The following is a 72,089-nucleotide window of genomic DNA, read 5'->3' as shown; positions in this document are numbered from 1 at the left end:
CACTGCAGAAGACGCTGAAGACGGAGCGGCACTGGAACGAGGAGAAGGTGAATATCGCGCAGTGCAGCGCTCCCCTCCCTGTTATACTCACCTACTCCTGTCACAGTGCAGTCCCTGCTTCCCCGGTGCCGCAGCTTCTTCCTGTAGTGAGCGGTCACCGTTACCGCTCATTGCAGTAATGAATATGCGGCTCCACCCCTATGGGGGGTGGAGCCGCATATTCATTACTGTAATGAGCGGTACCATGTGACCGCTCAGTACAGGAAGAAGCTGCCGGCGCCAAGGAAGCCAGGGACCTGCAGGGACCGCGTCAGGAGCAGGTAAGTATAATTAGACAGCACCTACTCCCCCACCCCTGCTGACCCCTGGGTATGACTCGAGTATAAGCTGAGAGGGGGACTTTCAACCCCAAAAAATGGGTTGAAAATCTCAGCTTATACTCAAATATATACAGTAAGTAAAATACAAAAAGTGCCTCTAAATAACACAGAGTTTTTAGTAATATTGTTTTTTATCAAAAATAGCATAAAAGCCATCCCACCACGACAAGATAACTCTGATCGGGACAGTCCTACACTGTCAAATATTAAAAACCTGACCATGTGTCAATGTTGACCTCAGTGTGAATAAGGGCAGACAAAAGGACTGGGCCCAACCAGTGGAACACCAGTCTGGGGAAACCTTATATACAATTTCCAGCTCAGAAGAGGGAGGCCACATCAAATTGCAGCCTGATACAACTTCAGTGAAAATGCCTCGAGACAAGGAAATTATGCTCAATAGTGTGTGTGGCCTCCACGTGCCTGTATGACCTCGCTACAATGCCTGGGCATGCTCTTCATGAGGCGGCTGATGGTCTCCTGAGGGATTGCCTCCCAGAACTGGACTAAAGCATCCGCCAACTCCTGGACAGTCTGTGGTGCCAAAAGACATTGGTGGATTGTGCGAGACATGATGTCCCAGATGTGCTCAATCGGATTCAGGTCTGGGGAATGGGCGGGCCAGTCCATAGCTTCAAAGCCTTCATCTTGCAGGAATGGCTGACACACTCCAGCCACATGAGGTCTGGCATTGTCCTGCATTAGGAGGATCCCAGAGCCAACTGCACCAGCGTATGGTCTCACAAGGGGTCTGAGGATCTCATCTCGGTACCTAATGGCAGTCAAGCTACCTCTGGTGAGCACATGGAGGGCTGTGCGTCCCTCCAAAAAAATGCCACCCCACACCATTACTGACTCACTGCCAAACCGGTCATGCTGAAGGATGTTGCAGGCAGCAGATTGTTCTCCACGGCGTCTACAGACTCTGTCACATCTGTCACATGTGCTCAGTGTGAACCTGCTTTCATCTGTGAAGAGCACAGGGCACCAGTGGCGAATTTGCCAGTCCTGGTGTTCTATGGAAAATGCCAAGCATCCTGCACGGTGCTGGGCTGTGAGCACAACCCCCATCTGTGGACATCGGGCACTCAGACCATCCTCATGGAGTCGGTTTCTAACCATATGTGCAGACACATGCACATTTGTGGCCTGCTGGAGGTCATTTTGCAGGGCTCTTGCAGTGCTCCTCCTGTTCCTCCTTGCACAAAGGCTGAGGTAGCGGTTCTGCTGCTGGGTTGTTGCACTCCTACGGCCCCAACCATGTCTCCAGGTGTACTGGCCTGTTTCCTGGTAGCACCTCCAGCCTCTGGACACTACGCTGACAGACACAGCAAACATTCTTGCCACAGCTCGCGTTGATGTGCCATCCTGGATGAGCTGCACTACCTGAGCCACTTGTGTGGGTTGTAGAGTCCGTCTCATGCTATCACGAGTGTGAAAGCACAACCAACATTTAAAAGTGACCAAAACATAAGCCAGAAAGCATTGGTACTGAGATGTGGTCTGTGGTCCCCACCTGCAGAACCACTCCTTTATTTAGTGTGTCTTGATAATTGCCAATAATTTCCATCTCTTGTCTATTCCATTTGCACACCAGCATGTGAAAATCATTGTCAATCAGTGTTGCTTCCTAAGTGGACAATTTGATTTCACAGAAGTTTGATTTACTTGGAGTTATGTTCCCTTTATTTTTTGAGCAGTCTAATATAGGCCCATAAAGTATAATGAAGCCTCAGTCTAATGCAGCCCCAAATTGTATAAAGCAGCCTCCATAGAGTATAATGCAGCCCCCAAAGAGAACAATGCAACTCCCGTAGAGAACACAGACCCTCATGGAGCTTAATGCAGCCCCCATAAAGAATAACGCAGCCCTCATAGAGCATAACGCAGCCCCATACAGTATAATACAGCTCCCATAGAGTATACTGCAGCCCCATACAATATAATGCAGCCCCCATATAGTAAACTGCAGACCCCATAATGTAAAATGCAGCTCCATACAATATAATGCTGCCTCAGTATAATGTATCCCCATATAGTATAATATAGTCCCATTGAATATAACGCAGCCCCATATAGTATAAAGCAGCCCTATACAACATAATGCAGCCTCAACCAAAGAAGAAAACGAAGGAAGCAAATGTCAAAAGATAACAATATATATTTATTACATAGATGTACAACACAATAAAACAATTTCCACATATATAACCTAAATCACAAAAGATACATACTGTCCTCAGCGAGATACACATGCAGTATAGGACTGTATCACAAACGGTCGTGCAAGGCACCCTCACTAAGTCTCCAAAAACAATATAGACAGAGGCACAGATAGAAAAAACTGTTAGACGATTCTGGATATACGCGACCATGGGTCATACATAATAGGTAGAAAAGAATACTGCGTACCCAAAGAAAGCCATATAGGCTATAGGAAAGTAATTAGGTAAAAAGACCTATATAGCACAATGGCAGCTATCCTAATAAAGTGCAAACAGTGCTTAATATAGCAGCCATTGCTAATGCTATCCTACAGAGCCTACCTGTGCTCAAGGGGTAAATCCCCATATATCAAACAGCATATCAAAAGGAGAAAAAGATGCAATACATGACCTGTGTGTGCAGGGTCAGGTGTTTGTATCACAGTGTTAATCTGCTTGAGTTCTAGCTTGGTGCTTTGCTTTGTTTTCCATATGTATAATTTCTGCAGTTCTGGGACCTCTGGTTCTACTAGTCTAGTTTTTGTTTTCAGTTGGTTTCTGCAACTTCTCTGTGCCTTCTATTAGGAGGTGACCCATTTTTGGACCCAGTCCTTATATCTTTCAGGGATCCCCTTCCCCCTATCTATAGGTCTTCACTTGAGATTAACCTAGGATCGTTGGTGGGTCTATTTACTAGGAATGGGTCACCCACTCCATCGTAGGGTATCAGCCTAGCCATAGTGCAGGGTCAGTTTTCCCCTTCTGCCCTAGTCCTGTGTTGCAGTTCCGTAACAATAATGCAGCCCCATACAGTACAATGCAGCCAGATACAGTATAAAGCAGCCCCATACAGTTTAATATTCCCCTTATATAGTATAATGCAGTCCGATAGAGTATAATACAGGCCCATATAGTATAATGCATCCCCATATTGTATACGTTATATATTGTATACAGTGTAATGCAACCCCATATAGTATAACACAGCCCCATACAGTATAATGCAGCCCCACATAGTATAACATATCTCCATACAGTATAACATAGCCCCATAGAGTATAACGCAGCCCCATAGAGTATAATGCAGTCTCCATAAAGTTTAATGCAGCCCCATACAGTATAGCACAGCACCATACAGTATAATGCAACCCTATACAGTATAATGCAGCCTCAGAGTATAATGCAGCTGCGTACAGTATAATGCAGCCGCATATAATATAATGCAGCCAATATACAGTAGTATGATGCAGCCCCATACAGTATGATGCAACCCTATACAGTATGACGCAGCCCCATAAAGTATAACGCAGAACCCCATAAAGCAGGGGTGTCAAACTGCATTCCTCGAGGTCTGCAAACAGGTCATGTTTTCAGGATTTCCTTGTACTGCACAGGTGATAATTTAATCACCTACACAAATAATGAGATGGTGATTAAATTATCACCTGTGCAGTACAAGGAAATCCTGAAAACATGACCTATTTGCAGCCCTCGAGGAATGCAGTTTGACACCCCTGCCATATAGTATAACACAACCCCCATAGAGTATAATACTCCTTTTATATAGTATAATGCAGTCCAATAGAGTATAATACAGGCTCATAGAGTATAATGCAGTCATTTATAGTATAATGCAGCCCCATACAGTTTAATGCAGCCCCATATAGTATAACGTATACCCATGCAGTATAACATAGCCCCATAGAGTATAACGTGCCCCATAAAGTATATTGCAGTCTCCATAAAGTATAATGCAGCCCCATGTAGTATAGCACAGCCTCATATAGTATAACGCAGCCCCATACAGTATAATGCAGCCCCTTACAGTATAATGCAGCCCCTTACAGTATAACACAACCCCATAAAGTTAAATGCAGCCGCATACAGTATAATGCAGCCCCAATAGAGCATAACAAAGCCCAAATATAGTATAATGCAGCCCCCATAGTGTATAATGAAGTCTCGTAGTATAAATCAGCCCCATACAGTACAATGCAGCCCCATACAGCATAATGCAGCCCACTGGAGTATAATGCAGCCCCATAAAGTATAATGCAGCCACATAAAGTATAACGCAACCCCATAGAGTATAATGCAGCCACATACAGTATAATGCAGCCCCATAAAGTATAATACAGCCCCATAATGTAAAATGCAGCTGCATACAGTATAATGCAGCCACATACAGTATAATGCAGACTCAGCATAATGCAGACCCATATAGTATAACAAAGCCCTAATAGAGCATAACAAAGCCCCAATATACTATAATGCAGCCCCCATAGTGTATAATGAAGTCTCATAGTATAAATCAGCCCATACAGTACAATGAAGCCCCATGCAGCATAATGCAGCCCATTGGAGTATAATGCAGCCTCAAAGTATAATACAACTACATAAAGTATAACCCAACCCCATAGAGTATAACGCAACCCCATAGGGTATAATGCAGCCCCATGCAGTATAATGCAGCCCCATAAAGTATAATACAGCCCCATAATGTATAATGCAGCCTCATAATGTATAATGCAGCCACATAAAGCATAATGCAGCCGCATACACTATAATGCAGACACATACAGTGTAATGCAGACTCAGCATAATGCAGACCCATATAGTATAATGCAGCCCCAATAGAGCATAACAAAGCCCCAATATAGTATAATGCAGCCCCCATAGTGTATAATGAAGTCTTGTAGTATAAATCAGCCCCATACAGTACAATGCAGCCCCATACAGCATAATGCAGCCCATTGGAATATAATGCAGCCTCAAAGTACAATGCAGCTACATAAAGTATAACCCAACCCCAATAGAGTATAACACAACCCCATAGATTATAATGCAGCCCCATATAGTATAATGCAGCCCCATAAAGTATAATACAGCCCCATAATGTATAATGCAGCCACATAAAGTATAATGCAGCCGCATGCAGTATAATGAAGACTCAGCATAATGCAGACCCATGTAGTATAACGCAGCCCCAATAGAGTATAACAAAGCCCCAATATAGTATAATGCAGCCCCGATAGTGTACATTGAAGTCTGGTAGTATAAATCAGCCCCATACAGTACAATGCAGACCCATACAGCATAATGCAGCCACATAAAGTATAATGCAGGTGCAAACAGTATAATGCAGCCACATACAGTATAATGGAGACTCAGCATAATGCAGACCCATATAGTATAACGCTGATTTAATAGAGCATAACAAAGCCCCAATATAGTATAATGCAGCCCCCATAGTGTATAATGAAGTCTCGTAGTATAAATCAGCCCCATACAGCATAATGCAGCCCATTGGAGTATAATTCAGCTTCATAAAGTATAATGCAGCCACATAAAGTATAATGCAACCCCATAGAGTATAACGCAACCCCGAAGAGTATAGTGCAGCCCCATATAGTATAATGCAGCCTCAAAGTATAAAGCAACCCCATAATGTATACAGTATAATGCAGGCTCAGTATAATGCAGTGCCCATAGTGTATAATGAAGTCTCATAGTATAAATCAGCCCCATAAAGTACAATGCAGCCCCATACAGCATAATTCAGCCCATTAGAGTATAATACAGCCCCATAAAGTATAATGCAGCCCCATAAAGTATAACGCAACCCCAGAGAGTATAACGCAACCCCATAGAGTATAATGCAGCCCCATATAGTATAACACAACCCCAGAGAGTATAATGCAACCCCATATAGTATAACGCATCCCTATAGAGTATAACGCAACCCAATAGACTATAATGCAGCCCCATATAGTATAACACAGCCCCATACAATATTATGCAGCCTCATACAGTATAATGCAGCCTCAGTCTAATGCAGCTTATTAGAGTATAATGCAGCCCCATAAAGTATAATGCAGCCCCATATAGTATAACATATCCCCATACAGTAGAACATAGCTCCATAAAGTATAACACAGCCCCATAGAGTATAACGCAGCCCCATAGAGTATAATGCAGTCTCCATAAAGCATAATGCAGCCCCATATAGTATAACATATCCCCATACAGTAGAACATAGCTCCATAAAGTATAACACAGCCCCATAGAGTATAACGCAGCCCCATAGAGTATAATGCAGTCTCCATAAAGCATAATGCAGCCCCATATAGTATAACACAGCCCCATACAATATTATGCAGCCTCATACAGTATAATGCAGCCTCAGTCTAATGCAGCTTATTAGAGTATAATGCAGCCCCATAAAGTATAATGCAGCCCCATATAGTATAACATATCCCCATACAGTAGAACATAGCTCCATAAAGTATAACACAGCCCCATAGAGTATAACGCAGCCCCATAGAGTATAATGCAGTCTCCATAAAGCATAATGCAGCCCCATATAGTATAACATATCCCCATACAGTAGAACATAGCTCCATAAAGTATAACACAGCCCCATAGAGTATAACGCAGCCCCATAGAGTATAATGCAGTCTCCATAAAGCATAACGCAGCCCCATGTAGTATAACACAGCCCCATACAGTGTAATACAGCCCCATACAGTATACATCAGCCCCATACAGTATAATGCAGCCGCATACAGTATACTATCACATCATTTGTGAACTTTGAACGTAGGACCTCGGTGCTGCAAAGCAACAGTGCCGGACACTGAGCCACCATGCTGTCCTATACCCTACAATGGCATGGCATACCACTGTATGGCAAGGTATAGTATATAACCCCAATTCCAAAAGAGTTGGGACTCTAAGGAAAATGTAGTGAAATAAAAAATGCAGTGATTTGGAAATCTCATTGCCATGTTTCATTCACAACAGAAGTTGAACATTAGACATTTTTCAATTTCATTCGAAAAAATTAGCTCATCTAGACACTGATGGCAGCATCACATCTAAAAAAAAAAAAAGTTGGCACAGAATTAACAAAAGTCTGGAAAAGTAAGTGGTACTAAAGAAAAAAAGCTGGAGGGTCAGTATTCAAGTCACATGGCTAAATAGAAAGAGCGTATTAGAGAGGCAGAGTCTCTCAGGAGAAAAGATGGTCAGAGGTCACCAGTGAACAACAGTATCTAAAAATTATGGAACAATTTTAGAAAAATATTCATCAACTTGGGATTGCAAAGACTGAAATTTCCACCATCATAAGATTCAGAGATTCTAGAGATATTCAGGATCAATCAGAGGCCTGTCATATAGAATAGTATATTATGGTATGGTATAGTTTTCAACAAATTGTTTTTTTCACATTCTTTTAATATTTGTCCCATACATTAAAAAAAATTATATATATTATAAATTAAAATTCACCTGGTCTTACATGTCTGTTTCAATAAATTCTTATATTCTTCTTGAAATAATTCTCAATAACGTGTTTCTGGAAACTCTCTTGTTCCGAACGTTTTGTTATTCCACCTAGAAGGTTGTGAATAACTTGACAACCGGGTGTATTGATTTGCTTTGCCAAATGGGCGTGTCTCTACAGAGTCTTATACGGTTAGCTTAGATTGGACAGTGTCAGACTAAGCAGGGGTTCGCCCCAACTGGTAACACCCATTTGTCAATTCAAGAAGACATTTCTAGGAGCATTACCATGAACAGAGGAGCGGTGCATTAAAAAAAGATGATTCAGCATATAATGTGGGAATACAATTGTTCCCGAGGGTCAGTTGCAAAGAATCAAATACAGAAAAGAGGTGAATAATGGAGGGTACGTGCACACGTTAAGTATTTGCAGCAGATTTTTCAGGGTCAATTTGCAGGAAAAATATGGTCTAAAATATGGACTTTTTTTAAATCCGTTTTATGTGCACTTTTGAGCTTTTTTTCTATTTGTTTGCATTTTTTTGCCACTGAAAGAATTGAAATGCAAAAAAAAAAAAAGAAAAAAATGCAGCGTGTCAACAAGCCACAATAATTGGAAAAAAAAAATTAAAAGAAAAAGTTACAGCCCCAATGGCAGCACAAGGACGTATGTACCACGGAGGCAGACCGTGCGACTGCTATAGGCACTTACACACTACAAAGTCAGGAAGAGGCCGGCTCCCTGGGCTAGGGAACACATTAGTTTTACATACCGGGTGATATTACACATGACATTCCTATAGACAGCAAGTAGATTGTGTAGCTTTACATTGCCTTCTGGCAGAGCGGCTCCAGGTTAATGACGGTTTTAAGACAATAATACAATTCACATTGGATCAATACAATTTACTGCAGCTAAATACTAAAACTTAACAGTGCGTATCTTCCCTCCTTATGATTGGGTTATTTTTTTGGCTTTTGCTCAGAGTTACCGTAAGTATTTTTTATTTTTGTGGCTGCTTAGAAGAAATGTAAATGTATCCTACTGGGGCCTATAGGTGCTTAGTGTTAAGAATCCTGGGCCTAATTCGGCATGCGCCTATCTATGTTTAGGTGAAAGGGAGTACTGGTTCTCCTTGGTGTATTACAGGCAATGATCCATGGGAAAATATGCTTATTAGCTGTTGAAAAATGCATTTAGGTGGCACTAAAATTATTTTGTAAGTCCACGTCTGACCCATAAAAGAGAATTGAAACATGAGTAAGAATATTAGCTAAACTAGATGCCCATCTGTAGACATGACCTTTAGGGGCACTCGCACCTCATCAGTGCAAAGTAGGGTACTAGTTTCAGGGTAACAAACTATCGGTGGTACTTGGAAGTTTTCTTGCTTCGGAAGAGGACTGGAGAAGATTTTGGATATCTTTATCTACATATAAGGAAACGAAAGCCAGGACAAGGGGTTGGCAGATATCTTGGGCACCATGGGAGGGGGGGATGGTTAGACAGAATGATAGGAGAGCAGTATCATCTATAAAAAAAGATAGGTGATAACTTGTTGATCAGGGGAGGTCCGACCATTGGGATTCACACTGCTAAGAGGAACAGGGCACTTTTATGTCTGCCAGAATGGAGTGGTAGCACGGTAGCACACATGCTTGACCACAGTCCCATTCATTCCCTTTGCGGAGCGGTGCATCCCCAGATTATGAGGCCCCGACAAATGATGTTGGAGACTTAAGGATTGGGTGGTTGGAATTCATTCACCTGGTCCTTTTGGCAAATAAGCCTCTGCCAGATAATTCTACATGGACTTAGGATTGAACGGTGTAGGTGACGGCTCCTGTTTAGGGGAGTCAGGAGAGGTAGCTGTCGACCAATGGAGAAGAACTGTGAGAGCAGACAGGCCCAACAAATACATGGTAAGGTGGAGTATGTAGTAGAGAAAGAAACAATTGAGAAAGGAAGGGGGCAGAAGGCAGTTGCTTCAATTATAGGTATCATACGCATCGTCATTGACTCATGGCTGAGAGGTCTAGGTCTAGAATGCATACTTGGGGCACCAAGAAAACTTATCCTTCCATGGATCTAAAGCACTAGTTACACTTCCATGGTCACAGAGATCAGACAATTGGCATGGGTGTGGGGTATCTTAAAGTCTGGATGACTACCACCAAATGAAAATATCAAGATCGGAACCCAGTAAGATTCCCTATAAGGCTGTAATCAGACCAGCGTATGGCATCAGATGCGATATGCTAATGACCCCCTGCTCCAGCTCTGCTGCGAGCGGGAGCCGTGTGTCATGCTACTGTGCTGCGATTCTCTTGCAGGATCGGAGCACATCTGCGGAGGAGGTGGAGAAAGTAATTTCTCCATCTCCTCCATGGCCTGACTCACCGTATATCGGACTGCACTGGGGTGAAATCTGAGTGCAGTCTGATGTTTCACTAGCACCCATAGTCTCACTGCCACTCGCAGCATGCTGCGATTGTTCTCTCATACCAAATCAGCATGAGAAAAACATCGCAGATGTGATCTGCACCATAGTATAACACTGGGATGAGTGCTATGTGATGCTTTAGAGCAGGGGTGGGGAATCTTTTTACGCGAAGGGCCATTTGGATATTTATTCAATCCTTCGGGGGCCGTACAAATTCCGCCCACAAAGTGCATCATGACTCTGGCACTGGTTTCAGGACGTAATCTTTCATTGCATGCCCTTCAATGTTCAGTAGTGAACACTGCCGTGTATCTGCTAACAGAGCAAGAAGAAATTAATGAGCTTGTGGCAATGAAAATACAGCTCCTTGCCCAAGAATGCGGTCCCTGAGAATCTGCTCAGGGGCCTGATAAAAGATCACCGAGGGCTGTAAATGGCCCTGGGGCCTGAGGTTCCACACCCCCGCTTTATAGCATAGCACTCGGCTGTGTTATAAGTTAGTGTGACTCCAGCCTAACATTACATCTCCGTGTTACACAGCCAAGGAAACCAACATGGAATATACAGAGAATATAATTTTGTAGGAATTTCCTTTGGAGAAGGTGGTGGGCAAACATCCACCGGCAACAGTTTGACCATTCCTGCCACTCAACAGTGCAGAGCAGGTTTCGAATGGCTTTAAAATAAGGTTTTGACATAGTTTTGGGGGTGTTAAGGGTCACTCATTTGTTGAGCCAAACCCTGCCTTTCACTGATGAGAGGCATGAACCCCAAAACAATTGTTTGTAGATGGGTGCATGGCTTGGCTAATCATATTGAAAGGTCTCACCAGAACTTTCAAGGAACGTAAACTTGGTAACGCAAGGAACCTGGGACTCTCAATATGCTGCCCTTGTCCTGCCTTCATGATCTAATTATTCAGTAAGGCTTTGGTATCACTTTGACCTCAACAAGCCCGGAACTTCAGTGTTGACACAGTCAGTAAGTGTCACAATCGGTCAGTCACGTTGACGAGGTTGAAAGTGAAGGATGATGAAATGATTGTTTGGTTTCTAAAAATAAGAGGGATGTTCTAGTAACGTGGCTTTCTAAATGATACAAAATGACATTCAGAATCAGCTCTTGTTTCTTACAGAAAATCCCCCTTCATTTTTCTCTCGAGGCTTAGTCATGGTTATATGACTCAATAGGAAATAGGGTTTGCATGTCGTGGGCCATGTTTTGTTCAGCTCTTATTTTTTTTGCTCTGATGGACATTTTATACAAAGTCAAGACTGTGTAACTAAAAGCAGGTTTGTGTTCTGGTAATCTCCTCTTTATATTGTTGCATAAACAGGATGGTACAACATTAAAAATACGGGTCTTATTTTTTTCCCAGAAACGTCCATGGATTGTGGCTAGTATTCCAGTTCATCACCATTTCAGTGATTGAAGCGGAGGTGCAATACCAGAATCATCCCAAAAACTAGACGGGAGCAACTTCTAGACTCAAACTAATCCTTTGAGAAGAAGGCTATATTGGTAGAGCAATGTGAAGATTGTCTTCTCACATTGTGTTTGCTTCATTATACACGTTTTTGGTTGCGTAACTTGTTTGAGACCACTTTGACAGCATAGCCTTAAACGGCATCTATTGAGCCACCTCCCTAGTGTTCGGGTTCGGTTCGTCGAACAGGGACTTGTTCTATGAACACTGTCGAACCCCATTGAATCCAATGGCAGGCAAACACAAACACATACAAACACATAGAAAACACCTTAAAAGATGTCCAAAAGCTGAAAAACTGCTCAGAAGACACAACAAACACATGGAAAAGTCAAAACTACATATAGTCATTCGAAAAGAAAAGAGATGACATCCTTCATGTGTAGTGCGGGTTTGAAAACTATTTATCCCCAGACATGACATTTCTATAAATCCCATTTACTTTGCTGGAACTGTGTTTTTTGTTGTCCAGCATCAAAGCGCACCAAATATTCAATTTGGAAACTTTAAACTGTTAATATATACAATACAGTTCTGGCAAATATTTAGAGACCATTGCAAAATGTTTAGTTTGTTGGATTTTTATCTTTATATTTTTTTATTCTATTTACTTCTGACAACATGTCTACGAATTTCCAAGCAATACATTTTGTATTTTTTGGGCGAAAAGGAGAAATGTACAAAATTTAAAAAAATAACTAGTGCTTTCAGACCTCAAATAATGGAAAGAAAACAAGTTCATAATCATTTAGAAACAACAATACTTATGTTTTCACTCAGGAGGAGTTCAGAAATCAATATTTTGTGGAATAACCATGATTGTTAATCACAGCTTTCATGCGTCTTGGCATGCTTTCCACCAGCCTTTCACACTGCTCCTGGCGCAAAAATGTAAGCAGTTCTTCTTTGTTTGATGGCTTCTGACTATCCATCATCCTCTTGATTTTATTCCTAAGGTTTTCAATGGGGTTCAGGTCTGGAGATTGGACTGCCCATGACAGCGTTTTGATGTGGTGGTCTCTTAATTTTTGTCAAAGCTGTATGTATGTATGTATGTATATATATATATATATATATGTATATATATATATATATATATATATATATATATATATAAAAATAATCTTCCCTTTCTCAAACTGAATTTAACATAATTAAAAAACATATTTCGCATCGTTTCATACTTAAGAGTCAAAATGGTGTGAAACTTTACAGTAAATGTCATAAGAAAAATATTAAAAGACCAGAATTAACATTTATTTCTGCACCTTGCTGAAAACAATGAAGTAAGGAATAATCACAACAATCCAAACGAACCCTGAAATGATCCCAAAATCTACTGCTCCACACACACAAAAAAAGAAAAGTCTTCATGCAGTTCTGTCTATGGAGAAATAAAAAGATTATAAGTCTCAGAAAATGATTACACACAGCCCCCTGCGATGGATTATACGTGTCCCACATGTCTGCTAGTTACTTTACAAGCAGGTCGGCAAATTGCAGCCACTTGGATAAGAAAGAATATGATAAAGTGGAAACCTGAAAAAATGGAGTTCTATACACAATTTATAACAATCAACATCAGAGACAGTTTTGGTCAAGAACCCCCAGAGCCCTTCCTCCCAACTTCCCACCCTCCACCTCCAAAACCAACTTCTCCACCATTACGGAAGATTGACTCTCCACTCTATTCTCAAGATCACATCTCACCACCTGTGCACTTGACCCGATCCCATCCCACTTCATCCCAAACCTCGCCACAGTCTTCATCCGAACCCTAACCCATCTCTTCAACCTATCAATAACAACTGGTGTTTTCTCCTCAAGCTTTAAACATGCCTCAATCACACCTATCCTCAAAAAGCCCTCTCTTGACCCATCCTCTGTATCTAGATCACTTCTCCCCTATGCCTCAAAACAACTGGAACAAGACGTCCATCTTGAACTGTCCTCCTACCTCTCTTCTTGCTCCCTTTTTGACCGCTTACAATCAGGCTTCCGATCACACCACTCCACTGAAACTGCCATTACTAAGGTCACCAATGATCTATTAACTGCAAAGAGCAAGCAACACTACTCTGTCCTCCTCCTCCTGGACCTGTTGCCTGTCTTTGACACAGTGGACCATTCCCTATTATTATAGACCCTCTCATCCCTTGGCATCACAGACTTGCCCTATCCTGGATCTCGTCATTATTATTTTTTATTATTATTATTATACATTTTTATAGCGCCATTTATTCCATGGCGCTTTACATGTGAATACGGGGCAAATATAGACAATTACATTAAACATGAGCAGATAACAAGGCACACGAGTACATAAGGAGGGAGGACCCTGCCCGCGAGGGCTCACAGTCTGCAGGGGGTGGGTGAGGATACACTAGGAGAGGGAAGAGCTGGCTGTGCGGCTGTTCAGTAGGTTGAGGATCACTGCAGGCTGTAGGCTTGTCGGAAGAGATGAGTCTTCAGGTTCTTTTTGAAGGTTTCTATGGTAGGCGCAAGTCTGATGTGTTGGGGTAGAGAGTTCCAGAGTATGGGGGAAGCACGGGAGAAGTCTTGGATGCGGTTATGGGAAGAAGAGATGAGAGGGGAGTAGAGAAGGAGGTCTTGGGAGGATCGGAGGTCGCGTGTAGGTAGGTACCGGGAGACCATGTCACAGATGTATGGAGGAGACAGGTTGTGGATGGCTTTGTATGTCAGTGTGAGGGTTTTGAACTGGAGTCTCTGGGCGATAGGAAGCCAGTGAAGGGCTTGACACAGGGGAGAGGCTGGGGAATAGCAGGGGGACAGGTGGATTAGTCGGGCAGCAGAGTGTAGGATGGATTGGAGTGGTGCCAGAGTGCTAGAGGGGAGTCCAGAGAGTAGGAGGTTGCAGTAGTCGAGGCGGGAGATGATAAGGGCATGCACTAGCGTTTTTGCAGTGTTGCGGTCAAGGAAAGCACGGATCCGGGAAATATTTTTGAGTTTGAGACGACAGGAGGAGGCAAGGGCTTGGATATGTGGCTTGAAAGAGAGGGCAGAGTCGAGGATCACCCCGAGGCACCGGGCGTGTGGGACTGGGGATAGTGAGCAGCCATTGACATTGATGGATAGATGTGGTGGAGGGGTAGAGTGAGAAGGGGGAAAGATGATGAATTCTGTTTTATCCATGTTCAGTTGTAGAAAGCGAGCAGAAAAGAAGGCTGAAATGGCAGACAGACAGTGCGGGATTTTGGTAAGCAAGGAGGAGAGGTCAGGTCCGGAGAGGTAGATCTGCGTGTCGTCGGCGTAGAGATGGTACTGCATACCGTGGGATTCTATGAGCTGTCCCAGGCCGAAAGTGTAGATGGAGAAGAGTAGGAGTCCTAGAACAGAGCCTTGAGGAACACCGACTGACAAGGGGCGAAGTGAGGAGGTGGTGTGGGGGAGGGAGACACTGAATGTTCGGTCTGTCAGATATGACGAGATCCAGGAAAGGGCCAAGTCTGTGATGCCAAGGGATGAGAGGATTTGTAGCAAAAGGGAGTGGTCAACAGTGTCAAAGGCAGAAGACAAGTCAAGGAGAAGGAGGACAGAGTAGTGTCGCTTGCTCCTGGCAGTTAGTAGGTCATTGGTGACTTTAGTTAGGGCAGTTTCAGTTGAGTGATGGGAACGGAAGCCTGATTGTAACCGATCAAAGAGGGAGCAGGAGGAGAAGTGGGAGGACAGTTCAAGATGGACGTGTTGCTCCAGCAATTTGGAGGCATAAGGGAGAAGAGATATTGGGCGATAGCTAGACACAGAGGATGGGTCGAGGGAGGGCTTTTTGAGGATGGGTGTGATCTTGGCATGCTTGAAGGATGAGGGAAAGACACCTGTTGTGAGTGAGAGGTTGAAGAGGTGCGTTAGGGTTGGGATGAAGACCGTGGAAAGGTTAGGGATGAGGTGGGATGGGAGCGGGTCAAGCGTGCAGGTGGTGAGGTGTGATCTTGACAGGAGGGTGGAGAGCTGATCTTCTGTCATGGTGGAGAAGCTGGTTTTGGAGGAGCAGGGTTGAGCAGCTAAGAGGGGCAGTGGGCGCTGTGGGCCAAAGCTTTCTCTGATCGTATCGATCTTCTGTTTAAAGAAAGAGGCGAAGTCATCAGCAGAAATGAGGGGGGAGGGAGGAGGTGCGGGGGGACGGAGTAGAGAATTGAAAGTGTTGAAAAGCTGTTTAGGGTTGTGGGACAGGGAGGATATGAGGGATGAGAAGTAAGTTTGTTTTGCGGCAGTGAGCGCAGACTTGAAGCTGGCGAGGGACTGCTTGTATGCAGTGAAGTGGTCGGCAGAGTGGGATCGCTTCCATCTCCGCTCAGCAATCCTGGAAGCCCGTCTCAATTCTTTGGTCAGGCTGGTCAGCCAGGGCTGCCTGTTAATTGTACGAGTTTTACTATGCATGAGTGGGGTGGCCGAATCGAGTGTTGTTGTTATTGTGGTGTTATAAAAAGTGGCAGCAGCATCTGTGTCATGAAGGGAAGCTATGTCTGTGAGAGGGAGAAGGGACTCAGAGAGTGATTGTAAGTTGAGATGTTTGAGATTTCTGCGAGGGTGAGTGAGTTTGTGGAGTGGGGGTTGCACACTAGGAGAGGAGAGGGACGAGAATGTCAGTAGGTTGTGGTCAGACAGGGGGAGGGGTGTGTTAGTGAGATTAGTAAGGGAGCAGAGGCGGGTGAAGATGAGGTCCAGCGTGTGGCCATCTTTGTGAGTGGCCTCAGAGGACCATTGAGTGAGGCCAAAGGAGGCAGTCAGTGATAAAAGTTTAGAGGTAGCTGAGGTGAAAGTGTCAATGGGGACATTGAAATCACCCATGATGATAGTGGGGATGTCAACAGAGAGGAAATGAAGTAGCCAGGTGGTGAAGTGGTCGAGAAAGGTGGAGATGGCTAGTTCTGGGGGGCGGTAGATGACAGCCAGCTGGAGGTTGGAGGGGGAATAGATGCGGACAGAGTGCACCTCAAACGAGGGAAGAGTAGCGGAGGGTGGTAGCGGGATTGGCGTGAAGGAGCAGGTGTCGGACAGGAGCAAGCCAACTCCTCCACCGCGTTTGTTGCTGGGGCGAGGGGTGTGAGAGAGGTGGAATCCGCCATAGGAGAGCGCAGCTGGAGAGGCCGAGTCAGAGGGGGTGAGCCAGGTTTCAGTGAGGCCGAGGAAGGAGAGTTTGTTGGTGATGAAGAGGTCATGGATAAATGTCAGTTTGTTGCAGATGGAGCGTGCGTTCCATAGTGCTCCAAGTAGGGGGAGCTGGGGAGTGGGGGCTGGATGAATGGGTATGAGGTTGTCGTGGTTGGGAAAACGTGCGGAGGATCGTGGCAGGGGGTTAGAAACGAGTGTGGGGATGAATTGAGGAGGGCCGGGATTTGGGGATATGTCACCAGCAATGAGGAGTAACAAACAGATCATACCTAACAGACCAGACATTCAGCGTCTCGCACTCACACACCACCTCCTCACCTCGCCCCCTATCTGCCGGAGTCCCGCAAGGTTCAGTCCTAGGGCCCCTGCTCTTCTCCATTTACACCTTTTGCCTGGGACAGCTCTTAGAATCTCATGGCTTTCAGTATCTCCTCTAATCTGATGACACACAGATCTACATCTCTGGACCAGATAACACCACCCTACTAACCAGAATCCTTCAATGTCTGTCCGCTATTTCATCCTTCTTCTCCACTAAATTTCTAAAACTTAACATGGACAAAACAGAACTCATCATCTTTCCCCATCTCACGCGACCCCCCCAATGAACCTATCCATTGCAGTAAACGGCTGCCCACTCTCCCCAGTCCCACATGCTCGCTGCCTCAGGGTAATCCTTGACACTGATCTCTCCTTCAAACCACATATCTAAGCCCTTTCCACTTCCTGCCACCTTCAACTCACAAATATTTCACGGATCTGTAGATAACTAAACGAAGAATCAGCAAAAACCCTAGTCCATGCCCTCATCATCTCTCGCCTTGACTACTGCAACCTCCTGCTCTGTGGCCTCCCCTCAAATACTCTCGCACCCCTCGAATCTATTCTAAACTCTGCTGCCCGACTAATCTACCTGTCCCCCCGCTGTTCCCCAGCCTCTCCCCTCTGTCAATCCCTTCACCGGCTCCCCATTGCCCAGAGACTCCAGTCCAAAACCCTAACCATGACATACAAAGCCATCCACAGCCTGTCCCCTCCGTACATCTGTGACCTCGTCTCACGGTACTTTCCTGCATGCAACCTCCGATCCTCACAAGATCTCCTTCTCTACTCCCCTCTTATCTCCTCTTCCCACAATCGCATACAAGATTTCTCTCGTGCATCACCCCTACTCTGGAACTCTCTACCACAACATATCAGACTCTCAGCTTCCATCTAAACCTTCAAAAAGAACCTGAAGACCCACCTCTTCCGACAAGCCTACAACCTGCAGTAACCACCGATCCACCAAACCGCTGCATGACCAGCTCTATCCTCACCTACTGTATCCTCACCCATCCCTTGTAGGTTGTGAGCCCTCACGAGCAGGGTCCTCTCTTCTCCTGTACCAATTGTGACTTGTATTAAGATTATTGCACTTGTTTTTATTATGTATACCCCTCCTCACATGTAAAGCGCCATGGAATAAATGGTGCTATAATAATATTAATAATAATAATAATAATAAAAGTTCTTTATTTCATATAATAATATATTAATGTAGCTCAAAAAAGCACAAACACAGGACATATGATCCTAGAAAAGACACATGGGTCCGAGGCATAAAGCATACTAGGAAACACCATCATGATACTGGAGTAGAGGCTCTTTGAGTCATAAATATATCAGTATATCCTGTCAGCCATATATAATTATAACCAATCTCGGACACCAGTGTAGTACCATAGTTATGCTGACACACGTGTATAAGATAAAACCTGTCCTAAGAAGTGCCCTAGGACTGCCATAGTGACATTACGCCCAAACAGTTACGAAAAATAGTGCCCTTAACAGCTCAATTGCTTCCCCCCGATGGAAGTAACAGGACGCCGAGGAGCCAAGTCCACCCCGACGCGCGTTTCACGTTTGCTTTATCTTGGTTTTGATAATTCCTTACTACATTGTTTTCGGAAAGGTGCAGAAATAAATGTTAATTCTGGTCTTTTCTGAAATATGTTTTTTACTTTATTAAAATTCAGTTTGAGAAAGGAAGGATTATTAATATATATACATACAGCTTTGGCAAAAATTAAGAGACCGCCACATCAAATCCCTGTGATGGGCAGCCCAATCTCCAGACCTGAACCCCATTGAAAACCTCTGGAATGTAATCAAGAGGAAGATGGATAGTCACAAGCCATCAAACAAAGAAGAACTGCTTACATGTCTGTACCAGAAGTAGTGTGAAAAACTGGTGGAAAGCATGCCAAGACGCATGAAAGCGGTGAATAAAAATCATGGTTATTCCACAAAATATTGATTTCTGAACTTTTTCCGTGTTAAAACATTAGTATTGTTGTTTCTAAATGATTATGAACTTGTTTTTTTGGCATTATTTGAAGTCTGCAAGCAATGCATTTTTTTGTTATTTTGACCATTTCTCCTTTTTAGAAAAAAAAATACAAAATTTATTGCTTGGAACTTCGGAGACATGTTTTCAGTAATTTCTAGAATAAAAGAAGAATTTACAGTTTACTCAAAAATATACCTACAGTATAAAGAGAAAAATCAGACAAACTGAACATTTTACAGTGGTCTCAATTTTTGCCAGAGCTGTATATCTACTATATAATTGTCTAAGGGTCACTTCCATCTTTCTGTCCGTCTTTCTGTCTGTCACGGATATTCATTGGTCGCGGCCTCTGTCTGTCATGGAATCCAAGTCGCTGATTGGTCGTGGCAAAACAACCACGACCAACCAGCGACGGGCACAGTCCGGAAGAAAATAGCCGCTCCTTCCTCCCCGCAGTCACTGCCTGGCGCCCGCGTACTCCCCTCCACTCACCGCTCACACAGGGTTAATGCCGGCGGTAACGGACCACGTTATGCCGCGGGTAACGCACTCCGTTACCACCGCTATTAACCCTGTGTGTCCCCAACTTTTTACTATTGATGCTGCCTATGCGGCATCAATAGTAAAAAAATGTAATGTTAAAAATAATAAAAAAACAAAAAACCTGCTATACTCGCCCTCCGTACCCCGCCGAGCCGCTCGCGCCTGCCGCCATCTTCCGTTCCCAGCGATGCATTGTGAAATTACCCAGAAAACTAAAAACAGGGAGAGACTGAGAACTGTTATTATTATTATTATTATTATTTATTTATATAGCACCATTGATTCCATGGTGCTGTACATGAGAAGGGGTCACATACAAGTTACAAATATCACATACAGTAAACAAACTAACAATGACTGACTGATACAGAGGGGCGAGGACCCTGCCCTTGCGGGCTTACATTCTACAGGATTATGGGGAAGGAGACAGTAGGTTGAGGGTTGCAGGAGCTCCGGTGTTGGTGAGGCGGTAGCTCCGGTGCTGGTGAGGCGGTAGCTCCGGTGTTGGTGAGGCGGTAGCTTCGTTGGTGATGAGGCAGCAGCGGTGTCAGTGCAGGCTGTAGGCTTTCCTGAAGAGATGAGTTTTCAGGTTCCGTCTGAAGGATCCGACTGTGGTTGATAGTCGGACGTGTTGGGGCAGAGAGTTCCAGAGGATGGGGGATATTCGGGAGAAGTCTTGGAGGCGATTGGATGAGGAGCGAATAAGTGTGGAGGAGAGAAGGAGGTCTTGGGAGGACCGGAGGTCACGTGAGGGAAGATATCGAGAGATTAGTTCAGAGATATATGGAGGAGACAGGTTGTGGATGGCTTTGTAGGTCAGTATTAGCAATTTGAACTGGATACGCTGAGGGAATGGGAGCCAGTGAAGAGATTTGCAGAGGGGGGAAGCAGAGGAGTAGCGAGGAGAGAGATGGATTAGTCGGGCAGCAGAGTTAAGGATGGACTGGAGAGGTGCAAGGGTGTTAGCAGGGAGGCCACAGAAAAGGATGTTGCAGTAGTCAAGGCGGGAAATGATGAGGGCGTGCACAAGCATTTTAGTAGATTGGGGGTTGAGGAAAGGACGGATCCTGGAGATATTTTTGAGCTGGAGGCGACAGGAGGTGGAAAGAGCTTGGATGTGTGGTTTGAAGGACAGGGCAGAGTCGAAGGTTATTCCGAGGCAGCGGACTTCGGGTACAGGGGAAAGCATGATGTCATTGACTGCGATAGATAGGTCAAGTAAGGAAGATTTGTGGGATGGAGGAAAGATGATGAATTCAGATTTGTCCACATTGAGTTTGAGGAAGCGAGAGGAGAAGAAACTGTTGAGGAAGAGCTTCCTGTGTGTCTTTCCACCATTCCTGCTAGGATATCCCTTTTGTGTTTATCGAAACAGGCCCAGGTTTCACACTGAGTGAGTATAAATACATTTAGAATCTATATTATTAACTATATGTATAATATGTACTGTTTTAGTGTCATTTTGTGCCATTTTGGTTGGTGGTGTGCCCCGGGATTTTTTAAGTATAAAAAGTGTGCCGCGGCTCAAAAAAGGTTGAAAATCACTGTACTAGATGGCTGCTATATACTACGTGGGCAGTACTATATACTACATGGCTGCTATATACTACGTGGGCAGTACTATATACTACATGGCTGCTATATACTACGTGGGCAGTACTATATACTACATGGCTGCTATATACTACGTGGGCAGTACTATATACTACATGGCTGCTATATACTACGTGGACAGTGTTATATACTACATGGCTGCTGTATACTACGTGGGCAGTACTAGATACTACATGGCTGCTATATACTACATGGGCAGTGTTATATACTACATGGCTGCTATATACTACGTGGGCAGTACTATATACTACATGGCTGCTATATACTATGTGTAAAGTACTAGATACTACATGGCTGCTATATACTACGTGGGCAGTACTATATACTACATGGCTGCTATATACTACGTGGGCAGTACTATATACTACATGGCTGCTATATACTACGTGGGCAGTACTATATACTACATGGCTGCTATATACTACGTGGGCAGTACTATATACTTAGTAAGGAGGAACATAAACCAGCTCACCCGTGATTCAGCAACCAAAACTCGGGAGCACGGACCCGCTGTGTCCAGGCGTGCAAGATCCAAAAAAAGAAAGAAATGTCCAGCTTCACCGAGTCCGTAAAAAAGCGTTTTCTTTATTAACAAACTTTGAACATGGAGGATACAGACTTCAGCACAACCATATGGGTAAGAATCTCAACGCGTTTCTGGAGACTAGGCTCCCTTAATCATGACCAAGATGATTAAGGAAGCCTAGTCTCCAGAAACGCGTTGAGATTCTTACCCATATGGTTGTGCTGAAGTCTGTATCCTCCATGTTCAAAGTTTGTTAATAAAGAAAACGCTTTTTTACGGACTCGGTGAAGCTGGACATTTCTTTCTTTTTTTAGTACTATATACTACATGGCTGCTATATACTACGTGGGCAGTACTATATACTACATGGCTGCTATATACTACGTGGACAGTGTTATATACTACATGGCTGCTGTATACTATGTGGACAGTGTTAGATACTGCGTGGGCTGCGTTATATACAACGCATCGGGTATTCTAGAATATGTATGTATGTATATAGCAGCCACATACTATATAGCACAGGCCACGTACTATTTGTATGCTATATACTACATGGCTCCTATATACTACGTGACCTGTGCTATATAGTATGTAGCTTCTATATACATACATATTCTAGAATACCCGATGCATTAGAATATTTACCTCCATATAGTTAGATTTCCTTTCTGTAGTAGACATATAAACAGTTTTGGATGATTACAACTGTCCCTTCATTGTCTGACCCATTGTTTCCAAATAACCTGTTCACAAGATCAAAGTATGTAATTGGGTGGGAAGGGGTTAAACCGTCAGTTTGGATGACATCACAAAGCACATAAACATTATATGACATCACAATTGGAATAGAATGTGCAAAGTGCAACCCCTGAGCCATCTTGTTTCATTAGAGCCTGACAGCCTGAAGGGAACAAGTCCAGGTAGGGAGCTCTTCACTTACGACCTCACTCACCAATTGTATAGATGGGGGTTAGTAGTTGGATTCAGAACTGCATCCTTCACCTGAAAATCTTAGCAAAATCCCTATATCATGTGTCCTGTGATTGTCATAATGATTCCATGATTTAAAAAAAAAAAATTAATTGACCAGATTCCAAGGAAAATGTGAACATTTTGGTTCTTTGTTAAGCCAGTGTGAGCCCGGCCTAACAGGGGTTACCAATGTGGACAACCCCTTCCCTAAATGAGGACTTGCTGGCGATCAACTGATCATGTGATCTTGAAGACCCTCAACAATCGGCTGGTTTTGCCGTCTGTGACACCCATGTGTTCTAATAAAAGCATATAGAGAGGGGTGGGTCAGGGGAGACAACTCCACTTGGTTCCATTTTTGTGTACCTTTCCCATTAATGTGGTGAAAACACTATTGTAACAACAAGTCTGCCACTGGAAACTTGATGTTGGAAACTTGATCCTTAACCCACCAGTGGCAGTTATTACGACGGGGGCATGACATAATAGAAATCACATGACATCATAGATATCACATGACCTCACAATTGGTACAGAATGTATACAGTTATTATCCTGCACCACCTCGTGTCCCCAGAAGCAGCAGCTTGAGGAACACAAGTCCCGGTAGGTAGCTGCTCACCTAACACTAAGGCCCCACTCACACATTGTGTAGCTGTGGGGGGGTTCGTGGTGAAGTTCAGAATTGCTCCATTTACCCCTGAAAAATCTCAGCAAACATCTCTGAGTGACGTGTTCTCTCCTGTATATCAGAATGGTTCCTTAAGTAGGACCTTCCATTTAATCCTCCTTTTTGTAATGATAGGTGTCATGTCTCACCTAGTTCAGATGAGCAGCTGTAACGAAGCACGGACCGATGACGGTGGCGCAGCAGGACGGCCGAGCAGAAAGAATGGAGAACGTAGCAGCTTGAGGGCAGCAGGAGGACCAGAACTGGAACCACAGGATATCATGAGCGGAATTGATGAAATGGCAACTGGGGTAATAGAGTTACAGACGCTGATCAGAGTTTGATCAGAGTGGCATCAGTTTTTCTCGGACGTGGAGAGGGGAAAATCGGTTTCTTCACCTTCTCTATTATGTCAGTCTGTGAAAATCGGATCGCACTCATAGATCATCCAAGTGGGGTCCAATTTTTTCACGGCCCATAGACTTGCACTGCCAATTTTAATCTGACACTGGGATCAAAATTGGACTTGCCTCTGATGTTTTTCCGTGGAACACTGGGTCCGAGGAAGAAAATCTGACATTTCCACAGCCCCATAGAATATCATAGGTACAAGTGCTTTCCGTTAAAACCATGGATAGCATTCAGATGGCAAAATCGGTCGTGTGCACGAGCCTTTATGTGGATTGGACCAGTGGGCGACTGGGTCCTGAGAAACCCACTGATCGCTCCAAACAGCTGCTCTATGGCATTACTGATCAACAGACAGGAGCACAGAGCTCTGCCTGAGCGGGCCCAAATCTATGCACAGGCTCGATAGAAAGTCTATTATCCTGTGTTCTCCTCTGTGCACAGGCTTATAGAGTAGTACAAATACACACAAACAAATGGATATTTATTTATTTTACTCGCTTACATAGCGCCATTAATTCCACACCGCTATGCATACATACTATATATATATAATAATAAATTAAATATATATAAATATATATACAGTATATCTATAATATAACAGTGGGAGCGTCACTCTGTCCGAAGCCTTTGTAGACTGCGCAAGCACAACAGACCGCACCTGAGCAGTCTGGACCAGAATGATGCAGCCAAACTTACTTATCCCCCCAATATATCGGCCATGGGGACTCCACACACCCATGTATCCCCCATAATATAGGCCATGGGGGCTCCGTGCTCTGCAGCTCTGGTCAGGGTAGATGTAGAGCCCAGCGGAGCTCCAGGACCTTCGATGATGTCACCAGCATGTGACCAGTGATGCCAGTGGGCGGAGTCAGCCCTCGCTGTGCTTGCTGCAGGGGTGCTGTATCCATTATAGCCAGCGCTGCACTCACGCAGTAAGTACAGCCACACTCAACTGCACTCACAAAGCAAAGGCACACTCAGCCGCACTCACACAGCACAGGCACACTTAGCTGCACTCACACAGCACAGACACACTCAGCCGCATTCACACAGTACAGCCACACTCAGCCACACTCATGCAGTACAGCCACACTCAGCCGCACTCACCCAGTACAGCCACACTCAGCCGCACTCACACAGTACAGCCACACTCAGCCGCATTCACACAGTACAGCCACACTCAGCCGCACTCACACAGTACAGCCACACTCAGCCGCACTCACGCAGTACAGCCACACTCGCACAGTACAGCCACACTCAGCCGCACTCATACAGTACAGCCACACTCAGCCGCACTCTCGCAGTACAGCCACACTCGCACAGTACAGCCACACTCGCACAGTACAGCCACACTCGCACAGTACAGCCACACTCGCACAGTACAGCCACACTCAGCTGCACTCACACAGTACAGCCACACTCAGCCGCACTCACGCAGTACAACCACACTCAGCTGCACTCACACAGTACAGCCACCCTCGCACAGTACAGCCACACTCGCACAGTACAGCCACACTCGCACAGTACAGCCACACTCGCACAGTACAGCCACACTCGCACAGTACAGCCACTCATCTGCACTCACACAGTACAGCCACACTCAGCCGCACTCACGCAGTACAACCACACTCAGCTGCACTCACACGGTACAGCCACACTCAGCCGCACTCACACAGTACAGCCACACTCAGCCGCACTCACACAGTACAGCCACACTCAGCCGCACTCACACAATACAGCCACACAGTACAGCCACACTCGCACAGTACAGCCACACTCGCACAGTACAGCCACACTCAGCCGCACTCACGCAGTACAACCACACTCAGCCGCACCCACGCAGTACAGCCACACTCAGCCGCACTCACACAGTACAGCCACACTCAGCCGCACTCACACAGTACAGCCACACTCAGCCGCACTCACACAGTACAGCCACACTCAGCCGCACTCATGCAGTACAGCCACACTCAGCCGCACTCACACAGTACAGCCACACTCAGCCGCACTCATGCAGTACAGCCGCACTCAGTATAGCCGCACTCAGGCAGTACAGCCACACTCAGCTGCACTCACGCAGTACAGCCACACTCAGTATAGCCGCACTCAGGCAGTATAGCCGCACTCAGGCAGCACAGCCGCACTCAGGCAGCACAGCCGCACTCAGCACAGCTTCATTCGGGCAGTAGAGCTGGAGACATAAAGATGGGAGCAACATATGGCAGAATGGAAACAGGAACAAGCAGAATGGGTGAAGCACATTACAACAGAATGGGGGCACAGGATGGGAGCAGCACATGACAGAATGGTTGCGCAGGATGGGAGCCCCATATGACAAAATGGGGGCGCAGGATGGGAACAGCACATGACAAAATGATTGCACATGATGAGAGCACCATATAACAGGATGGGGGCAAGATGGGAGCAGCACATGACAAAACGGGGGCGCAGGATGGGAGCACATGACAGGATGGGGACGCAGGATGGAGCAGCACATGACAGGATGGGGACGCAGGTTGGAGCAGCACATGACAGGATGGGGGCGCAGGATGGAGCAGCACATGACAGGATGACAGAATGGTTGCAGGATGGAGCAGCACATGACAGGACGGAGGCACAGGATGGAGCAGCACATGACAGGATGGGGAAGCAGGATGGAGCAGCACATGACAGTTTGACAGAATGGTTGCAGGATGGAGCAGCACATGACAGGACGCAGGCACAGGATGGAGCAGCACATGACAGGACGGAGGCACAGGATGGAGCAGCACATGACAGGATGGGGAAGCAGGATGGAGCAGCACATGACAGGACGGAGGCACAGGATGGAGCAGCACATGACAGGATGGGGAAGCAGGATGGAGCAGCACATGACAGGATGACAGAATGGTTGCAGGATGGAGCAGCACATGACAGGATGGAGGCACAGGATGGAGCAGCACATGACAGGATGGGGAAGCAGGATGGAGCACCACATACCAGGATGGAGACAATATACCAATATAAATGCTAGCCACCTGGGCGTAGAACGGGTTCAATAGCCAGTATATATATTTATATATATAAATATGCTGTCCGATTTTACAGACTGACAAAATGGAGAACCCTTTTTCTCCCCTCTCTACACTTGTGAGATAAATGGATACTACTCTGATCGCACTCTGATCAAAGCCTGATCGGAGTCTACAACTCTATTATATATATGTAATTTGTGGACTATAAGACGCACTTGACCATAAGATGCACCCCAATTGTGGGGGCTGAAAATCTGAATTTTTTTTTAAAATAACATGAGGATGCGTCTTCTTGTCTGGTTTAATGGCAGCTAGCTGGGGGGAGGGGGGGGGAGTCACTGGAGGCAGGTTCACTGCTTCAAGAGGCTGGCAGAAGTGGCAGGAGTGGGCCGATGCTGTTGGCTCTGGGCTCTCATAAAATGTTTGTGCCGGTGGGTGGAGTCTCTTTTTCCATTGATTTCCCTGTGGTGGGCTTTGAGAAAATTGCTGCCGGAGGAGGCGCATGCGCGGATTGAGATCTTGGGAGAGGAGATCTTGGAAGACGAGATCTCGTCTCCCGAGATCTGAATCTGCGCATGCGCCTCCTCCAGCAGCCATTTTTCCAAAGCTCACGGCAGGAAAATCAATGGAAGATGAGTTCACTGGCACCAACATCTTACGAGAGCCCAGAGCCAGCAGCATGAGCCCACTCCTCCTGCCTCCACCTGTCTCCTGAAGCAGTGACCCTGCCTGCTGTGACATCACCCCCCGGCAAGCTACCGTTGAACCAGACTAGAAGACGCATGTCCATGTTATTTTTTTTCTATTTTCCACCCCCAAAATTGGGGTGCATCTTATGGTCAGGTGCGACTTATTGTATATTAGATTGTAAGCTCCTAGGAGCAGGGTGTATATTAGATTGTAATTTCCTAGGAGCAAGGTGTATATTAGATTGTAAGCTCTTGGAGCAAGGTGTATATTAGATTGTAAGCTCCTAGGAGCAAGGTGCATATTAGATTGTAAGCTCCTAGGAGCAAGGTGTATTTATCTTTTCCCTTCCAAATTGATTCAACTGAGCTTATCATTATACAGATACAACAATATACAGCAATATGCAGCAGGACAGATGTGATCCAGGGAAATATCCGATCGCCACAACTGGGGTCAGGAAGGAATTTCCCCCCCCCCCTGAGGCAGAACTCTCTGGGGGGTTTCTTCGCCTTCCTCTGGATCTTTCGGTCCAGTGGCTCTCAGCCGGTCCTCAATGCCCACAGCTAGTTCTGTGGTCTGTATAGGGCCTGACATGACAGTCATTGTGATCGTGGTTTAATTTCTTAAAGGGCCAGTAATATTTTTATTACAATGTTGCTTATTGCTAGTCCAATAAAATTATAAAAATGAAAAACAGAAGTGTCATGGGAGTTTCTTTGTATTCACTTTCTTTTAACACAGTTACAATGATGGGAATTGGGGAATTACAACCCTCAATACAAGCTGAATCGGGAATTATGGGGGGGTGCCATTTACAAAAGACAGTCCACATATATCGCCACCCATTGTGGTATCATAATGTCAACTCCTGTCCCAAGTTACAATTAAAGTGCTATGGAGGCATTGCTCTAAAATAGTATATGTGCTACAGAACAAACTACTCGATAGAAGACTGAAGACAGGGACACAGCGCTGCAGTATACAAGAGACACAAGCAGTGTAGGATTGTGGTGCCAAGGGCCCACCAGTAACCAACCTCAGGGCCCCATTTTTCAGCTACATGATAATGTGACATTATCCTCAATCACAAATTTATATAATAAACTGGGTAGATTGTTACATTAATAAGATGCTGCCTTTATCTGTACATAGTGATTCAAGTATATATTGCCAAGTACTGCTCATATAAGAGGGTGGTGGCCCACTCTTGCACAGTGACCCACCAGAGGATTTTCTGTTCTCCTGTGGGCCAGTCAAAGCCTGAGTATATCTAATGTACAGTGGGGCAAAAAAGTATTTAGTCAGTCAGCAATAGTGCAAGTTCCACCACTTAAAAAGATGAGAGGCGTCTGTAATTTACATCATAGGTAGACCTCAACTATGGGAGACAAACTGAGAAAAAAAATCCAGAAAATCACATTGTCTGTTTTTTTAACATTTTATTTGCATATTATGGTGGAAAATAAGTATTTGGTCAGAAACAAACAATCAAGATTTCTGGCTCTCACAGACCTGTAACTTCTTCTTTAAGAGTCTCCTCTTTCCTCCACTCATTACCTGTAGTAATGGCACCTGTTTAAACTTGTTATCAGTATAAAAAGACACCTGTGCACACCCTCAAACAGTCTGACTCCAAACTCCACTATGGTGAAGACCAAAGAGCTGTCGAAGGACACCAGAAACAAAATTGTAGCCCTGCACCAGGCTGGGAAGACTGAATCTGCAATAGCCAACCAGCTTGAAGTGAAGAAATCAACAGTGGGAGCAATAATTAGAAAATGGAAGACATACAAGACCACTGATAATCTCCCTCGATCTGGGGCTCCACGCAAAATTCCACCCCGTGGGGTCAGAATGATCACAAGAACGGTGAGCAAAAATCCCAGATCCACGCGGGGGGACCTAGTGAATGAACTGCAGAGAGCTGGGACCAATGTAACAAGGCCTACCATAAGTAACACACTACGCCACCATGGACTCAGATCCTGCAGTGCCAGACGTGTCCCACTGCTTAAGCCAGTACATGTCCGGGCCCGTCTGAAGTTTGCTAGAGAGCATTTGGATGATCCAGAGGAGTTTTGGGAGAATGTCCTATGGTCTGATGAAACCAAACTGGAACTGTTTGGTAGAAACACAACTTGTCGTGTTTGGAGGAAAAAGAATACTGAGTTGCATCCATCAAACACCATACCTACTGTAAAGCATGGTGGTGGAAACCTCATGCTTTGGGGCTGTTTCTCTGCAAAGGGGCCAGGACGACTGATCCGGGTACATGAAAGAATGAATGGGGCCATGTATCGTGAGATTTTGAGTGCAAACCTCCTTCCATCAGCAAGGGCATTGAAGATGAAACGTGGCTGGGTCTTTCAACATGACAATGATCCAAAGCACACCGCCAGGGCAACGAAGGAGTGGCTTCGTAAGAAGCATTTCAAGGTCCTGGAGTGGCCTAGCCAGTCTCCAGATCTCAACCCTATAGAAAACCTTTGGAGGGAGTTGAAAGTCTGTGTTGCCAAGCGAAAAGCCAAAAACATCACTGCTCTAGAGGAGATCTGCATGGAGGAATGGGCCAACATACCAACAACAGTGTGTGGCAACCTTGTGAAGACTTACAGAAAACGTTTGACCTCTGTCATTGCCAACAAAGGATATATTACAAAGTATTGAGATGAAATTTTGTTTCTGACCAAATACTTATTTTCCACCATAATATGCAAATAAAATGTTAAAAAAACAGACAATGTGATTTTCTGGATTTTTTTTCTCAGTTTGTCTCCCATAGTTGAGGTCTACCTATGATGTAAATTACAGACGCCTCTCATCTTTTTAAGTGGTGGAACTTGCACTATTGCTGACTGACTAAATACTTTTTTGCCCCACTGTATGTAAATGTAATACTTAGTGTTTGTGGTGGTTATCTGCCCAGCTACATACTGTAGGGACAGACATAGTTAAAGCTTGGGAATGGCCCATAGTGGGAGTGGAAAGCCCTAGTAAAACAGGAATACTTCCTGATAGTCAGATAGGGAAGTAGAGTATAACGGGCAGCCATCGTTCAAGGCAGTGAGAGGCCTTAAGTGAAACTGCCCTAATTGGAACGTAACGGATTCCTGTTTCACTGCGGAACAGGATAGGAAATTCCTGGAAAACCAGTTAATGTGAGGATAGTCCAGAAGGAACGGAGAGCGATTCTAGAGACCTTCTGCAATAAAGAAACAAGGAATAAGAAGAGTTGTGCCTGAAACTTCATGTTACAGTCTGATGAGCTTGAACTGCCCAATAAATGTTTGCTAGTTACAATGAACTGTGTGTTCCCTGAGGGGGGAGATCTAGAGAGGCCTGTGGTCTACAGGCGGATGTGATGCACCCCACACTTCCCAGAAGGGACGGACTGGGACTGAAATTTGGTCGTAGCATCTGATATCACACAGGACCATGGAGTTCCCGCCCCTGAGCACCAGATGGGATATATTACTAATATTACCCTGCTTGGAGGAAATCAAGATTTACTACAAAATCAGTATTTCTCATACTACCAATAATATTGCTTTATAAGATTAAAAAATTATACTAAGAAGACATATAAATAGACAAATACCAACAAATCATAAACAAATATTACAGCATATACAGTAATGATAATACTACCATACTGATCATTAAAGGTGTTGAGGTTAAAGTCTCTGTAACTTCAGACTTCTGAATCCTCATAGCGCACACTGTCAGGATTCTCCAGTGCAGACATTGGGAGCGGCCATCATGTGACCGTAAGTCTGCAATTTCCACACCTCCGGCCACTTTACGACTAATTGTACTCGGGTTTGTGTGTTTCACTTGTATTGAGCGAGGCCGTGCACGTCTAGTTAGCATGTGACTGAATGCATGCCAATCACATAACTACAGTAGGTGGGAGGGTTGCTATCGCACCCGGGCCCTGGAGCCTAGGGGGCCCCAAAAGTCCATTTGGCCCATATAAAAAGACCAATGCTATTAAGGACTTGCAATAATTGGGGGGCCCAATAGATCTTTTGCTTTGGCGCCCATGCTGTTTAAGTTATGCCACTGTACATGATCACCAACGCCCAATGCCAGCACCGGAGAATTCTCACAGCGAGAGATCTCTATGGGGATCTGAAGTCCGAGGTCACATCGAGTCACTGCAGACTTTAGCTTCAACTACTTTAACCAAAAAGACTGTACTAAGACTGATATTACCGCCATACAGTGACCATATAATGGTAATATCAGTTTTACCCCAGTGCTCTGCAGACCATATATGTGTGTATTGTGCGGGTTCTCACCAGTGATGTCACTACTGAAGTCCCTGAGTGGTCTCACTCACTATGATACCCCATTCATGTCCCCACAAAGTGTGATGACCCCACACAGTATGATTGTCCCACAATCATTACACTAATATGATGCCCCCAGCACCTCACACACAATAAGATTTTCACCACAGGCTTCCATACAGTATGGTATCCACCACAGCCCCCAATATACAGTATGAGAGGCACGACAGACCCCCACATAGTATGGTGTCCACCACAGGCCCCTATATAAAATCTGATGTCCACCAAAGCCCCCCAGACAGTACGGGGACGCCGCAGCCCATATACAGTAGGATGTCCCCATAACCATCCCATTCAGTATGATGGTCACCACAGCCCCCAACATAGTATAATGTACCCCATAGACATCCAAAAGGTAAAATGTCCACCACACCCACCCCATACAGTAAGATGTTCACCACAATGACCCTACACAGTTAGCTGATCCTCTTAATAGCCACCCCACCCAGTATGATAGATCCGTCATACACTATTGAGATCCCCAATAGCCAAAACACTGTATGATGGTCCCCCCACAGCCCCCTATATAGTTTGATGGTCCCGTCACAACACCCTGTATAGTATGATGGTCCACCTCACAGTCCCCCATATAGTATGAAGTTCACCCAAAACCCCCATATAGTATGATGGTACACCTCACAGCTCCTTGTATATGATGATGGAACACCTCACAGCTCCTATATAGTATGATGGTAACACCAACAACCCCTCATATACTATGTTTCATCTCATAGTCCACTATATAGTATGATGGTCCACATCACAGCCCCCTATATAGTATGATGGTCCCCTTAACAACACCTCCTATATAGTATGATGGTACAACCCACTGCACCTTATATATTATGATAGTACAAATCACAGCTCCTATGTAGTATGATGGCTCACCTTATAGCTCCCTTTAGAATATGATGGTCCACCTCACAGTCCCCCCATTTACTTTCATGGTCCACCCCAGAGCCCCTTATATACTGTACTATGATGGTCCAACCTACAGTGCCTTATATAGCGTGATGGTCCCCCAAAACCACCCAAAGATTTAAAAAACCCTATACTCACCTAATTCAGACATCTCATCCTCTGCAATGTCCGACTCCTCTTCTATCCATTCTCGCAGTGGATGCTGGCCGTGCAATGCAGTGATGTTTTTGCACTGCCGACGTCACCTGTTGGAGCTGGCCTCTGGCAGGTCACACCCAAAAAGGACACCCGCGGCCAAATGACGGAGTCAGCAACATTGAGCTCCATCACAACTGTTAACATTATTGGCATCTTGAGGATGCAGATTCTGATAACAAGGGAGCAGACAAGGTGGCCCACCACCAGACAGGCCTTTCTAGCATTTGCCAGAATTGCCAGTCCGGCCCTGTCCACTGCTATGCTCAGCTATATGTGTGTCAGCTTTATGCAACTGAAATCAAGACATACCCCCAACCTCCCAGAACAGCAGGGCAGCTTCCCAAATTTGGGACAGTACCAATGAATCAGAACAGTTGGGAAGTATGACGTTCCCCACAAATACAGTATAAACCCCCACCACACATGGTATAATGTCCCCAGAGTACAATCTCCCACACAGTCTGTTGTACCCACACAGACTTCCTCCAAGAGAGCTCCTCAGACAGTATGATCTTCACTCCTTCTCCACACACAGCTTTGCTACATCAATACACACTTCAATACAACACAAACACACAACCTGTGTACTGATCCTCCTTCTCTGCTGCCTAGTTATGTGAATGTAACCTCCCGAAGCAGCAGGGCAGGTATCCAAATTTGGGACAGTCTTGCTGGATCCAGGACAATTGGGAGACATGAAGTATTAACCATGACCACAAGTGGTATATAATATAATACATATAAGTTTTAGTTTCTCTGCCAGCACAAATATGGTGGGCGTTGACCCCCCTTCACTCTGTATTTAGCTAAGGGATTTTTGCACTTCTAACCATGGTCCTGAAAACACATGGCAGCTGTAAAACCCCCCTCTCCCTCTCCCCCCCCCGAATACAACAAACCAACCCTATGGCAGACACTGGGTAACCTGAAGCTTGTGTGTGAGCAGGGTGTGGCTTTAAACTGCAGGTGACCAATCCTGCAAAGCCACCTGTGGTTCCTCCCTTCTCAGTCAGGAATTTCTTTGTCTCCAGGGTCTGAGGTCTTAAATATCTCTGACCTCAGTGAATATCATTAACCAGCCCTTTTGTGAGGTCAGGAGGCTGGGGTTTAAAAATCTCTACACTTAACCCAGCCTTCAGTCTTAGTGTGAGCCTGAATCTTACCTGAGGGGCTCTTCCTGCCTAGACCTCCTGATGCTCTGGGACATTTGGAGTCTGCCTGCCAGCATGGTTTTGCCTGACATGATCTGAAAACATGTGAGTTTTACCTTTCTTCTTTAATCCATGTTATTTTTATAATTGTACATATTTTCAATTGTCTCTTGAGTAACATCCTTGTAATATTTTCTATAAACACTGCCTAATCTTTCAGAGTAAAATATTCAATTTACTAGTTTTTCGTTCTTCCTGCTCTAAAACGTACCCTAAGTCTTCTGAAGGGAATTACGCTACTGTTTTGGGTTAGCATCGGACCCGTTTAATCGAAGCTGATGGCAGCATACCGTGTGCGGTGCCTTTGGGAGTCGTTGTAGCGACTGCGGCATTGATAATTATTTTTCCTGCCTGAGTGGGAGTAGTTATATCGCCTCGCTGCAGCGTGCCCAATAGCCAGTATATAGCAGGCAGCCTTTCTGGTGACTAATTACCCTATGTGCAGTACCTGATCTGACCTGAGGGTAAATGGGGTGCCAGAGAGCTGCAAGTTCAAACGGAACTGTAAAGCGGGATATACATAAATCCCTGCAGTTCGTGGTATATTGAAGAGCAGTGGGAAACCTAAAATAAGCCCCTGCTGTAAACTAAGAGGTCAGTAGCCTTGTGTGTGTTTTTTAATCACATTGTAGCAGTGGAGGGGTAACTAAAATAAGCCCCCCTGCACATGTGATAGCCATCTGTTGGCCTAAGGTCACCCCAATCCGTGACGTAGGGGTGACGGTCATGGTGTGAATCGTGACATGGGTCTTGGGTCCATTTTAATCTTTATAATAGGGCCAACAGTTAACATCAGGGAGGTCACAGAAATAAAAGTTTTGGATTTGTGTGGCCTGTCCCACAATCTTCCTTTCCACATTATTTTATATACATTGTAATAAATTCAAGTATACTTAGAGCTGTACGGGTGCTGCATGTCCGGACTAGCTGAAGGAGCTTTCAGGTGATGCGATTCAACAGCAGATGTGAAAAAGACTTGGGTATACTGATAGATCACAGACTGAACATGAGTCAACAGTGTGATGCAGCAGCAAAAAGGCAAATGCAATTCTCGGATGTATTAATAGAAGCATACAGTCTAGATCACGCAAAGTCATTATTGCCCTCTACTGCTCCTTGGTCAGACCTCATCTGGGATACTGTGTCCTGCTTTGGGCACCACATTTTAAAAAAGACATCAACAAACTGGAACAAGTTCAGAGAAGAGCGACCAGAATGGTGACTGGTCTGCAAACCATGTTCTATGAGGAACGGTTACAGGATTTTTTAATGTTTAACTTGCAAAAAAGAAGACTGAGAGGAGACTTAATAGACTACAAATACCTCAAGGGCTGTCACATTGTAGAAGGATCATCTTTATTCTCATTTGCACAAGGAAAGACTAGAAGCAATGGGATGAAACTGAATGGGAAGAGACACAGATTAGATATAAGAAAACACTTTTTTGACAGTGAGGGTGATCAATGAATGGAACAGGCTGCCACGAGAGGTGGTGAGTTCTCCTTCAATGGAAGTCTTCCAACAGAGGCTGGACAGACATCTGTCTGGGATGATTTAGTGAATCCTGCTTTGAGCAGAGGGTTGGACCAGATGACCCTCGAGATCTCTTCCAACTCTACCATTCCGTGATTCTATGAGATATATATACATAGTATATATATTAATAATCTTCCCTTTCCCAAACTGAATTTGATTAAATAAAAAAACATATTTCGTACCGTTTCATACTTGAGTCAAAATGTTGTGAAACCATACAGTAAACGTCATAAGAAAAAGTGAAAAGACCAGAATTAACATTTATTTCTGCACCTTACTGAAAACAATGTAGTAAGGAATTATCAAAATGATCCAAATGAACCCGGAAATGATCCCAAAATCTACTGCCCCACACACAAAAAAAGAAAAGTCTTCATCCAGTTCTGTCTATGGAGAAATATAAAGGTTATGGGTCTCAGACAATGATTACACACAGCCCCCTGCGATGGATTATACGTGTCCCACATGTCTGCTAGTCACTTTACAAGCAGGTCGGCAAATTGCAGCCACTTGGATAAGAAAGAATATGATAAAGTGGAAACCTGAAAAAATGGAGTTCTATACACAATTTATAACAATAAAAGTTCTTTATTTCATATAATAATAATACAACAATGTAGCTCAAAAAAGCACAAACACAGAACATATGACCCTAGTAAAGACACATGGGCCCGAGGCATAAAGCATACTAGGAAACACCATCATGATACTGGAGGAGAGGCTCTATGAATCATAAATATATCAGTATATCCTGTCAGCCATATATAATTGTAACCAATCTCAGACACCAGTGTAGTACCATAGTTATGCTGACACACGTACATAAGAAAGACCTGTCCTAAGAAGTGCCCTAGGACGGCCATAGTGACATTACGCCCCAACAGTTATGAAGCATAGTGCCATAACAGCTCAATTGCTTCCCCCTGATGGAAGTTACAGGACGCCGAGGAGCCAAGTCCACCCCCCGACGCGCGTTCCTGTTTGCTTTATCTTGGTTTTGATAATTCCTTACTACATTGTTTTCAGCAAGGTGCAGAAATAAATGTTAATTCTTTTCTTTTAATTTTTTCTTATGACGTTTACTGTATGGTTACACACCATTTTGACTCTTAAGTATGAAGCGATAGGAAATATGGTTTTTAATTTATTCAAATTCAGTTTGAGAAAGGAAGGATTATTAATATATATACATACATAGACCTCTGGCAAAAATTAAGAGACCACCACATCAAATCTCTGTCATGGGCAGCCCAATCTCCAGACCTGAACCCCTTAGAAAACCTCTGGAATGTAATCAAGAGGAAGATGGATAGTCACAAGCCACCAAATATAGAAGAACTGCTTACATGTCTGTACCAGAAGCAGTGTGAAAGACTGGTGGAAAGCATGCCAAGACGCATGAAAGCTGTGATTACAAACCATGGTTATTCCACAAAATATTGATTTCTGAACTCTTCCTGAGTCAAAACATTAGTATTGTTGTTTCTAAAGTATTCTGAACTTGTTTTTTTTTCTGCATTATTTGAGGTCTGCAAGCACTGCATTTTTTTGTTATTTTGACCATTTCCCCTTTTTAGAAAAAAATACATTTATTGCTTGGAACTTCGGAGACATGTTGTCAGAAGTTTATAGAATAAAAGATACAGGAAAGAAATATATCTTGGTACCGTGTTAGCCAGTGGATAGAAAAATATTTAGAATTGAGAGTCCTCAGTGGTTGATACCTTTTAATGGCTAACTGAAAAGATGGTAACAAATTGCAAGCTTTCGAGACTACTCAGATCTCTTCATCAAGCATAGACTAAAAGAAATTCTGGAGAATCACATATTTATGCACAACATAGTATAGGAAAAAAAAAAAAAAAAAAAAACCATGGATAAGCCAGGTGACATGAAGCAGAATTACCATGGGTGATAAACAGTTACGTCCATAAATATTGGACGTAACTGTTTATCACCCATGGTAATTCTGCTTCATGTCACCTGGCTTATCCATGGTTTTTTTTTTTTTTTTTTTTTCCTATACTATGTTGTGCATAAATATGTGATTCTCCAGAATTTGTTTTAGTCTTTGCCTGATGAAGAGACCTGTGTAGTCTCGAAAGCTTGCAATTTGTTACCATCTTTTCAGTTAGCCATTAAAAGGTATCAACCACTGAGGACTCTCAATTAGAATAAAAGAACAATTTACATTTTTCTCTAAAATATATTTATAAAGAGAAAAATCAGACAAACTGAACAGTTTACAGCGGTCTCTTAATTTTTGCTATAGCTGTATATGTATATATATATATATACTGTATATATGTACTGTATATATATATATGTGTGTGTGCCTCCCTATAGTTATATTTCCTTTCTGTAGTAGACATATAAACAGTTTTGGATGATTACAACTGTCCCTTCATTGTCTGAGCCGTTGTTTCCAAATAACCTGTTCACAAAATCAAAGTTTTTCATTGGGTGAGAAGGGGTTAAACAGACAGTTTGGATGACATCACAAAGCACATAAGCATCATATGACATCACAACTGGAATAGAATGTGCAAAGTGCAACCCCTGAGCCATCTTGTTTCATTAGAGCCTGACAGCCTGAAGGGAACAAGTCCAGGTAGGGAGCTCTTCACTTACGACCTCACTCACCAATTGTATAGATGGGGGTTAGTAGTGGGATTCAGAACTGCATGCTTCACCTGAAAATCTTAGCAAAAAACACTGTATCACGTGTCCGGTGATTGTCATATGATTCCATGATTAAAAAAAAAAATTTAATTGACCAGATTCCAAGGAAAATGTGAACATTTTAGTTCTTTATTAAGCCAGTGTGAGCTCGGCCTAACAGGGGTTACCAATCTGGACAACCCCTTCCCTAAATGAGGACTTGCTGGCGATCAACTGATCATGTGGTCTTGAAGACCCTCAACAATCTGACACCCATGTGTCCTAATAAAAGCATATAGAGAGGGGTGGGCCAGGGGAGACAACTCCACTTGGTTCCATTTTTCTGTAGTTTTCCCATTAATGTGGTGAAAACATCAAGTCTGCCACTGGAAACTTGATGTTGGAACCTTGATCCTTAACCCACCAGTGGCAGTTATTACAACCGGGGACATGACATCACAGGGCATCATAGATTTTACAGGACCTCACAATTGGTACAGAATGTATACAGTTATTATCCTGAACCACCTCGTGTCCCCAGAAGCAGCAGCTTGAGGAACACAAGTCCCGGTAGGTAGCTGCTCACCTAACACTAAGGCCCCAATCACACATTGTGTAGCTGTGGGAAGTTCGTGGTGAAGTTCAGAATTGCTCCATTTACCCCTGAAAAATCTCAGCAAACATCTCTGAGTGACGTGTTCTCTCCTGTATATCAGAATGGTTCCTTAAATAGGACCTTCCATTTAATCCTCCTTTTTGTAATGATAGGTGTTATGTCTCACCTAGTTCAGATGAGCAGCTGTAACGAAGCACGGACCGATGACGGTGGTGCAGCAGGACGGCCGAGCAGAAAGAATGGAGAATGTAGTAGCTTGAGGGCAGCAGGAGGACCAGAACTGGAACCACAGGATATCATGAGCGGAATTGATGAAATGGCAACTGGGGTAATAGAGTTACAGACTCTGATCAAACTCAGATCAGAGTGGCGTCAGCTTTTCTCGGACGTGGAGAGGGGACAAAAAAGGTTTCTCCATCTACTGCATTATGTCAGTCTGTGAAAATCAGATCGCAATCAGAGGTCATCCAAGTGGGGTCCAATTTTTTCACGGCCCATAGACTTGCACTGCCGATTTTGATCTGACACTGGGATCAAAATCGCACTTGTCTACAATTTATTTTGCCACGGACCACTGGGTCCGAGGAAAAAATCTGACATTTGCACAGCCCCATAGAATATCATAGGTACGAGTGCTTTCCGTTAAAACCATGGATAGCATTCAGATGGAAAAATCAGTCATGTGCACGAGCCTTTATGTGGATTGGATCAGTGGGCGACTGGGTCCTGAGAAACCCACTGATCGCTCCAAACAGCTGCTCTATGGCATTACTGATCAACAGACAGGAGCACAGAGCTCTGCCTGAGCGGGCCCAAATCTATGTATAGGCTCGATAGTCTATTAGACTGTATTCTACTCTGTGCACAGGCTTATAGAATTGTACAAATACAGACAAACAAATATATATATATTATATATATATATATAAATATGTATATATATATATATACACAGTATATATATTTAATTTACTCGCTTACATAGCGTCATTAATTCAGCAGGCCTATGCATACTTACTGTATATGTATATATATGTATATAAATAACGTAACTATATATATATATATATATATATATATATATATATATATATATATATATATATATATATATGCTTTCCAATTTTACAGACTGACAAAATGAAGACACTTTTTTTCTCCCCTCTCTCCACCTGTGAGATAAATGGATACCACTCTGATCACACTCTGATCAAAGCCTGATCGGAGTCTACAACTCTATTATATATTTATGTAATTTGTGGACTATAAGACGCACCTGACCATAAGATGCACCCCAATTTTGGGGGCCGAAAAGAGGAAAAAACATTTATAAATAACACGGGGATGCGTCTTCTAGTCTGGTTTAATGGTAGCTTGCCGGGGGGGGGGGGGGGAGGTGGAGTCACTGGAGGCAAGGTCACTGCTTCAAGAGGCTGGTGGAGGAGGCAGGAGAGGGCCGATGCTGCTGGCTCTGGGCTCTCATAAGATTTTTATGTCGGTGAGTGGAGTCCCCTTTTCCATTGATTTTCCTGTGGTGGGCTTTGGAAAAATTGCTGCCAGAGGCCGCGCATGCGCGGATTGAGATCTGGGGAGACGAGATCTTGGAAGATGAGATCTCATCTCCCGAGATCTGAATCTGCGCATGCGTCTCCTCCAGCAGCCATTTTTCCAAAGCTCACGGCACGGAAATCAATTGAAAATGAGTTCACTGGCACCAACATCTTATGAAAACCCAGAGCCAGCAGCATCAGCCCTCTCCTGCCGCCTCCACCAGCCTCCTGATGCAGTGACCCTGCCTGCTGTGACGCCACCCCTGGCAAGCTACCATTAAACCAGAGTAGAAGAAGCATCCCCATGTTATTTAAAAATATTTTTTTTGCTATTTTCCACCCCCAAAATTGGGTTCATCTTATGGGTAGATGCCTCTTATTGTATATTAGATTGTAAGCTCCTAGGAGCAAGGTGTATATTAGATTGTAAGCTCCTAAAAGCAAGGTGTATATTAGATTGTAAGCTCCTAGGAGCAAGGTGTATATTAGATTGTAAGCTCCTAGGAGCAAGGTGTATATTAGATTGTAAGCTCCTAGGAGCAAGGTGTATTTATCTTTTCCCTTCCAAATCGACTCAACTGAACTTATCATTATACAGACACAGCAATATACAATATACATATATACAGCAATATGCAGCAGGACAGATGTGATCCAGGGAAATATCCGATCGCCACAACTGGGGTCAGGAAGGAATTTTTTCCCCCCCTGAGGCAGAACTCTCCGGGGGGTTTCTTCGCCTTCCTCTGGATCTTTCGGTCCAGTGGCTACCAGCCGGTCCTCAATGCCCACAGCTAGTTCTGTGGTCTGTATAGGGCCTGACCTGAGAGTCATTGTGATCATGGTTTAATTTCTTAAAGGGCCAGTAATATGTTTATTACAATGTTGCTTATTGCTAGTCCAATAAAATTATAAAAATGAAAAATAAAATTGTCATGGGAGTTTTTTTTACACAGTTACACTGATGGGAATGGGGAATTACAACCATCAATAGTCTACAAGTTGAATCGGGAATTATGGGGGGTGCCATTTACAAAAGGCAGACCACATATATCGCCACCCATGGTGGTATCATAATGTCATCTCCTGTCCCAAGTTACATTAAAAGTGTTATGGAGGCAGTGCCCTAAAATAGACAGGGACAGAGCACTGCAGAATACAAGAGACACAAGCAGTGTAGGATTGTGGTGCCAAGGGCCCACCAGTAACCAACCTCAGGGCCCCACTTTTCAGCTGCATGATAATGTGACATTATCCTCAATCACAAATTTGTATAATAAACTGGGTAGATTGTTACATTAATAAGATGCTGCCTTTATCTGTACATAGTGATTCAAGTATATATTGCCAAGTACTGCTCATATAAGAGGGTGGTGGATTTATTACTAATATTACCCTGCCTGGAGGAAATCAAGATTTACTACAAGACCAGTATTTCTAATACTACCAATAATATTGCTTCATAACATTCAAAAATTATACTCAGAAGACATATAAATAGACAAATACCAACAAATCATAACCAAATATTACAGCATATACATTAATGATAATACTACCATATTGATTGTTAAAGGTGTTGAGGTTAAAGTCTCTGTAACTTCAGACTTCTGAATCCTCATAGCGCACACTGTCAGGATTCTCCAGTGCAGACATTGGGAGCGGCCATCATGTGACCGTAAGTCTGCAATTTCCACATCTCCGGCCACATTACGACTTATTGTACTCGGGTTTGTGTGTTTCACTTATATTGAGCGAGGCCGTGCACGTCTAGTTAGCATGTGACTGAATGCATGCCAATCACATAACTACAGTAGGTGGGAGGGTTGCTATTGCACCCGGGCCCTTGAGCCTAGGGGGCCCCAAAAGTCCATTTGGCCTATATAAAAAGACCAATACTGTTAAGGACTTGCAATAATTGGGGGCCCCAATAGATCTTTGCTTTGGCGCCCATACTGTTCAAATTACGCCACTGTACATGATCACCAACGCCCAATGCCAGCACCGGAGAATTCTCACAGCGAGTGATCTCTATGAGGATCTGAAGTCCGAGGTCACATCGAGTCACTGCAGACTTTAGCTTCAACTACTTTAACCAAAAACACTGTACTAAGACTGATATTACCGCCATACAGTGACCATATAATGGTAATATCAGTTTTACCCCAGTGCTCTGCAAACCATATATGTGTGCATTGTGCAGGTTCTCACCAGTGATGTCCCTACTGAAGTCCCTGAGTGGTCTCACTCACTATGATACCCCATTTTGATACAGGAAAGATATATATCTTGGTACCGTGTTAGCCAGTAGATAGAAAAATATTTAGAATTGAGAGTCCTCAGTGGTTGATACCTTTTAATGGCTAACTGAAAATGACCACGGACAAGATAAAGATCCCCAATTCACATCAGGACTACAAGATACCAGGTACTTTCAGCTGCGTCACTTCTAATGTGGTGTACCTAATTATTTGTACTAAATGTCCAATTGGGGGTCTGTATGTGGGGGAGACTGGGCAAAAGCTTAGAACAAGAATGAATTCTCACCGCCACACAATAAGAGAAAAAAGAATGGATCTACCTGTGGCAATACATTTTTGTCTCCCAAATCATAACATTATGGACATGAAATGACTTGTGTTAAAAGGTAGCTTCAAATCTCAGAGACCCAGAAGAGTCTGGGAGTATAAACTGATGACGACCTTTGACAGTCTTAATGCAGGAATGAATCTGTCGCATGGATTTATGTCTTTTTACGTCAACTAAGGAACTTGCCCCTCAGACTATGAGGGGTCATCACAACAGAGACCCTAATCAGAGGACAATAAAACAATCCTTATCTAAGAACTAGCCCAATATTTATGGACATAACTGTTTATCACTCATGCATGCTAGCCACCTTAGGGAGAGACCCAAGTTGGGCTAAATGTAGCGGGACGAAAGAGACCGAAAAGCCCTCTACTTAAAGGAAATACATAGTGGATGCTTTCCTGAAATGGAAAGTACTTGCAAGCAGCATAATACAAAGAATAGCAGGTTTACCCAGAATCCTTTGCAGTAGGCGGAGCTATGCAAATCATCTCTTTCCACCCCAGTCTAATCCACAGCGCTTGGAACCGCCAAGCGTGCAATGCTGCGGATTAGTTTCTAAATTTACACAGCCAACCAATTCCTACCTGTGGACACGTGTTTCGGGCTTTAGGCCCTCATCAGCACAGGGCTGGAATTGGTTGGCTGTATGGAGTGGGGCTCGGTGAGCAAGTGATACATACATGCTAGCCACCTTAGGGAGAGACCCAAGTTGGGCTAAATGTAGCGGGACGAAAGAGACCGAAGAGGACTGTGAGCGCTGGCCGTAAAGCACAGCGGTGACGTCACCGCTGTGCTCTGCTTTACGGCCGGCCGGCGCTCACAGTCAGTGCGGGAAGCTGACTGCGAGGGACGCGACAGACACTGGAATGTGAGGATGTAGTGTTTTTTTTTTTTTTTAGGTAACCAGGGTAAATATCGGGTTACTAAGCGCGGCCCTGCACTTAGTAACCCGATGTTTACCCTGGTTACCCGGGGACTTCGGCATCGTTGGTCGCTGGAGAGCTGTCTGTGTGACAGCTCTCCAGCGACCACACAGCGATGCTGCAGCGATCGGCATCGTTGTCTATATCGCTGCAGCGTCGCTTAATGTGATGGTACCTTTACACTAATATGATGCCCCCAGCACCTCACACACAGTAAGATTGTCACCACAGTCTTCCATACAGTATGGTATTCACCACAGCCCCAATATACAGTATGAGAGGCACCACAGACCCCCACATAGTATGGTGTCCACCACAGGCCCCTATATAAAATCTGATGTCCAACAAAGCCCCTGAGACAGTACGAGGACCCCACAGCCCTTATACATTATGATGTCCCCCATAACCATCCCATACAGTATGATGGTCACCACAGCCCCCAACATAGTATAATGTACCCCATAGACATCCAGAAGGTAAAATGTCCACCACAGCCACCCCATACAGTATGATGTCTACTACAACGACCCTACACAGTAAGCTGATCCTCTTCATAGCCACCCCACCCACTATGATAGATCCGTCATACACTATTGAGATCCCCAATAACCAAAACACTGTATGACGGTCCCCCCACAGCCCCTATATAGTTTGATGGTCCAGTCACAACACCCTGTATAGTATGATGGTCTCCTTAACAACACCTCCTATATAGTATGATGGTACAACCCACAGCACCTTATATATTATGATAGTACAAATCACTGCTCCTATGTAGTATGATGGTTCACTTCATAGCCTCCTTTATAATATGATGGTCCACCTCACAGTCCCCCCATTTACTTTCATGGTCCACCCCACAGCCCCTTATATACTATGATGGTCCAACTCTCAGTGCCCTATACAGTGTGATGGTCCCCCACAACCACCCAAAGATTAAAAAAAATCACCTAATTCAGACATCTCATCCTCAGCAACGTCCGACTCCTCTTCTATCCATTCTCGCAGTGGATGCTGGCCGTGCGATGCAGTGATGTTTTTGCACTGCCGACGTCACCTGTTGTGCTGGCCTCTGGCATGTCACACCCAAAAAGGACACCCACGACCAAGTGACGGAGTCAGTAACATTGCGCTCCGTCACAACTGTTAATTGTTGGCGTCTTGAGGATGCAGATTCTAATAAGGTAGCAGACAAGGCGGCCCACCACTAGACAGGCCCTTCTGGCATTTGCCAGAATTGCCAGTCCGGCCCTGTCCACTGCTATGTTCAGCTATATGCTGCTGAAATCAAGATGTACCCCTAACCTCCCAGAACAGCAGGGCAGCTCCCCAAATTGGGGACAGTACCAATGAATCCAGAATAGTTGGGAAGTATGAAGTTCCCCACCAGGGGCGGACTGGCCATCGGACAGTTCTGGCAAATGCCAGAAGGGCCAGTGGCAGTAGTGTACCGCTCGAGTGTGCCGCTGTCAGCACACTGCCCCCCCTTCCCCCCGCATTCAACTATACCGGCCTCACAGATGCCATTACAGTTGAATGCAATGATGGAGATAATAATATAATCTACTATATAATTGTCTAAGGGTCACTTCCGTCTGTCTTTCTGTCACAGATACTCATTGGTCGCGGCCTCTGTCTGTTATGGAATCCAAGTCGCTGATTGGTCGTGGCAAAAAACCCACGACCATTGCCACAACCAGTCAGCGACGGCCACAGTTCAGCGGTAATATGGCCGCTCTTTCCTCCCCGCAGTCATTGCCCGCTCCATACTCCCCTCCAGTCATCCAGTCAGCCCTCACACAGGGTTAATGCCAGCATTATCAGAGCACGGTGTAACGCACTCCGGTTACGCAGCTATTAACCCTCGACCAACGATCTAATGTTGCAAATAATGATAATAATAATAATAAAAAAAACGTTATTCTCACCCTCCGACGTCACGTCCTGTCCGCAGGCAGGTTCCGGTGCTTAGGATGCTATGGGAGAAGGAACTGCCATGACGTGACGGTCATGTGACTGCGACGTCATCACAGGTCCTGCGCGCCTGCGCGAGAAGGACCTGCCATGATGTCATGGACATGTGACTGCGACGTCATCACAGGTCCTGCGTGCCTGCGCGAGAAGGACCTGCCATGATGTCACAGTCATGTGACCGCGACGTCATCACAGGTCCTGCGCTCATATTCATACCAACCCTGGCACCGGAAGCTGCCGCATGCACCGTACACAGGAGCCAAGACTAAGGTGAGTATATGTTTATTTTTTATTTTATGTCACTGGCCAATATACTACATTACTGGGCAATATACTACGTGGCTGACCAATATACTACATACTACGTGGCTGGGCAATATACTACGTTGCAGGGCAATATACTATGTTGCTGGGCAATATACTACGTGGCTGGGCAATATACTACGTGGCTGGGCAATATACTACGTGGCTGGGCAATATACTACGTGGCTGGGCAATATACTGCGTAGCTGGGCAATATACTACGTGGCTGGGCAATATACTACGTTGCAGGGCAATATACTACGTGGCTGGGCAATATACTACGTTGCTGGGCAATATACTACGTGACTGGGCAATATACTACGTGACTGGGCAACATACTATGTGACTGGGCAATATACTACGTGGCTGGGCAATATACTACGTGACTGGCAATATACTACGTGACTGGGCAATATACTACGTGACTGGGCAATATACTACGTGACTGGGCAACATACTATGTTGCTGGGCAATATACTACGTTGCAGGGCAATATACTACGTGGCTGGGCAATATACTACGTGGCTGGGCAATATACTACGTGGCTGGGCAATATACTGCGTAGCTGGGCAATATACTACGTGGCTGGGCAATATACTACGTTGCAGGGCAATATACTACGTGGCTGGGCAATATACTACGTGACTGGGCAACATACTATGTGACTGGGCAATATACTACGTTGCTGGGCAATATACTACGTGACTGGGCAATATACTACGTGACTGGGCAACATACTATGTGACTGGGCAACATACTATGTGACTGGGCAATATACTACGTGGCTGGGCAATATACTACGTGACTGGGCAATATACTACGTGACTGGGCAACATACTATGTGACTGGGCAATATACTACGTGGCTGGGCAATATACTACGTGGCTGGGCAATATGCTACATGGACATGCATATTCGAGAATACCCGATGCATTAGAATCGGGCCACCGTCTAGTATACTATAATGATATATTATAATTAGTGATGTAATTGAGATATATCAATGAGTGATAACTGGATTGTGGGGCTATTGTGGGGGGCTGTGCTGTATTACATTCTATGAGGGCTGTGCTGTATTGCATTCTATGGGGGCTGTCTGCATTACATTCTATGTGGAAGGGCTGTATTACATTCTATGGGGGCTGTGCTGTATTACATTCTATGGGGGCTGTCTGCATTACATTCTATGTGGAAGGGCTGTATTACATTCTATGGGGGCTGTGCTGTATTACATTCTATGGGGGCTGTCTGCATTACATTCTATGGGGAAGGGCTGTATTACATTCTATGGGGGCTGTGCTGTATTATATTCTATGGGGGCTGGCTGTATTACATTCTATGGGGGCTGTGCTGTATTACCGTATATTCTATGGGGGCTGGCTGCATTACATTCTATGGGGAAGGGTTGTATTACATTGTTTGGGGGCTGTGCTATATTACATTCTATGGGAGCTGTGGTATATTACATTCTATGGGAGCTGGCTGAATGACATTCTATGGGGGATGGCTGCATTACATTCTATGGGGAAGGGCTGTATTGCATTCTATGGGGACTGGCTGTATTACATTCTATGGGGGCTGTGCTGTATTATATTCTATGGGGGCTGGCTGCATTACATTCTATGGGGGCTGTGCTATATTACATTCTATGGGGGCTGGCTGCATTAGATTCTATGGGACTGACTGCATTATATTCTATGGGGGCTGTGCTGTATTACCTTCTATGGGGATGTGCTGTATTACATTCTTTGGGGTCTGGCTGCATTACATTCTATGGGGGCTGGCTGCATTACATTCTATGGGGGCTGGCTGTATTACATTCTATGGGGGCTGTGCTGCATGACATTCTATGGGGAAGGGCTGCATTACATTCTATGGGGGCTGGCTGCATGACATTCTATGGGGAAGGGCTGTATTACATTCTATGGGGAGGGCTGTATAACATTCTCTTGTTGCTACATTATATTCTATGGGGGGCTGTATTATATTCTATGGGGAGGTGGGCTGTATTATATTCTATGGGTGGCTGTATTACATTCTATGGGGTGCTGTATTATATTCTATGGGGGACTATCATATTCTATGGGGGACTGTATTACATTCTCTGGGGGCTACATTATATTCTATGGGGGCTGTATTATATTCTATGAGGGGTGATTGCATCATACTCTATGAGGGGCTACATTATATTCTATAGGGAGCTGCATTATTCTATATGAGGAGGGCTGCATTTTATTCTATGGAGGGGCTACATTCTATGGGGGGCTGCATTATGCTCTATGAGGGGGCTACCATATATTATATATGCAGGGGCTGCATTATACTATACAGTATGAGGGGGCTGCATTATTTTCTCTGGGGGGTTACATTATGCTCAGGGGGCTACAATATATTCTGTGGGGTGGCTGCATTATACTCTGGGGTGGCATCATTATACTATATGTGGGCTGCGTTATACTGTATTGAGGACTATGGGGAATACATTATACTATATGAAGAACTATGGGGTGCATTATACTATGGGAAGTGAATTGTACTACATGGATGACAATGGCGAGGCATTATACTATATGGAGCACTATGAGGAGTGTATTATACTATTTGCAGGACTGAGGAGTGTATTATACTATATGGAGGACTGTGGCAGTACATTATACTATATGGAAGACTGAAGAGTGTATTATACTATATGGAGGAATTGCAGTTTATTTAAATATATGGAGGACTATGAGGAGTGTATTATACTATATGAAGGACAGAGGAGTGTATTATACTATATGGAGGACCGAGGAGTGTATTATACTCTATGGAGGACTGAGGAGTATATTATAATATATGGAGGACTGAGGAGTGTATTATACTATATGGAGGACTGAGGAGTGTATTATACTATATGGAGGACTGAGGTGCACATTATAATATATGGAGGACTATGGGGTGTATTATACTAAACAAGCAAAATGCTGCCTACTCATCGAGTGATTGGATTGTTTATGTGGGAACAGAAATCCTTGTTCTCAGCAGCACATCGCCGGTGTAAACTGGAGTTGTGCTGCTGATAAAATGATACTGTATGGGGACAGATTGATCTAATTGTGATTGTTCTGTGCCCTTCATTCTTTCTCAGTTGGTGTAAAGTGGCCGGGAAACAAGCGAACGACTTCAGTATTGTCGATCACACTCATTTAGTGGCCTGAGATCAGCGCATGTAAATACAGCAGAAATGCTTTGCAGGGAGACCAGGCAAGGATGATGACAGTTGAAGTTAGCACCCGACGCCTGGGAATAGCGCTAACTCTACTTCTTTTCCCAGCCGCCAAAGCATTTAATTCTGGTATGTGTAATGATTTTTAGGGTTGACGTCAGCTGCGTAATGTCAGCTGCTATCAATCTCTGGTGTAAGTAATGGAGAGGTGTCTATCAGACACCCTCACTACTAGCCCAGACCTGGCGAGACCCAGCGACTCTGAAGAGCGGTGACGGTAGTAACAATACGGCTCTTCACAGTCCCCGAGCTCAGCGCAAGACCCGGAATATCTGAAGAGCGGTGACGTTACTGATGTCACCGCTCTTCAGAGTCACCGGGTCTCGTGCTGCGCAGCGGAACCAAAAGTGGCTGTAGGCAAAGTATATGGAGCATCAGAATGAAGTTTCACAGCCGTTTGTCATCTCAATCCCTTCATTATCTACAAGATCCAGTTATGTAGGTAAAGTAGCGGCTTTTCTTGGTACTGCAACTAATAGCAATAAAAAGGACTGAGCTGTAATGCTGGATACAGCTGTATTATATGTCATATAGTCGTGTTACACTCTCCTCATTTCTTGTAACCTACAAGTGTACAAAGATATTATACAGTCACCATGTGACAAATGGGCGTGTTTAACTTCAAATGTCAGGGCTGAATTTTAGTCCCATTCCAGCCCTGTTCCTCACACACACACAGTATATAGCCCCCAACACACATGGTATAATGTCCCCACAGCACATTGTCCCACACAGTCTGTTGTACACAGACTTCCTTCCACAGAGCTCCTCAGACAATATGATCTTAACGCCTTCTCCACACACAGCTTTGCTACATCAACACACATCGATACAACACAAACACACAACCTGCGTACTGATCCTCCTTCTCTGCTGCCTAGTTATGTGAACGTAACCTCCCGAAACAGCAGGACAACTATTCAAATTTGGGACAGTCTTGCTGGATCCAGGGCAATTGGGAGATATGAAGTATTAACCATGACCACAAGTTGGTCTTGGGTCCATTTTAATCATTATTATAGGGCCAACCCTTAACATCTGGGAGGATCACAGAAATAAAAGTTTTAGATGCCCAGAACATTTGCGTGGCCTGTTCCTCAATCTTCCTTTCCACATTATTTTATATACATTGTAATAAATACAAGTGTACTTAGAGCTGAATGGATGCTGCATGTCTGGACTAGCTGACGGACCTTTCAGGTGATGCGATCATGCAACAGCACTTGTGAAAAAGATTTGGGTATACTAATAGATCACAGACTGAACATGAGTCAACAGAGTGATGCAGCAGCAAAAAAGGCAAATACAATTCTGGGATGTATTAACAGAAGCATACAGTCTAGATCACGTGAAGTCATATACTCCTCTTTGGTCAGACCTCATCTAGAATACTGTGTCCATTTCTGGGCACCACATTTTAAAAAAGACATCAACAAACTGGAGGAAGTTCAGAGAAGAGTGACCAGAATGGTGACCGACCTGCAAACCATGTCCTATGAGGAACGGTTACAGGATTTTTTAATGCTTAGCTATCAAAGAAGAAGACTGAGAGGAGACTTAATAGCTGTCTACAAATATCTCAGGGGCTGTCACATTGTAGAAGGATCATCTTTATTCACATTTGCACAAGGAAAGACTAAAAGCAATGGGATGAAGCTGAATGGGAGGAGACACAGATTAGATATTAGAAAAAACTTTTTGACAGTGAGGGTGATCAATGAGTTGAACAGGCGGCCACTAGAGGTGGAATCGATCTCCCTTCTCTGCCGCCGGCCACTATGGGGCCCTTGAGCAGGTGTGGGGCCTGGTGCCAGCATTGGGCCCCCCTCCTGTCATCGGAAGGTCAGCTGTACTGGCATTTAGCTGATACAGCTGACCACAATAATGAGATTAGGAGCGTCGCGCTCCTTCCCCCATCATCCCCTTGTCAGCGTCTGATGTCGGCAACGCTGACAGCGGACACGATGAGTCACTGCCTGGCGCCGAGACGAGCGGGAACTTAGACCAGTGCATTTACCAGGAAGAAGACAGGTGAGTATTTATTTTTTTAAGGTTTGCTGCCTTATACTACAGAATCTGCCTATGGGGTACTGTCTTATACTACAGGGTCTGCCTATAGTGGTGCTGCCTTATAGTACAGGGTCTGCCTATAGTGGTGCTGCCTTATAGTACAGGGTCTGCCTATGAGGTGTTGCCTTATAGTATAGGGTCTGCCTATGGGGGTGCTGCCTTATAGTACAGGGTCTGCCTATGGGGGTGCTGCCTTATAGAACAGGGTCTGCCTATAGGGGTGCAGCCTTATAGTACAGGGTCTGCCTATGAGGTGTTGCATTATAGTATAGGGTCTGCCTATAGGGGTGCTGCCTTATAGTACAGGGTCTGCCTATGAGGTGTTGCTTTATAGTACAGGGTCTGCCTATAGGGGTGCTGCCTTATAGTACAGGGTCTGCCTGCAGGGTGCTACCTTATACTACAGGGTCTGCCTATGGGGTGCTGCCTTATACTACAGAGTCTGCCTATGGGTGCTGCCTTGTGCTATAGAGTCTGCCAATGGGGGGTGCATTACACAATATTGAGTAGGCCTATGGGGAGTGCATTATACTATATTGAGGACTATCTCGTACATTATACTATATTGAGGACTATCTGGTGCATTATACTATACTGAGGACTATCTGGTGCATTATACTATATTGAGGACAATCTGATACATTATACTATATTGAGGACTATCTGGTGCATTTTACTATATTGAGGACTATCTGGTGCATTTTACTATATTGAGGACTATCTGGTGCATTATACTATATTGAGGACTATCTGGTGAATTATTCTATGTTGAGGACTATGTGGTGCATTATACTATATTGATGACGATCTGGTGCATTATACTATATGGAGGCTATCTAGAGGGGCATCATACAGTGTGGGGATTACAGTGTTGGAGCAATCAAACAGTTTGGAGGCTACTAAGGGGTCAGCATACTGTGTATAAGAGAGCATCATACTGTGTATAGAGGAGCTGTACAGGGGGAGGAGTCAGGACATTATTAAATGTAAAGTGGGCACTTATTATCCCCCTGATGCACTTTCGTGTTTGCTTTATCTTGGTTTTGATAATTCCTTACTACATTGTTTTCAGCGAGGTGCAGAAATAAATGTTAATTCTGGTCTTTTAGGAAATATGTTTTTTTACTTTATTTAAATTCAGTTTGAGAAAGGAAGGATTATTAATATATATACATACACATATACAGCTCTGGCAAAAATTAAGAGACAACCACATCAAAACCCTGTCATGGGCAGCCCAATCTCCAGACCTGAACCCCATTGAAAACCTCTGGAATGTAATCAAGAGGAAGATGGATAGTCACAAGCCATCAAACAAAGAAGAACTGCTTACATTTATGTGCCAGAAGCAGTGTGAAAGACTGGTGGAAAGCATGCCAAGACACATGAAAGCTGTGATAAAAAATCATGGTTATTCCACAAAATATTGATTTCTGAACTTTTCCCGAGTTAAAACATTAGTATTGTTGTTTCTAAATGATTATGAACTTGTTTTTTTTGCATTATTTGAGGTCTTCAAGCACTGCATTTTTTTGTTATTTTGACCATTTCTCCTTTTTAGAAAAAAAATATAAAATGTATTGCTTGGAAATTCGGAGACATGTTGTCAGAAGTTTATAGAATAAAAGAACAATTTACAGTTTACTCAAAAATATACATATAAAGAGAAAAATCAGACAAACTGAACATTTTACAGTGGTCTTAATTTTTGGCAGAGCTGTATCTACTATATAATTGTCTAAGGGTCACTTCCGTCTGTGTGTCTGTCTGTCGCGGATATTCATTGGTCGCGGCCTCTGTCTGTCATGGAAATCCAAGTCGCTGATTGGTCGTGGCAAAACGCCCATGAGTCCATGACCAATCAGCGACTGACACAGTCCGGTGGAAAAATGGCCACTCCTTACTCCCCGCAGTCACTGCCCACTCCGTACTCCCCTCCAGTCAAAACGGACCTCGTTATGCTGCGGTGTAACGCACTCCATTAACGCAGCTATTAACCCTGTGTGACCAAATTTTTGCTATTGATGCTGCCTATGCAGCAGTAAAAAGATCTAATGTTAAAAATACTAAAAAAAATTAAAAAATCTTTATATACTCACCGTCCGTCGGCCCCTCGGATCCAGAACAGGCCTTTCCCGCTCCTCGCGACACTCCGGCGACCGCTCCATGCATTGCGATCTCGCGAGATGATGACATAGTGGTCTCGCGAGACCGCTACGTTATCATCTCGCGAGACCGCAATACACTCTTCAGACCAGAGCGCACGAGGAGCGTCAGTAACCGCTTCGATCCGGGGGCCAACGGAAGGTGAGTATATAACTATTTTTTATTTTAATTATTTTTATTAACAGGAATATGATGCCCACATTGCTATATACTACGTGGGCTGTGCAATATACTACATGGGCTGTGCAATATACTACGTGGGCTGTGCAATATACTATGTGGGCTGTGCAATGGACTATGTGGGCTGTGCAATGTGCTGCATGGGCTGTGCAATATACTACGTGGGCTGGGCAATATACTACGTGGGCTGTGCAATATATTACGTGGCTGTGCAATGTACTACGTGGGCTGTGCAATGTACTGCGTGGGCTGTGCAATGTACTGCGTGGGCTGTGCAATGTACTATGTGGGCTGTGCAATATACTACGTGGACTGTGCAATAAACTACGTGGGCTGTGCAATATACTGCTTGGGCTGTGCAATATAATGCTTGGGCTGTGGAAAATACTGCGTGGGCTGTGCAATATACTGCGTGGGCTGTGCAATATACTACGTGGGCTGTGCGATGTACTACGTGGGCTGTGCAATGTACTGCGTGGGCTGTGCAATATACTACGTGGGCTGTGCAATATACTACGTGGGCTGTGCAATATTCTACGTGGGCTGTGCAATATACTACGTGGCTGTGCTATACACTACGTGGACTGTTATACACTACGTGGGCTGTGTTATACACTACGTGGGCTGTGTTATACACTATATGGCGTGTGTTATACACTACGTGGCCTGTGTTATATACTGCGTGTGTGGGCTGTTATATACTACGTGCCTGTGTTATATGCTATGTGGGCTGTTATACACTCCGTAGGCTGTGCTATATATTACGTGGCTTTGCTATATACTCCATGGGCTGTTACATACTACATGGCTGTGCAATATCCTACGTGGCTGTGCAATTTACTAAGTGGGCTGTTATATACTACGTGGCTGTGCTATATACTACGTGGCTGTGCAATTTACTACGTGGGCTGTTATATACTACGTGGCTGTGCTATATACTACAGAGAAATGGCGCGGGATTTGATCCACGCTTCGCTAATTGGTTGTGGCCGGCCGAATCCTGTGTATTCAATGTATTCTAAAATCTTCATAAATAAACTACATACATATTCTAGAATACCCGATGCGTTAGACTCGGGCCACCATCTAGTATATACAGTGGGGCAAAAAAGTATTTAGTCAGTCAGCAATAGTGCAAGTTCCACCACTTAAAAAGATGAGAGGCGTCTGTAATTTACATCATAGGTAGACCTCAACTATGGGAGACAAACTGAGAAAAAAAAATCCAGAAAATCACATTGTCTGTTTTTTTAACATTTTATTTGCATATTATGGTGGAAAATAAGTATTTGGTCAGAAACAAAATTTCATCTCAATACTTTGTAATATATCCTTTGTTGGCAATGACAGAGGTCAAACGTTTTCTGTAAGTCTTCACAAGGTTGGCACACACTGTTGTTGGTATGTTGGCCCATTCCTCCATGCAGATCTCCTCTAGAGCAGTGATGTTTTTGGCTTTTCGCTTGGCAACACGGACTTTCAACTCCCTCCAAAGGTTTTCTATAGGGTTGAGATCTGGAGACTGGCTAGGCCACTCCAGGACCTTGAAATGCTTCTTACGAAGCCACTCCTTCGTTGCCCTGGCGGTGTGCTTTGGATCATTGTCATGTTGGAAGACCCAGCCACGTTTCATCTTCAATGCCCTTGCTGATGGAAGGAGGTTTGCACTCAAAATCTCACGATACATGGCCCCATTCATTCTTTCATGTACCCAGATCAGTCGTCCTGGCCCCTTTGCAGAGAAACAGCCCCAAAGCATGATGTTTCCACTACCATGCTTTACAGTAGGTATGGTGTTTGATGGATGCAACTCAGTATTCTTTTTCCTCCAAACACGACAAGTTGTGTTTCTACCAAACAGTTCCAGTTTGGTTTCATCAGACCATAGGACATTCTCCCAAAACTCCTCTGGATCATCCAAATGCTCTCTAGCAAACTTCAGACAGGCCCGGACATGTACTGGCTTAAGCAGTGGGACACGTCTGGCACTGCAGGATCTGAGTCCATGGTGGCGTAGTGTGTTACTTATGGTAGGCCTTGTTACATTGGTCTCAGCTCTCTGCAGTTCATTCACTAGGTCCCCCCGCGTGGTTCTGGGATTTTTGCTCACCGTTCTTGTGATCATTCTGACCCCACGGGGTGGGATTTTGCGTGGAGCCCCAGATCGAGGGAGATTATCAGTGGTCTTGTATGTCTTCCATTTTCTAATTATTGCTCCCACTGTTGATTTCTTCACTCCAATCTGATTGGCCATTGCAGATTCAGTCTTCCCAGCCTGGTGCAGGGCTACAATTTTGTTTCTGGTGTCCTTTGACAGCTCTTTGGTCTTCACCATAGTGGAGTTTGGAGTCAGACTGTTTGAGGGTGTGCACAGGTGTCTTTTTATACTGATAACAAGTTTAAACAGGTGCCATTACTACAGGTAATGAGTGGAGGAAAGAGGAGACTCTTAAAGAAGAAGTTACAGGTCTGTGAGAGCCAGAAATCTTGATTGTTTGTTTCTGACCAAATACTTATTTTCCACCATAATATGCAAAAAAAATGATAAAAAAACAGACAATGTGATTTTCTGGATTTTTTTTTCTCAGTTTGTCTCCCATAGTTGAGGTCTACCTATGATGTAAATTACAGACGCCTCTCATCTTTTTAAGTGGGGGAACTTGCACTATTGCTGACTGACTAAATACTTTTTTGCCCCACTGTATATATTTACCTCCATATAGTTTGAATTCCTTTCTGTAGTAGACATATAAACAGTTTTGGATGATTACAACTGTCCCTTCATTGTCTGACCTGTTGTTTCCAAATAACCTGTTCACAAAATCAAAGTATGTCATTGGGTGGGAAGGGGTTAAACCGTCAGTTTGGATGACATCACAAAGCACATAAGCATCATATGACATCACAACTGGAATAGAATGTGCAAAGTGCAACGCCTGAGCCATTTTGTTTCATTAGAGCCTGACAGCCTGAAGGGAACAAGTCCAGGTAGGGAGCTCTTCACTTACGACCTCACTCACAAATTGTATAGATGGGGGTTAGTAGTGGGATTCAGAACTGCATCCTTCACCTGAAAATCTTAGCAAAAAACGCTGTATCATGTGTCCTGTGATTGTCATAATGATTCCATCATTTAAAAAAAAAATGTTATTGATTAGATTCCAAGGAAAATATGAACATTTTGGTTCTTTATTAAGCCAGTTTGAGCTCGGCCTAACAGGGGTTACCAATGTGGACAACCCCTTCCCTAAATGAGGACTTGCTGGCGATCAACTGATCATGTGGTCTTGAAGACCCTCAACAATCTGACACCCATGTGCTCTAATAAAAGCATATAGAGAGGGGTGGGCCAGGGGAGACAACTCCACTTGGTTCCATTTTTCTGTAGTTTTCCCATTAATGTGCTGAAAACATCAAGTCTGCCACTGGAAACTTGATGTTGGAACCTTGATCCTTAACCCACCAGTGGCAGTTATTACAACCGGGGACATGACATCACAGGGCATCATAGATTTTACAGGACCTCACAATTGGTACAGAATGTATACAGTTATTATCCTGAACCACCTCGTGTCCCCAGAAGCAGCAGCTTGAGGAACACAAGTCCCGGTAGGTAGCTGCTCACCTAACACTAAGGCCCCAATCACACATTGTGTAGCTGTGGGGGGGTTCGTGGTGAAGTTTAGAATTGCTCCATTTACCCCTGAAAAATCTCAGCAAACATCTCTGAGTGACGTGTTCTCTCCTGTATATCAGAATGGTTCCTTAAGTAGGACCTTCCATTTAATCCTCCTTTTTGTAATGATAGGTGTCATGTCTCACCTAGTTCAGATGAGCAGCTGTAACGAAGCACGGACCGATGACGGTGGTGCAGCAGGACGGCCGAGCAGAAAGAATGGAGAACGTAGTAGCTTGAGGGCAGCAGGAGGACCAGAACTGGAACCACAGGATATCATGAGCGGAATTGATGAAATGGCAACTGGGGTAATAGAGTTACAGACTCTGATCAAACTCAGATCAGAGTGGCGTCAGCTTTTCTCGGACGTGGAGAGGGGAAAAAAAGGTTTCTCCATCTACTGCATTATGTCAGTCTGTGAAAATCGGATCACAATCAGAGGTCATCCAAGTGGGGTCCAATTTTTTCACGGCCCATAGACTTGCACTGCCGATTTTGATCTGACACTGGGATCAAAATCGCACTTGTCTACAATTTATTTTGCCACGGACCACTGGGTCCGAGGAAAATATCTGACATTTGCACAGCCCCATAGAATATCATAGGTACAAGTGCTTTCCGTTAAAACCATGGATAGCATTCAGATGGAAAAATCAGTCGTGAGCACGAGCCTTTATGTGGATTGGATCAGTGGGCGACTGGGTCCTGAGAAACCCACTGATCGCTCCAAACAGCTGCTCTATGGCATTACTGATCAACAGACAGGAGCACAGAGCTCTGCCTGAGCGGGCCCAAATCTATGTATAGGCTCGATAGTCTATTAGACTGTATTCTACTCTGTGCACAGGCTTATAGAATTGTACAAATACAGACAAACAAATATATATATATATATATATATATATATATATGTATATATATACAGTGGGGCAAAAAAGTATTTAGTCAGTCAGCAATAGTGCAAGTTCCACCACTTAAAAAGATGAGAGGCGTCTGTAATTTACATCATAGGTAGACCTCAACTATGGGAGACAAACTGAGAAAAAAAAATCCAGAAAATCACATTGTCTGTTTTTTTAACAATTTATTTGCATATTATGGTGGAAAATAAGTATTTGGTCAGAAACAAAATTTCATCTCAATACTTTGTAATATATCCTTTGTTGGCAATGACAGAGGTCAAACGTTTTCTGTAAGTCTTCACAAGGTTGCCACACACTGTTGTTGGTATGTTGGCCCATTCCTCCATGCAGATCTCCTCTAGAGCAGTGATGTTTTTGGCTTTTCGCTTGGCAACACGGACTTTCAACTCCCTCCAAAGGTTTTCTATAGGGTTGAGATCTGGAGACTGGCTAGGCCACTCCAGGACCTTGAAATGCTTCTTACGAAGCCACTCCTTCGTTGCCCTGGCGGTGTGCTTTGGATCATTGTCATATTGAAAGACCCAGCCACGTTTCATCTTCAATGCCCTTGCTGATGGAAGGAGGTTTGCACTCAAAATCTCACGATACATGGCCCCATTCATTCTTTCATGTACCCGGATCAGTCTTCCTGGCCCCTTTGCAGAGAAACAGCCTCAAAGCATGATGTTTCCACCACCATGCTTTACAGTAGGTATGGTGTTTGATGGATGCAACTCAGTATTATTTTTCCTCCAAACACGACAAGTTGTGTTTCTACCAAACAGTTCCAGTATGGTTTCATCAGACCATAGGACATTCTCCCAAAACTCCTCTGGATCATCCAAATGCTCTCTAGCAAACTTCAGACGGGCCCGGACATGTACTGGCTTAAGCAGTGGGACACGTCTGGCACTGCAGGATCTGAGTCCATGGTGGCGTAGTGTGTTACTTATGGTAGGCCTTGTTACATTGGTCCCAGCTCTCTGCAGTTCATTCACTAGGTCCCCCCGTGTGGTTCTGGGATTTTTGCTCACCGTTCTTGTGATCATTCTGACCCCACGGGGTGGGATTTTGCGTGGAGCCCCAGATCGAGGGAGATTATCAGTGGTCTTGTATGTCTTCCATTTTCTAATTATTGCTCCCACTGTTGATTTCTTCACTCCAAGCTGGTTGGCTATTGCAGATTCAGTCTTCCCAGCCTGGTGCAGGGCTACAATTTTGTTTCTGGTGTCCTTTGACAGCTCTTTGGTCTTCACCATAGTGGAGTTTGGAGTCAGACTGTTTGAGGGTGTGCACAGGTGTCTTTTTATACTAATAACAAGTTTAAACAGGTGCCATTACTACAGGTAATGAGTGGAGGAAAGAGGAGACTCTTAAAAAAGAAGTTACAGGTCTGTGAGAGCCAGAAATCTTGATTGTTTGTTTCTGACCAAATACTTATTTTCCACCATAATATGCAAATAAATTGTTAAAAAAACAGACAATGTGATTTTCTGGATTTTTTTTTCTCAGTTTGTCTCCCATAGTTGAGGTCTACCTATGATGTAAATTACAGATTCCTCTCATCTTTTTAAGTGGTGGAACTTGCACTATTGCTGACTGACTAAATACTTTTTTGCCCCACTGTATATATATACAGTATATATTTATTTTACTCGCTTACATAGCGCCATTAATTCAGCAGGCCTATGCATACATACTATATATGTATATATATGTATATAAATAACTTAACTATATATATATATATATATATATATATATATATATATATATATATATATATATATGCTCTCCAATTTTACAGACTGACAAAATGAAGACACTTTTTTTCTCCCCTCTCTCCACCTGTGAGATAAATGGATACCACTCTGATCACACTCTGATCAAAGCCTGATCAGAGTCTACAACTCTATTATATATTTATGTAATTTGTGGACTATAAGACGCACCTGACCATAAGATGCACCCCAATTTTGGGGGCCGAAAAGAGGAAAAAACATTTATAAATAAAACGGGGATGCGTCTTCTAGTCTGGTTCAATGGTAGCTTGCAGGGGTGGTAGAGTCACTGGAGGCAGGGTCACTGCTTCAAGAGGCTGGTGGAGGCAGTAGGAGTGGGCCGATGCTGCTGGCTCTGGGCTCTCATAAGATGCTTGTGCCGGTGAGTGGAGTCCCCTTTTCCATTGATTTTCCTGTGGTGGGCTTTGGAAAAATTGCTGCAGGAGGCCGCGCATGCGCGGATTGAGATATGGGGAGACGAGATCTTGGAAGACGAGATCTCGTCTCCCGAGATCTGAATCTGCGCATGCGCCTCCTCTGGCAGCCATTTTTCCAAAGCTCACGGCAGGGAAATCAATGGAAAATGAGTTCACTGGCACCAACATCTTGCGAAAGCCCAGAGCCAGCAGCATCAGCCCTCTCCTGCCGACTCCAACAGCCTCCTGATGCAATGACCCTGCCTGCTGTGACGCCACCCCTGGCAAGCTACCATTAAACCAGACTAGAAGACGAATCCCCATGTTATTTAAAAATATTTTTTTGCTATTTTCCACCCCCAAAATTGGGTGCATCTTATGGTCAGATACGTCTTATTATATATTAGATTGTAAGCTCCTAGGAGCAAGGTGTATATTAGATTGTAAGCTCTTGGAGCAAGGTGTACTGTATATTAGATTGTAAGCTCCTAGGAGCAAGGTGTACTGTATATTAGATTGTAAGCTCCTAGGAGCAAGGTGTATATTAGATTGTAAGCTCCTAGGAGCAAGGTGTATTTATCTTTTCCCTTCCAAATCGACTCAACTGAACTTATCATTATACAGATACAGCAATGTACAATATACAGATATACAGCAATATGCAGCAGGACATGTGATCCAGGGAAATATCCGATCGCCACAACTGGGGTCAGGAAGGAATTTTTTCCCCCCCTGAGGCCGAACTCTCTGGGGGGTTTCTGCGCCTTCCTCTGGATCTTTCGGTCCAGTGGCTCTCAGCCAGTCCTTAATACCCACAGCTAGTTCTGTGATCTGTATAGGGCCTGACGTGAGAGTCACTGTGATCATGGTTTAATTTCTTAAAGGGCCAGTAATATTTTTATTACAATGTTGCTTATTGCTATTCCAATAAAATTATAAAAATGAAAAATAAAATTGTCATGGGAGTTTTTTTGTATTCACTTTCTTTTAACACAGTTACACTGATGGGAATGGGGAAATACAACCCTCAATAGTCTACAAGTTGAATCGGGAATTATGGGGGGGTGCCATTTACAAGAGGCAGACCACATATATCGCCACCCATGGTGGTATCATAATGTCAACTCCTGTCCCAAGTTACATTAAAAGTGTTATGGAGGCAGTGCCCTAAAATAGACAGGGACAGAGCACTGCAGAATACAAGAGACACAAGCAGTGTAAGATTGGGGTGCCAAGGGCCCACCAGTAACCAAAATCGGGGCCCCACTTTTCAGCTGCATGATAATGTGACATTATCCTCAATCACAAATTTATATAATAAACTGGGTATGTTGTTACATTAATAAGATGCTGCCTTTATACATAGTAATTCAAGTATATATTGCATGTAATGCTTATATAAGAGGGTGGTGGCCCACTCTTGCACAGTGACCCACCAGAGGATTTTCTGTTGTCCTGTGGGCCAATCAAAGCCTGAGTATATATATTGTATGTAAATGTAATACTTAGTGTTTGTGGTGGTGATCTGCCCAGCTACATACTGTAGGAACAGACATAGTTATAGTTTGGGAATGGCCCATAGTGGGAGTGGAAAGCCCTAGTAAAACAGGACTACTTCCTGATAGTCAGATAGGGAAGTAGAGTATAACGGGCAGCCATCGTTCAAGGCAGTGAGAGGCCTTAAGTGAAACTGCTCTAATGGAACGTAACGGATTCCCGTTGCATTGCGGAACAGGATAGGAAATTCCTGGAAAACCAGTTAATGTGAGGATAGTCCAGAAGGAACGGAGAGCGATTCTAGAGACCTACTGCAATAAAGAAACAAGGAATAAGAAGAGTTGTGCCTGAAACTTCATGTTACAGTCTGATGTACTTGAACTGCCCAATAAATGTTTGCTATTTACAATGAACTGTGTGTTCCCTGAGGGGGGAGATCTAGAGAGGCCTGTGGTCTACAGGCAGATGTGATGCACCCCACACTTCCCAGAAGGGACGGACTGGGACTGAAATTTGGCCCTAGCATCTGATATCACACAGGACCATGGTGTTCCCGCCCCTGAGCACCAGATGGGATATATTACTAATATTACCCTGCTTGGAGGAATTTAAGATTTACTACAAAATCAGTATTTCTCATACTACCGAAAATATTGCACTAGAAGATTAAAAAATTATAATAAAAAGACAAAGAAATAGACAAATGCCAACAAATCATAAACAAATATTACAGCATATACATTAATGATAATACTACCATACTGATCATTGAAGGTGTTGAGCTTAAAGTCTCTGTAACTTCAGACTTCTGAATCCTCATAGCGCACACTGTCAGGATTCTCCAGTGCAGACATTGGGAGCGGCCATCATGTGACCGTAAGGCTGCAATTTTCACCCCTCCGGCCACATTACGACTAATTGTACTCAGGTTTGTGTGTTTCACTTGTATTGAGCGAGGCCGTGCACGTCTAGTTAGCATGTGACTGAATGCATGCCAATCACATAACTACAGTAGGTGGGAGGGTTGCTATCGCACCCGGGCCCTGGAGCCTAGGGGGCCCCAAAAGTCCATTTGGCCCATATAAAAAGACCAATGCTGTTAAGGACTTGCAATAATTGGGGGCCCCAATAGAGCTTTTGCTTTTGCGCCCATACTGTTCAAATTACGCCACTGTACATGATCACCAACGCCCAATGCCAGCACCGGAGAATTCTCACAGCGAGGGATCTTTATGGGGATCTGAAGTCCGAGGTCACATCGAGTCACTGCAGACTTTAGCTTCAACTACTTTAACCAAAAACACTGTACTAAGATGGATATTACCGCCATACAGTGACCATATAATGGTAATATCAGTTTTACCCCAGTGCTCTGCAGACCATATATGTGTGCATTGTGCAGGTTCTCACCAGTGATGTCACTACTGAAGTCCCTGAGTGGTCTCACTCACTATGATACCCCATTCATGTCCCCACAAAGTGTGATGACCCCACACAGTATGATTGTCCCACAAACATTACACTAATATGATGCCCCCAGCACCTCACACACAGTAAGATTGTCACCACAGTCTTCCATACAGTATGGTATCCACCACAGCCCCCAATATACAGTATGAGAGGCACCACATACCCCCACATAGTATGGTGTCCACCACAGGCCCCTATATAAAATCTGATGTCCACCAAAGCCCCCCAGACAGTACGGGGACGCCGCAGCCCATATACAGTATGATGTCCCCCATAACCATCCCATACAGTATGATGGTCACCACAGCCCCCAACATAGTATAATGTACCCCATAGACATCCAGAAGGTAAAATGTCCACCACAGCCACCCCATACAGTATGATGTTCACCACAACGACCCTACACAGTAAGCTGATCCTCTTCATAGCCACCCCACCCAGTATGATAGATCCGTCATACACTATTGAGATCCCCAATAGCCAAAACACTGTATCATGGTCCCCCCACAGCCCTTATATAATGTGATGGTCCCGTCACAACACCCTGTATAGTATGATGGGCCCTCCAACAGCCCCCTATAAAGTATGATGTTCACCCAAAAACCCCATATAGTATGATGGTACACCTCACAGCTCATTGTATATGATGATGAAACACCTCACAGCTCCTATATAGTATGATAGTACCACCAACAACCCCTCATATACTATGATGTTTCATCTCATAGTCCACTATATAGTATGATGGTGCACATCACAGCCCCCTATATAGTATGATGGTCCCTTTAACAACACCTCCTATATAGTATGATGGTACAACCCACAGCATCTTATACACCGTGTTCCAAATTATTATGCAAATTGGATTTAAGCATCAAAGATTAAAATTTTTTTTCAAATGAGGATGTCGAGTCCATATGGGTTGAAATTCATGGAGGGAAAAATGGTAACAAAATTCTCATTGGGGTCTGTTACAAGCCCCCAAATATAACAGAAAGCATGGAAAGTCTACTTCTAAAGCAGATAGATGAAGCTGCAACCCATAATGAGGTCCTGGTTATGGGGGACTTTAACTACCCGGATATTAACTGGGAAACAGAAACCTGTGAAACCCATAAAGGCAACAGGTTTCTGCTAATAACCAAGAAAAATTATCTTTCACAATTGGTGCAGAATCCAACCAGAGGAGCAGCACTTTTAGACCTAATACTATCTAATAGACCTGACAGAATAACAAATCTGCAGGTGGTTGGGCATTTAGGAAATAGCGACCACAATATTGTGCAGTTTCACCTGTCTTTCACTAGGGGGACTTGTCAGGGAGTCACAAAAACACTGAACTTTAGGAAGGCAAAGTTTGACCAGCTTAGAGATGCCCTTAATCTGGTAGACTGGGACAATATCCTCAGAAATAAGAATACAGATAATAAATGGGAAATGTTTAAGAACATCCTAAATAGGCAGTGTAAGCGGTTTATACCTTGTGGGAATAAAAGGACTAGAAATAGGAAAAACCCAATGTGGCTAAACAAAGAAGTAAGACAGGCAATTAACAGTAAAAAGAAAGCATTTGCACTACTAAAGCAGGATGGCACCATTGAAGCTCTAAAAAACTATAGGGAGAAAAATACTTTATCTATAAAACTAATTAAAGCTGCCAAAAAGGAAACAGAGAAGCACATTGCTAAGGAGAGTAAAACTAATCCCAAACTGTTCTTCAACTATATCAATAGTAAAAGAATAAAAACTGAAAATGTAGGCCCCTTAAAAAATAGTGAGGAAAGAATGGTTGTAGATGACGAGGAAAAAGCTAACATATTAAACACCTTCTTCTCCACGGTATTCACGGTGGAAAATGAAATGCTAGGTGAAATCCCAAGAAACAATGAAAACCCTATATTAAGGGTCACCAATCTAACCCAAGAAGAGGTGCGAAACCGGCTAAATAAGATTAAAATAGATAAATCTCCGGGTCCGGATGGCATACACCCACGAGTACTAAGAGAACTAAGTAATGTAATAGATAAACCATTATTTCTTATTTTTAGTGACTCTATAGCGACAGGGTCTGTTCCGCAGGACTGGCGCATAGCAAATGTGGTGCCAATATTCAAAAAGGGCTCTAAAAGTGAACCTGGAAATTATAGGCCAGTAAGTCTAACCTCTATTGTTGGTAAAATATTTGAAGGGTTTCTGAGGGATGTTATTCTGGATTATCTCAATGAGAATAACTGTTTAACTCCATATCAGCATGGGTTTATGAGAAATCGCTCCTGTCAAACCAATCTAATCAGTTTTTATGAAGAGGTAAGCTATAGGCTGGACCACGGTGAGTCATTGGACGTGGTATATCTCGATTTTTCCAAAGCGTTTGATACCGTGCCGCACAAGAGGTTGGTACACAAAATGAGAATGCTTGGTCTGGGGGAAAATGTGTGTAAATGGGTTAGTAACTGGCTTAGTGATAGAAAGCAGAGGGTGGTTATAAATGGTATAGTCTCTAACTGGGTCGCTGTGACCAGTGGGGTACCGCAGGGGTCAGTATTGGGACCTGTTCTCTTCAACATATTCATTAATGATCTGGTAGAAGGTTTACACAGTAAAATATCGATATTTGCAGATGATACAAAACTATGTAAAGCAGTTAATACAAGAGAAGATAGTATTCTGCTACAGATGGATCTGGATAAGTTGGAAACTTGGGCTGAAAGGTGGCAGATGAGGTTTAACAATGATAAATGTAAGGTTATACACATGGGAAGAGGGAATCAATATCACCATTACACACTGAACGGGAAAGCACTGGGTAAATCTGACAGGGAGAAGGACTTGGGGATCCTAGTTAATGATAAACTTACCTGGAGCAGCCAGTGCCAGGCAGCAGCTGCCAAGGCAAACAGGATCATGGGGTGCATTAAAAGAGGTCTGGATACACATGATGAGAGCATTATACTGCCTCTGTACAAATCCCTAGTTAGACCGCACATGGAGTACTGTGTCCAGTTTTGGGCACCGGTGCTCAGGAAGGATATAATGGAACTAGAGAGAGTACAAAGGAGGGCAACAAAATTAATAAAGGGGATGGGAGGACTACAATACCCAGATAGATTAGCGAAATTAGGATTATTTAGTCTAGAAAAAAGACGACTGAGGGGCGATCTAATAACCATGTATAAGTATATAAGGGGACAATACAAATATCTCGCTGAGGATCTGTTTATACCAAGGAAGGTGACGGGCACAAGGGGGCATTCTTTGCGTCTGGAGGAGAGAAGGTTTTTCCACCAACATAGAAGAGGATTCTTTACTGTTAGGGCAGTGAGAATCTGGAATTGCTTGCCTGAGGAGGTGGTGATGGCGAACTCAGTCGAGGGGTTCAAGAGAGGCCTGGATGTCTTCCTGGAGCAGAACAATATTGTATCATACAATTATTAGGTTCTGTAGAAGGACGTAGATCTGGGGATTTATTATGATGGAATATAGGCTGAACTGGATGGACAAATGTCTTTTTTCGGCCTTACTAACTATGTTACTATGTTACTAAATGTACTCATGGATGGTATTGGGCTCAGGGCTCAATGGATCACTGAAATCAATCTTAAACACATGTGATAATTAGTTTTTCAGGTGATTCTAATTAAAGGAAAACTGCTTAAAAAAGAATGACAAAGGTATGGCTAAAAAGGTGACAGACCATGACGCAGCACAGGCGGTAAGAGACAGCAAAATATCCCCAGATATCATAAAAGTAGAAGCCACTGATTGACAAATATTAATGATACCAGTACATAAATAATCATCATGTTTATAATAACATACCTAATAGTGTGTAGCAGGGACACGTATTATATAACACAGCCACGTAGTATTTTGCCCAGCCACATAGTATATAGCACAGCCCACATACTAAATAGCACAGACACGTAGTATATTGCCCAGCCACGTAGTATATAGCACAGACACGTAGTATATTGCCCAGCCATGTAGTATATACCACAGACACGAAGTATATAGCAGACACATAGTATATTGCACAGCCACATAATATATTGCACAGCCACGTAGTATATAGCACAGAGATGTAGTATATAACACTGCCCATGCAGTATATAACACAGGCCACGTAGTATAGAGCACAGTGATGTAGCATATTGCCCAGCCACTTAATATATACCACAGCCACGTAGCATATAGCACAGCCCACATAGTATATAGCACAGAGATGTAGTATATAACACAGCCAAAGTAGTATCTAACACAGCCCACGTAGATAATATAGCAATGTGGGCACCATATCCCTGTTAAAAAAAGAATTACAATAAAAAATAGTTATATACTCATCTTCCGTCGGCCCCTGGATCCCGGCGAGGCTTTTTCCGATGCTCCTCGCAACGCTTCGGTCCCAAGAGTGCATTGCAGTCTCACGAGATGATGATGTGCGGTCTCGCGAGACCGCTATGTCATCATCTCGCGAGACTGCAATGCATGGACCGGTCATCGGAGTGTCGCGAGGAGCGGGAAAGGCCTGGGCTGGATCGGGGGGCCGACAGAATGTGAGTATATAATGATTATTTTTAACATTAGATCTTTTTACTATTGATGCCGCATAGGCAGCATCAATAGTAAAAAGTTGGTCACACAGTGTTAATAGCAGAGTTAACGGGGTGCGTTACACCGTGGCATAACGCGGTCCGTTAACGCTGCCATTAACCCTGTGTGAGCGCTGACTGCAGGGGAGTATGGAGCGGCCATTTTGCCTCTGGACTGTGCCCGTCGCTGATTGGTCATGGCCGTTTTGCCGCGACCAATCAGCGACTTGGGATTTCCGTGACAGACAGACAGAAAGACAGACAAACAGACGGAAGTACCCCTTAGACAATTATATAGTAGATACATTGTAATAAATACAAGTGTACTTAAAGCTGTATGTCCCGACTAGCTGAAGGACCTTTCAGGTGATGCGATCAGTCACATGCCTAGACAGGACTCCAAACATATGTTATAGTTAACACAGTGTGCAGCAGAGGTGTGTATTTGTGTGTGTTGCTATAGCAGAACTGTGTGTGCACGCATGTAGCAGAGCTGTGTGTATGTGTCCATATACAGCAGAGCTGATTGTGAATGTGCTTTCAATAGGTCTATTACTTATTCCACCATAGTGCATTAAAATTATTTTTATCTTCATAAGAGAAGTTTAACCTTTAACCCTTTTTTCAGTTTTGCGTTTTCGTTTTTCGCTCCCCTTCTTCCCAGAGCCATAACTTTTTTATTTTTCCGTCAATATGGCCATGTGAGGACTTGTTTTTTTGCGGGACGAGTTGCACTTTTGAATGACACCATTGGTTTTACCATGTCTTGTACTAGAAAACTGGAAAAAAAATTTCAAGTGCGGTGAAATTGCAAAAAAAAGTGCAATCCAACACTTGTTTTTTTGTTTGGCTTTTTTTTGCTAGGTTCACTAAATGCTAAAACTGACCGGCCATTATGATTCTCCAGGTCATTGCGAGTTCATAGACACTAAACATATCTAGGTTCTTTTTATCTAAGTATTGAAAAAAAAATCCAAACTTTGTTAAAAAAAAAAAAAGAAAAATTGAGCCATTTTCCGTTACCCGTAGCGTCTCCATTTTTTGTGATATCGGGTCGGGCAAAAGCTTTTTTTTGCGTGCCGAGCTGACGTTTTTAATGACACCATTTTGATGCAGATACAATCTTATGATCGCCAGTTATTGCATTTTAATGCAATGTCGCGGCGACCAAAAAAGCGTAATTTTGGAGTTTTGACTTTTTTTCTCGCTACGCCGTTCAGCGATCAGGTTAATCCTTTTTTTATTGATAGATTGGGGGATTCTGAACACGGCGACACCAAATATTTGTTTGTTTGTTTGATTTTATTTTTACTGTTTTGTTTTGAATGGGGCAAAAGGGGGTGATTTGAACTTTTAGATATTTTTATTTTTTTTTTATATTTTTCAAACCTTTTTTTTTTAAATTTTGGCATGCTTTAATAGCCTCCATGGGAAGCTAGAAGCTACCACAACCCGATCGGCTCTCTAACATAGAGGCGATGTTCAGATCGCCTCTATGTAGCTGAATTGCTGACTTGCTATGAGTGCTGACCACTGGGTGACGCTCACAGCAAGCCAGCGCTGACAATCATAGAGGTCTCCAGGAGACCTCAGGTGTCATTCCAACACACCGGTCACCCGCGATCACGTGACGGGGGTCACCAGTGTGCATATTTCTGGCGCGATTGCCGAAAGCGCAATTTAAATGCCGCTGTCAATGTTTGACAGCGGCATTTAACTGGCTAATAGCTGCAGGTGGATCGCGATTCCACCCACGGCTATTGAGGGCACATCTGTTCAAAACCGCCGGAGCTCCACATCAAAGGGAGGGGGTCCGACATCGGCCGATGTCAGAAAGGGGTTAAGGTGTAGGAAATATGTTTTTCGCATTTTCTGCTGTCTAAACCTGGGTTATCTTATAGTCCGAAAAATACGGTATACTGTATAGATCTATCATTTTCATTGACCATCTGAGCATTACGCAGCGGCTACTTTACAAGATCACTTTGCTGTTTTAAAAGTTTGCAGCATAACTTTAATTTATCAAACTTTTTTTCCGTGATCTAGCAGTTAAGTAGTCCCACAGATACATTAGCGCTGGGTGTACACCTGTGCGAGATGTTTGGAGGCCGTTTGTGGTTAATACCTGGTAATATTGTCCTAAATCATCTGCTGATTTTAATAGGCTGGAAGCCAATTTGATGCTCTGTGCTCTTACATTTCTGCAGAAATTATTTGCTAAATGAATTTCTAATGGATAATTTCAAATGCAAAAAAGCTGCATGGGAGTTAGTGGTTTAGCAATATGTGATATCAATTGTCCATTTATCCCCGGCAGCACAGTGAGGCATGGATCAAGCATGAGGAGGGTTTAATGTACAGCTATATCTCCTAATACCTATTAGTGCAGTGTGCGAGAAAGGAGGTCACATTGAGGTTTTTACCCTTCATGAACAGGAGCGTAACCACCAGAGCCGAGTCGCTGTGTCTGGATATAGTGGCCGGGACAGTCCCCGTAGGTGCTGAAGTCTTCATGCAAATTCGATACTAAATGTTCCATCACCTGTCTGTTTTGTCTCGGTATAGTTCACGGGAGGACTAACAGATATAAAACTAACATATGTTATGCTGGGTTAACCCAACACAGACACACACAGAATATGTATGCGATTTGCGTAAATGAAGTCACTTACAAACTAGACGTATGTGATTACGGTAAGTCTAGTCGGAATGTGGCCGGAAAAACGCAAATCGCACACTTGCAGTCACATGATCGCCCACTCCCAGTGCCATCCCCAGAGGAGCCAGACAGTGTGCACAGTGTGCAATGTGAGGATTCATAAGTTTGCAATCGCATAGAGTGACTGCAGACTTAAACTAGAAGCCTAGACAACCCCTTTACCTTCCCCTAGACCTCATCACTTTATCACGCTTAATATTAAATTAGCCAAAGTGCCCCTCCTTTAGTATTAAATCAGACACTGTGCCCACTTTTAGTATTAATTAGCCATTATGCGCTCTCCATCCCCTAAAAAATATAAACACTATCAACCACAACGCATACCTTTACAGCGCACTGGCAGCTGGTTTGATTCACCGACGCAGGCGCGACACCTCGGATGGGCAACGTCATGCAGGATCCAAATGAAGAGATGAAGAGGTTGCACTCCATGTTCTGGTGAAAAAATCGTCTTTATTTCAGGGAGATTAAAACATGGATAAAAGGGAAGGGGTTTATTCAGTGGATGATGGCCGTTTCGCATATGGACTTGATGAAGCATCTCACATTTGTCCACCAAATCCATTTTTTAATCTTCATGAAATAAAGAAGAATTTTTTACCAGATCATTAAGTGCCACCTCTTAATCTCTTCATTTGGATCCTGAAAAAAAGAAACATTACCTACCTTCCATCAAACCTTCCCATCCTCTGGTAGCCTTGGCCTCTGCTTGGCCGGGGTCTTATTGAATGACACATCATGCTGCCTACGTCAATCAAAAGAGCTGGGAACAGGAAGGCAAACTATGGATTTTTGCAGCTCTACTCC

This window comes from Ranitomeya imitator, chromosome 9 (assembly GCF_032444005.1).
Source record: "Ranitomeya imitator isolate aRanImi1 chromosome 9, aRanImi1.pri, whole genome shotgun sequence".
In the NCBI taxonomy this organism is placed as follows: Eukaryota; Metazoa; Chordata; class Amphibia; order Anura; family Dendrobatidae; genus Ranitomeya; species Ranitomeya imitator.
The sequence above is the reverse complement of the archived record's forward strand: the minus strand, read 5'-3'. Positions refer to the sequence as shown.